Here is a 72,089-nt window from a genome sequence, read left to right on the forward strand (position 1 = left end):
GTGGCCACCAGATGAGTCACAGGGAATGACAATGTAAAAACCAGATGGGTAGTAAAGAGTGACTGGATCACCGCAGTTTGATCAGGCGGAGATGCCAACTGTAGTCGCTGTTCTAGGTGTGGGATCTTCATTGGAGGAAATTAATATAGACTTTGACATGATATATAGGTTTTGGTCTGGAAGTGCCCCCAGTAAGGGAAGTCAGAAAGAGATCACATTTAAGCACAGGGACAACAGTGAGCCCTTACTGTCTTGTCGCAGGGCTGTATCAACTTTCTGTTCTGTGGTGTGAAGGGACCTTGATCACCTTGCTGTGCTGTAGACCACCATGCTGGTCCATTCTAGGAATGAATGTTAAATGAACCCAATGAGCAGGAAGGAGTAAGCACTCTACATGTTTTGGTAACACATATGCATGCCAGAGGGTGCAAGAAAAACCCTGTAAAACTTCCAGGACCTGCCACAAGTTCCTAGGGGTCTGATGGCCTGAGACATGTTAGGTTATCCGTTCAAGTGACAGTTTATTGTGTTTTTCACCACCACAGTAAAGAAAAAGGCAAAATGTGTGGCAGGCCTTTTTGGGTTCTGGAGACAACAAAATAGAACATTTGGGTGGCCTCCCCTAACCTATTTTCTGGGTAACTGTAGTTTTCGGTGGAGCCCAGAGCAAACGTCTTGCCAATTGAGCCTTATAATGGGGCAGACCCAGTGGTACTGGAAGTTCCTGGGGTAGAGATGTTATCGGAAGCCTCTGCTAAGTGCCAATAGGAGAATTACAACGCAGATTCCTTGGTTTTTGAGTAAAGATCTATCTTCCTCCACCAATGTTTTGTTTTGTTTTTGTTGAAAAGTAGCTCCTGATTTGCTGGTGATACCGGGTAGAGATGGAACACCTGACCACAGGACATCAAGGGCCTGCATGAGTAATCAAACTACCCGTCATGAACTGGCGTTATGTGATTCACCAAACCATACAACCGGATGGCACGACAGCAGTCCACTCCCTACAAGACTGGGAACACCGTCACAACTAAACGGAATGAGCAGGTGACTCAGACTACGAGTGGTACCAGCCCCTAACCCTTCAGCACTTCTCCCGCAATCCATATAAACTGGCTTCATAAGAGTTCCTCTGGCCAATTAATGAAAGAGAAAAACATGTCAGTCTTATTTTTTTTTTTAAGATATTTATTTATTTATTTATTTATTCATCAGAGAAAGAGAGAGAGAGAGAGAGGCAGAGGGAGAAGAGAGCCTGATGCAGGGCTCAATCCCATGACCCTGGGATCATGACCTGAGTCAGAGGCAGCCGCTTAACCGACCGAGCCACCCAGTCTTGTTAATTCACAAAAGGATCTGCAGTGAACTGGCAGTACTGGGTGTGAGTGGTCACTCCACAACACCATCACCATTAGTGGCCCTGAAACACAATAGCAAAGGGAAATCCTTTCATTGAGAAGAACTTCAAGAGACAATGGCCTGGGGTAAGGGTATACACTGGTTCATTGTTCGTGGCTTATGAGTTGACGGGCTGGACAAGAACTTAGAACAAACTGGAAAACTGATTCAGTTTATGGGGCCAGCCTGGAGACAATAACTGGCAAATTTAGGATGCTGACCTAGAGAATGAAGTATATGCTTAACCCCAGTAATCAATAGACAGTGCCAGCTTTCCCAGAAAGTACACATAGTGGAGATGAGAGTGGACCCTTTATTTTATACATGTCTAATTTTTAAAAAATACTGGCAGCATGTTTTCTGAATTCAGTGAAAGCATGAAATTACAGACCCCCACAGCTTAGTGAACCACAAGTAGGAAAATTACAATGAAAATCACACCAATGCGTGTTAGAGTCAAACTGATAAAACTAAGACAAGGAAAAACATCTTAAAAGCATTCAGTACAAGTACTAAATATTACACACAAGAAGGCTATTATATGCATTTATTTTAAAGCTTTTTAATTGAATTATAACACATATATAGAAAAGTACACAAATATATTTATGACTTACCATAAAGTGAAAATAACTATGTAATCAGCAGCCACTTAATAGCTTCCACACTAATATGCCCCACATTCAACATACCACACTTAATGAATATACCAGATTTATCCATTATCCATGGTCGACAGCCACTGGAGATGTTTCCATTCAGAGCTATTGTAAGGACTGCTACTATGAACATTCCCGCGTACATCTTGTGCTGTACACATGTATGCACTTCTGTTCGGTTCTCTATTATACCTAATAATGCACTTACAGAATTTTTGGTCCCTGAAACTTTGGACTTAGTGGTTTTGGAGGGCTTAGTACCGAAGAAACGAATGTTTCCTAGGAAAGTGGTTTCAATGAATTAGAAGCAGACACTGGTCACTGGCAGGTTTGGGCTTTATCTATCACTAACCAACGAAGAGAGAAGGGGATCACTCTACTGGCGGGCTGAGAGATCCCTTTTATCTTTATTTTTTTGGTAAGATTTATTTATTTAAGAGAGTGAACAAGCGGGGATGGGGGGAGAGGGAGAGAGAAACCTAAGCAGACTCCACACTGAACTTGGAGCCTAACTGGGGGCTCGATCCCACAACCCTGAGATCATGACCTGAGCCAAAACCAAGAGACGCTTAACTGACTGCGCCACTCAGATGCTTTGGGATCCCTTTTAAAATTGCGTGGCTGCTATACATGGAATGTAAGGGTATTCTCTGAGATGCTTGTTTGTATTCCCTTAGCCAGTAATCCAATAAAAAACTAGGGTAACCCAAAAAGGACCTCTACTAGGACTCATAAGAATGAATGTGGGAGCGCCCCACCTGGTAAAGAATCCTATTCAGGGTGCACCTGGGTGGCTTAGTCTGTTAGGCGTCTGACTCTTGATTTCAGCTCAGGTCATGATCTCAGGGTCGTGAGATCGAGTCCTGCCTCAGGCTTCACACTCAGCATGGAGTCGGCTTAGGAGTCTTTCTCTTCCTTTCTCTCTGCTCCTCTCCCCACTATCTCTCTTGCTCCTCTTCCCTCTCTCTCAAATAAATACATAAAATCTTAAAAAAAAAAAAAAAAAGAACCCCATTCGGGTGAGGTACAAGCAAAAAGTGAGAGAAACCAAGAATGGATGGTGAAAGAGAAACTATGTTTATGAATCTAGGCCTCACGAGCAGCTAAAAAGCATGTTTTATGACACTGCTTTGGAAATTGTTTCTTTTCTCCCATACCATATAGGAAGACTTCTAGGGTGACTAATGTTTATGGTTTCAGGACCAAATGACACCACCCCATGATGATTTTGTAGTGATGGGTGGAGACTGCATAGAGGAAAAAAGTGAGGTAAGCATATTTATTCCCTCTGGCTCCTTCCAGTAGAGGTTACCTGGAAGTGGATGTATACCTTGACCTGAGGTCATTGCCTCTGTCAAAGTGAACTCTTCACAATTCTCTCTCCTTCCTGGTTCTGAATAGTGTTTTCCTTTTCTGTCTCTTGGAGCCTATCCTTGTAATTCTCTTATACCCTACACACAATTTGTACTTAGTCTCTTTATAAGTAAACCTTCTTTAAGATCCTGAGTGTATCATTTGTTTCCTGTTAGGACTCTTGGATACATGAACTTTTTTTTTTTCCATGCCTAACAAGGGGCTTGAACTCATGACCCTGAGATCAGGAGTCCCATGCTTTATCAACCAACCAACCTGGCCAGGTGCCAGTGGTGAACTTTTCATCTCTTGTATTGCTTCTTGCTTAAAATCTACTTGGGTTTAGCATAATCACACCATCTTTGTTAGTTTTTGCATGATGTATCTTTTTACTTTAAGGTTTTCTGCATTCTACTACTTAAGATTTGTCTCTTTTAACAGGTTAAAGGTGTACCTTTATAAATCCAAGAAAGTCTTTGTCTTTGAATTGGGATAATCAGTTTGCATTTAATGTAATTACTGATAATATTGGCTTTAAAGCTGTCGTCCTGCTGTTTTTGTCTCACCTGTTCCTCATTCTTTTTTCTCTACTTTCTTGGGGATTGTTCAAGTTGTTGTTGTTGTTGTTAATTTCATTGTTTTCTTTTGATTAGCTTTTTGGTTTTATGTTCTTTTAATATTCTTAACTCCTCTAGAAATTAGAATGTATATCCTTGACTTTTAAAAGCCTAATATATATTAGTACTTTATCCACTTGCTGGACAATGAGAACACCTTGGACCACTGTAAGTCTATTTACCTTCTTTTCTCAATTACTGTGTTATGTTTTTAAATCTGTATGTTTTTAACATCACGGTATATTAGCATTGTTTTGTAAAGTTACTATTTATTGAGACTTACCTACATATTTTTCCTTGTCATTGCTCTTCATCTCTTCCATAATCTGAGAGCGTCCATCCGAGATCATTTCTCTCCATCCAAGGTCCACTCTTTCTTGTAAGGCAGAAATGCTGGTGACAAATTCTATTTCTGTTTGTTTGAAAATGTCTTTATTTTGTCTCAATATTTGAAAGTTATATTGTTTGAACGTAAATTCTAAGTTGATATTTTCCTTTGGTACTCTAAAGATAGCATCATTTTGGTTTCAAAGCAGTGGTCTTACTGTCATTCATTTGAATAACATTCATAATGTCATTCATTTAAAGTATTTGCCTTTTTCCTGTGGATGTTTAAAATTTTTCTCTTTGGTTTTCAGCAGTTTTCCTCCGATGTGCTTAGGTGTGGTTTTCTTTGCCTTTTTCTTGCTTAAGGTTTATAATGTTTCTTCAGTCCAAGGTATGATGCCTTTTACTTACTTTAGACATCTCTTCAGGTGTCACTTTGTTATATTCTCTCATTCCTCTCCTTATGGGTCTTAATTATAACTATATTAAACTTTTTTTTAAAATTCTATACCATAAGTCTCTTTCACTTTAAAAAAATTTTTTTCCATATTTTCATCCTTTTGTCTCTGTAAATCTGAGCATTTTGTTCTGAATTTCATCCAGTTCCCTAATTTTGTCTACAGCTCTATATAATTGACTATTAAGTCCATCCACTGGGTTTTTAATTTGTTGGAGGTCTTTCAACAATAGAATTTCCATTTGTTTGTGTTTCCATTCTTTACACACATTCTTATTCTTATATTTTAAGTTCCTGAGCATTTTAAACAGCATTTAAAAATCTTTGTTTCATAATCCCTGTGGATTTTGTTTCTATGAATTGTTGCTTCTTTGGTTTTGTCATACCTTCTCATATACCTGATTATTTTGTGTGTGTGCTGGATATTATATACAAAATACTGCAGAAGTATTTTGGAGCTCTGGATAGCATTACTTTCCTCTAGAGAGGATTTCTTTTGCTTCCGTTAGGCAGCTCAACTGGGGCTATTAGTAGATTCAGATCACTATACTCCACAGTTAGGGCCAGAGATGATTCAGTCCCTTCCAGTTCTGATCTATTTTTGGTTCACTTTGACTACTAGGCAGCAACCCTTCAGGATCTCAACTGAAAGGCTGAGATGTTTATCTCTTCCTTGGTGAGCCCCTAAACTTGTTTTTCAACCTCCCTGCCCCCTCTCCTAGGCCTGTGAGCTTGCAAAAAAAAAATGTTTACCTTCTCAGTTGCTTTTGGAAGGGACCAATGCCTCCAGCAGAAAGGGGGCCCCAGATATTCAAGCATCTCTCCAACATGTCTCCCTTTCCTAGATCTTGGTCCTGTAATCTTCATCAACTTGGCAGCTTTTCAGTGCCTTTAAAGAAACATGGTTTTCTTTTTCTTGGTCCACTTTTCTCGTTCTCAGCTAAAGCATGATCAAAACTCACCTAGTTCTTCATTACCAGAATTGGAACTGCATTGGACTCATTTTTAAATTTTTTTTTTATTTTTTAAGTAATCTCTACACCCAAAGTGGGGCTTGAACTCACAACCCCGAGATCAAAAGAGTTATATGCTCCACCAACTGAGCCAGCCAGTCACCCGAAGACTCATTTTTAATGTTAAAAATTTTACTGAATGCCCCTGCCCCTCTCTTATCAAAACACACAAGGTAGTTGTACATGTTTAGGATATAAACTATAAATATGTAATAAACATAATTGTGTGTGTGTGTGTATATATATATATACACATATATAGACACATATATATGTGTGTATGTGTGTATGTATATGTATACACATACACACACACAATTTCTGTCCAGGTCACCTACAATAACTGTTACTTAGGGATTTGTAACTCAAGGAAAGGAAACACCGCTAGAAGTAAAGGCATAGTCTCAGGAAAGTTGTGATATATTTAAAAGATATTTTTAAAATTTACTTATTAGACAGACAGAGCATGAGCTGTGGGGAGGGCAGAGGGGGAAGGAGAAGCAGACTCCCCCTTGAGTGGGGAGCCCGACATGGGGCTCAACCCCAGGATCTGGAGATAATACTTGAGCCAAGCGCAGACACTTAACCAACTGAGCCAGCCAGGTGCCCCACAAGTATATTTGAAGGAACATGAGGAGCCCAGTTTGATTAGAGATTTCATGTATAAAAGCAGAGATAAAGTTCTGATTTGTATTCTCTATATAATAGGAAGCCATTGGAAATTTCTTCATTGTAGTATCTTTTAATGAAAGCTGTGTTTAATCTGATAGTGACATGCAAAATAGACTGAAGTAGGAATAGAGGCAGAGAAACCCACTGGGAATCTATAGTAATGGACCAAATATGAGTCGTTGATGACAGGCATCATAATGTAATGAAAAGAATGTTGACATTAGAATCACAGGACTTGTAATTACTGGTCCTGTCAACTTGGGCAAGTCATTTAACCTGTCTGATTCTGCTTATTTACATGCCCATCACCTTAGAGGCCTTTAGCAGAATGATGAAGCGCTAATAATTTTTGCTTAACTCAGAGTGGTTATACAAATATGATGATGATAAGAATCTTTTTAAATGTATATTATAAAATTTAAGGTGTAATATGCATTTGAAGATCCAAAGAAGTAAAAATGGAGACTGGTAAGGAATGAGGAGGGTGAAAGAAAAAAATGAATCCTGGTGACTAGAAAATAGAGTCACTTAAATCAGTCAGGAGAGGAACTGATTTGGGAGATTAGGACAAAGGTTAGGGAGAAAACAGTGATTTATTTCCTTTTAATTGTGGAAATGTTCAGCAGGCAGTTCTCTGTTACATCTATTAGTTTCATATATTCTTAGATATTTTCATGTGAGATGATTCAGTCTCCTTTATGAAATTTTAAGTTTTGAAAGAAAGAATGGTATCTCTTTGGGAATATGTATTTCCTCATTTTTAATTTAAAAAATAAAGCCTATACCTGCTAATTTGATAAAAGTTCCATCTATTGTGTTCAGTTTATTAGTAAAGTGATTACATGAGCATTGACTGGTTTAAGGATTATTTGTTCCCTCTAATTTAATACCAAACTGATATTCTTCAGTATACAACACTCTAAACAGTTATCACTATTAATACTTTAGGTTACTAGTACCTTACTAAATCAGGCAAACATTTTCTTTAACTTCTATCTGAATTTCATGTGAGACATAATAGGTATCTTATTGAAAGTCATATGCATGATCAGGGAGCCAGGATGCATGACCAAGCATCCAACTCTTGGTTTCAGCTCAGGTCATGATCTCAGGGTCTTGAGATCGATCCCCTCGTCAGGCTCTGTGCTCAGGGGGGGAGTCTGCTTGGGATTCCCTCTCTCCTTCTCCTTCTGCCCCCCCCACTCACATGCTCTCTTTCTCAAATCTTAAAAAAAAAAATGGAAAAAGAAAATCATACGCATGGTATATTTGTTTTATATTTTAAATGTATATGCCTTTAATTTGGACTGTGAACTTTAAGATGGTTTCTTTTCCTTTTGAAATGCTTAGCTTCTCCTAGCTGTTTTTAAAATTAAATTGTAATGGACACTCAACCATAGCAGTAGCTCTATCTTTTGCACTAAGAACTTGTCCCCCATAGTTTGATTATCTCTAGACTGCTGTAGTATGTTACTGAATCTGTAACTTTACATTTCTAATAACAACCAGCATCTTTAGTAAGTTTAGACTTAAAAAAAAAATGCTTCGTCCACCTTTAGAAAGCTGATTGGGTGTTTAGACCAAACATTCCTCTTATATCATCATTTGCTCCCTCTCATTTTACTCTAGTTTCCCCTACTCTTACATGGATAGAAATTTGGTTATATAGAGCTGTTTGCCTTTCCTATTTTTTTTTCCCATTACAAGTTTTAATATTTAACAGCCCTTCTAGCTCTACTTCAGATAAAATATTTTGTATTTTTTACATGGGACCACAGAAATAATGTATTGGCATCCTCCCTTATCCAGTAGACTTTGGCATTGTCCACCTCAGGGTACGTGGAAGTGAGAAAAAAAACAACAACACAAGACCTGAGCAGCAAGGAAAATAGGTTTTGTAAGCTTTATTCTGCAGCAAAAATACCGATCTGTTCTTGAGGAATTAAGTGTTTCACAAAGGTGAGTTCTCCATGTGACTAACGCTTCGATTATTCGTCATGGACAGTAAGTCAGCACAGTTTGAAGGTCCTTGTCATTACTGGTGAGCTGATAAATGTTTGACAACTAGCTCACCAGGAAAAAAAAAAAGCCTTTGATTGTGGTGTTTGCAAATTCTGGGCGGTAAATACTCCCACTGTGGCTCATTTCAAGCTACCACAGGACATCACAGAACACAACTAGAGATGTTTAATTATCATAAACTATAATATGGTATTTTTACCATATGGATATGATAGACATAACCACAAAAACATGAAAAATAGTAAAAATGAGGAAGTAAATTTTGAGTATTATTAAGTCTTATATATTGGATTTTAACATAATTGTCAGCTTATATAATTATTAATAACGGCTGTGTTTAACAGCCTGCAAAATTTCTAGAACTTTTTAAATTGGCACTTATAAGGCAGCATAAGCCAACTCTAGCAGATTACTGCCTGCACACTTAGTTTTGGAAGTAACTTAGGCACTAACCAATATGAGTTGAGTCCCTCGTGCCTTTTTCATATTCCTCCATGTATGTGTTACCTTGTTAGGACTTTACTTTTTCAAAATCTTCTAAGCCTCCTGTAAATGTTTAATTTGTATCACCTGTACATAAATACAAACAAAAGGAACTCGATAAACAATGGGAAAAATATAGAGACCTTTCTTCAAGGAAGAAATATAGATAGCAAAGCAGTACATGAAAACATGCTGAATATCTTTAGTTACTAGGTAAATGCAAATTAAAATGACAATGAGATATACCACTATATACATATTAGAATGGCTGATTGAAAAGTCATAGCAAGTCAGGAGGAATTGGAATTCTCATACACAGCTGGGAAGAATGTAAAATGGTACAACCACTTGGAAAACAGCTTGCTAGTTTCATAAAATGTTAAGCATGTATCTATCAAAGAATCCAGCTATTCCACTCCTAGCTATTTACCTAAAAGAAATGAAAACCTATGTCCATACAAACACTTGTACAAGAGTATTTGTTATAGGGGCGCCTAGGTGGCTCAGTCAGTTGAGTGTCTGCCTTCAGCTCAGGTCATGATCCCAGGGTCCTGGTATTAAGCCCTGAGTTGGGCTCCCTGCTCAGTGGGGAGCCTACTTCTCCTCTCCCTCTGCTGTTCCCCTTGCTTGTGTTCTTTCACTCTCTGTCAAATAAATAAATAGGGTCTTAAAAAATATATATATATTTGTTATAGACAAAAACTGGAAACAACCAGAATGTCCACTGATGGGTAAATGGATATGGAAATTGTGGCATACCCATAAAGACTACTACTCAACAATCAAAAAGTAATGAACTATTGAGTGATACAACATAGGTAAATCTCAAAATAATTATGTTGAGTAAAAAAGGTCACAGTGGGCATACTGTTTGATTCTATTTAAAACTGTAGAAAATGCAAACTAGTCTACAGGACAGGAAACGGATCAGTGGCTTCCTGTGGATATAGGAGAGAGGGGTTGAGGGAACAATAGAAAGGGTTTACAAAGGAGTACACAGACACTTGTAGTGATGCATATGTTTATTATCTTGATTTTGGTGATGGTTTCATGGGTATATGCATATGTCAAATTACCAAACTGTACATTTTAAATACATAAAATGTATCATATGTCAGTTGTACTTCAATAAAGCTATAAAGAAACTTTAAAACTGTGGTCTGACCAATGGAGATGTGGACAAAGCAATTGCTTTGTTCTGGCCCACATATTTCCATCTTTCAGAGTAAAACTGTACAGGTTCTTTGGGCAGCCCTAAGCACTTGCTGGTTTATATTGAGATGTCAAGCAACTGCAATTCTCATGTCTTTATCACATGTCTGCTGTTAGGCCAGATTCTCTTCATCTGAGTGCCTATCTTTATACTTATCTCTAATATATTTCATATTATTTGTTCCTAACATGACTATTATAATAAGGCTTTGGTATTAATATTCATTAGACCATTGGTTTTTCAGACTCTGTTCATTGAACACTAGGGATACTCACAGAACCATCTGAGGTATCCTGAGTGGGTATGGGACTGGAGATAGAAGGAAAAGTGATAAAGATTCTGAATGGGCAAGGCTTCAGCCTCTAACTCAGGCAGCCTGTTTTGTAGACCTAAGGACTCTTGGGAAAAAAGTATGAAAATCATCTACGTTTTCCACAAGCCATGCTCAGAGGCTAATGCATAGTAGTTGCTCAATAAATACCTGCTGAATGACTCTTGATTAAATTTAAAATGCCACTCTCACTTTTTTCTGTACTCCTTCCCATGTCGCATATAAACTTTTATTCTGCCATTTGAGTTTCTTGAGATGGGAGTATTAATTTTTGAGAAAGCTGTTGATTTGACACTACAAAAGGTACCAACTGCAAGGAAGATGGAAGAGTAGAAAGCTTCTGAGCTCACCAGCCCTCAAGGGACACACCAAGGCTGCAACTACATTTAATCCAAGTCACTCTGAAAACAACCTGAAGATTAGCAGAACAGCTTTTCCACAGCTAGAGATATAAAGAAAAACCCACATTCAGAAGGTAGAAAGGGCAGAGACTCAGGAACCAAACCCCTGGCACAGCAACCCACAAGCAGGAGGGATATCACAGGAATGGAGGTCCTCTCTATGGAGCAAGGAGAATCAAGCCCCACATCAGGCACCTCTGGCTCTGGGGACCTGCACAAAGGAAGTAAACCCACATAAAACTGCCTCTGAAAGTCAGCAGGGCTTACCTTAACTCCAAGAGAGGCAGAAGGCTATAAGAAACCAAGACTCCACTCAAAGGATCAGAGCACTGTATCACTTGGTCTGAGATCCAACACAGAGGCAGCAGTTTGAAAAGCACCTGGGTTATACATGAAGGAAATTTACTAATTTTAGGGTATATGCTGAAGGGTCAGGGAAATGCTGGTGGGCACCATTTTTCTTGCCTTCTTTCAGCTTAGCTGGCCAGATACTTGTGGGAGCCAGTTCTGATACTCTCCGTCTGTCCTGATAATACCACTTGCCCTACCCCAGCATTCCCCTGCAGACCTGTCCAGCCCAATTGGCACCACACCTGGCAAACACCCTATTTTGTTTTGAAGATTTTATTGGGGTAATCTCTATACCCAACATGAGGATGGAACTCACAACCCCAAGATCGAGAGTCACATGCTCCGACTGAGCCAGCTGGGCACCCCAGCAGCCTCAGTTTTGACCAGTGTTTCCCCAAAACAACCTTCACCCCACCGCACATGGTGGGCAGCCCTGGCCCAGGCCAGTGCACCTCCAGAGCAATTCCTGCCCTGGGCAGGGGTGGGGGTGGGGGGTGCTAGCCTCACACCAGCATGCCCACAGCAGTTGTGGCTAAGACTCTTAGCCAGCTACACTGGGAACTAATGCCATCCACCATCACACCCACTACAGTCATATCTCTTAGCTAGTGCACAGGGGTCCAGCCCTGCCCACCAGTATGCCCACAGTAGTCATGGCTAATCACTGCAGCCAGCTAGGCTGGAGGCCAGATCTGCCCACCAGTATGCCTGCAGCATGCCCAGTCACAACAGGAAGGTGCATGCAGCCCAGATGGGATATTGTGGGAAGTACCTGGTTCTGATGACCACAAAGGACTGTGCTACTGCGCCCCATGGGACACCTTCTACATAAGGCCATTACTTTCAACATTAGGAGACATAGCTGACCTACCTAATATACAGAAACAACACAGAGTCAGACAAAATCAGGAGACAGAAGAATATGTTCCAAACAAAAGAACAAGACAAAACCTCAGAAAGAAAACTATGAAAAGAGATAAGGAATCTATCTGATAAAGAGTACAAGGTAACAGTCATTAAGATGTTAACCAGAGTGAGAGAAGCATACAGCTCTGTGAGAACTTCAACAAAAAGACAGCAAATATAAAAAAGAATCAGAGCTGAAGAATATAATAGCTGAAATGAAAAATACACTAGAGAATCAATAGCAGATTAGAGAATGCAGAAGAATGGAGCAGTGATCTGAAAGACAGGGTAATGGAAAGGACCAAAGCCAAACAGTAAAAACAAATTAAAAAAAAAAAAAAAAGAATAGATTGAGGGACTTCTGGGACAACATCAAGCATACTAACATTCATATTATAGGGGTCCCAGAAGGAGAAAAGGGCAGAAAGCTTATTTGAGAAAACAGCTAAAAACCTCCATAAGTTTAAGGGTATGAAAACAGACATCCTGGTCTAGGCTACACAGAGAGCCCCAAATAAGTGAGCCCAAGGCAGGCCACACCAAGACATATAATAAATAAAACATCCGAAACTAAATATAAAGAATCTTAAAAGTGGCTAGAGAAGAGCAAATAGTTACATACAAGGAAAACCCTATAAGGCTATTACCTAATTTGTCAGCAGAAAGTTTACAAGCCAGAAGTCAGTGGCATGATATATTCAAAGTGCTCAAAGGAAAAAATCTACAACCAAGAACTGGGCAAGGTTATCATTCAGAATTGAAGGAGAGATAAAGAGTTTTCCAGATAAACAAAAGTTAAAGTTCAGCACCACCAAACCAGCCTTACAAGAAATATTAAAGGGAATTCCATAAGCAAAATGGAAAGGCCACAATAAGAAGAAAATTATAAAAGGAAAAAATTCCACTTGCAAAAGCAAACATATAGTAATGGTAGTAGATCAATTACTTATAAAAAAAAAAAAAAGAGCTGGTTCTTTGAAAAAATAAAATTGATAAACCTTTACCCAGACTCATCAAGTAAAAAAGAGAAAGAATTGAGCTTGGATGGCTCAGTCAGTTAAGTGTCCAACTCTTGATTTTGGCTCAGGTCACATCTCAGGGTTGTATGACTGAGCTCCACATCCAGCTCTGTGCTGGGTGTGGAGCCTGCTTAAGAGTCTCTCTCTCCGGGGCGCCTGGGTGGCACAGCGGTTGGGCGTCTGCCTTCGGCTCAGGGCGTGATCCCGGTGTTGTGGGATCGAGCCCCACGTCAGGCTCCTCTGCTATGAGCCTGCTTCTTCCTCTCCCACTCCCTCTGCTTGTGTTCCCTCTCTCGCTGGCTGTCTCTATCTCTGTCAAGTAAATAAATAAAATCTTTAAAAAAAAAAAAAAAAAAGTCTCTCTCTCCCTTTCCCTATGCCCTTCCCCCATCCTTCAAAAAAAATATCAGAAACAAAGGAGATGTTGACAACTGACACCACAGAAATATAAAGGGTCGTGAGACTACTGTGAAAAATTACACGCCAACAAATTGGACAGCCTAGAACAGATAAATTCCTAGAAACATACAATCTCCAGAGACTGAATCAAGAGGAATCAGATCTGAACAGATGGATTACTATTAACAAAATGCAATCAGTAATAAAAAACTCTCAACAAACCGGAGTATGGGACCGGACAGCTTCACAGGTGACTTCTACCAAACATTTAAAGAACTGATACCTATCCTTCTCAAACTATTCCAAAAAATAGATGAGAAAGGAATGCTTCCAAATTTATTCTGTGAAGCCAGGATATCCTCATATCAAAACCAAAGACACTACAAAAACAAGAAAATTACAGACCAATATCCCTGACGAACATAGATGCAAAAATCCTCAACAAAATTCAGCAAATCAAATTCAACAATATGTTAAAAGGATCATTCACTACAATCAAATGGGATTTATTTGGGGGATGCAAGGATGGCTGAACACCTTCAAATCAACCAACATAATACACCAAATTAACAAAATGAAGGATAAAAATCATCTGATCAAAATGCACAAAAAGCCTTGGACAAAACTCAACACCTGTTCATTATAAAACCTCTCTGCAAAGTGGGCTTAGAAAGACTGTACTTCAACGTAATAAAGGCCATATAGGACAAATCCACAGCTAACATCATTCTCAGTAGTAAAACGATAAAAGCATTCCTCTAAAATCAGAACTAAGACAAGGATCTCCACTCTCACCACATTTATTCAACACAGTACTAGAAATCTTAGCCACAGCAATCAGACAAGAAAAAGAAATAAAAGGCATCCCAACTGGTAAAGAAGAATTAGAACTTTGACTATTCGCAGATATGATATCACATATGGGAAACCCTAAAGACTCCACCAAGAACTATTAGAACTAATGAATGGATTCAGTAAATCTGCTAAATACAGAACCAATATACAGAAATCTGTTGCATTTCTATACACTAAGAACAAATTACAAGAAAGAGAAATTAAGAAAACAATCCCACTGATAACTGCATCAAAAAAGAATTACCTAGGAATAAATGTAACCAAGGAGGTGAAAGAACTGTACTCTACAAACTATAAGACATCAGTGAAAGAAATTGGAGAAGACACAAATGAAAGATGTTCTGTGGTTATGGATTGGAAGAATTAATATTGTTAAAACGTCCATACTACCCAAAGCAACCTACAGATTCAATGCAATCCCTATCAAAATACCAACAGTACTTTTAACAGAACTAGAACAAATAATTCTTAAATTTGAGTGTAATGATAAAAGACCTCAAATAGCCAAATCGATCTTAAGAAAGAACAAAGCTGGGGGTATGACAATCTCAGATTTCAAACTGTACTACTAAGATACAGTAATCAAAACAGTATGGTACTGACACAAAAACATACACAGAGATCAATAGAGCAGAACAGCCCAGAAATAAATTCACACTTTTATGGTCAATTATCTACAACAAAGAAGGCAAGAATATACACTGGGGAAAAGACAGTTTCTTCAATTAATGGTGTTGGGAAAACTGGAGAGCTCAATGCAAAAGAATGCAACTGGACCACTTTCTTACACTATACAAATAAATGCAAAATGGATTAAACACCTAAATGTAAGACCTGAAATCACAAAACTCCTAAAAGAAACCATCGGCAGTAAACTCTTGTACTTAAGCAGTATTTTCCTGGATATGTCTCCTCAGGCAAGGGAAACAAAAGCAAAAATAAATAATTTGTACTACCATCAAACTAAAAAGCTTTTGTACACCAAAGGAAACTACCAACACAACAAAAAGGCAACCTATAGAATGGGAGAAGACATTTATAAATGATATATCTGCTAAGGGGCTAATATCCAAAATATATTAAAAAAAACTCATATAACTTAACACCAGAATAATAGTACTAACAATAATAATAATAATAATAATAATAATACAATAATAATAATAATAATAATACAATAATAATAATAATACAATAATACATTTTTCCAAAGAAGACATACAGACACATGAAAAGATGCTCAACATCACTCATCATCAGGGAAATGCAAATTGAAACCACAATGAGCTATCACTTCATACCGGTCAGAATGGCTAGTATCAAAAGACAAGAAATAATAAGCATTGACAAAGACGTGGAAAAAACGTAACCCTCATGCTTTCTTGGTGGGAATGTAAACTGATGTTAACAACTATGGAAAACAGTATGGAGATTTCTCCAATAATTAAAAATAGAAATACCATATGACCCAGTAATTCCACTTCTGGGTATTTACCCAAGAAAATGAAAACACTAATTTTAAAAGATTACACAACTCTGTTTATTGTAGCATTATTTACAATAGCCAAGATACGGAAGGAACCTGAGTATTCATCAACAGATGAACAGATTTCCAATTAAGTTTAAAAAAACTGAGTATTAATAGTCAACTTCCTGCCTTTTCCTACTTAAAGTTATCTTCACTTTTACCCATTTTTTTAAAAGATTTTATTTATTTGACAGAGAGAGACACAGCGAGAGAGGGAACACAAACAGGGGGAGTGGGAGAGGGAGAAGCAGGCTTCCCGCTGAGCAGGGAGCCCAACGCGGGGTTCGATCCCAGGACCCTGGGATCATGACCCGAACTGAAGGCAGACGCTTAACGACTGAGCCACCCAGGCGCCCCCATTTTTACCCATTCTAATCTTCTTCCCTCTAGTGTCTGATGTTTCCCCATTATTCAAAATCAAATACTCCATTTTTTACCTAGTCAGATTTTGTGAAGGAAATGACTCCATTTATTCATCTCTAATCTGTATCTCATCTCTCACGATTTCCTCTAGACTATAAATATACTCGAATCTCTCCCATTCTAAAAAAAATACCCTCCTTAGTTACTCTAAGCTAATTCCCTATCTTCGAACTTCCTATCATGACCAAGCTCTGCATTTTTTCACTTTCCATTCACTCCCCAATGTGCTTACATTTTAATTCTGTCAACACTGCCTCAGTAAAATTCTGAGTCATCAGTGACAAAATTAGTTGACAAGTTTCTAATCCATAATATATTTAACTTTCCATACCATTTCACAATTGATATTTTGAGTAGGTAGTCAAATACATTTTGAATGAATAAAATGATACCTGATAGAGGGAAGGGAAGAAGTGGCTCTTGACTCAAGAGTACCCATGGAATTATAAATAGCTGTAGTAGCCAGAATAATGTCTCCCCCTGATCTTCCACCCCCACCGAAGATGTCTACATCCCAGTCCCTGGAGTCTGTGAATATATTGTTACATAGCAGGGGGGAATTAAGGTTGTGGATGGAATTAAGGCAACTAATCATCTGGCCTTCACATGGGTAGATTTTCCTGGATTATCCATGCAGGCCCAATATAACCACAAAGATCCTCATAAATGAAAGGAGGCAGGCAAGTGTGTCAGAGTGACAGGATGTGAGACAGACTCAACCGGCCATTTCTGGCTTTGAAGATGGAAGGGGATCACCAGCTACAGTGCTAGCAGCCTCTAAAAGCTGGAAAGGGCAAGAAAAGAGATTCTGCCCCAGAACTTCCAGAAAGGAACCAATCCTGCTTATACCTTGATTTTACCCAGCAGGACCCATTTCAGACTTCCAACCTCACAATATCTAAGATAGCTATTGTTTTAAGCCACTGAACTTATACTAATTTATCAAGAGTATTGCAATAACCATTTTTAATTTTCCTTTAAAGTACGGTTGAATCTTGTGATTTTTTTTTTTCTATTAAGTCTGATCTGTTGAGTGGAGGCTGGGAAGTGATGACAGGAAGGAAACCAGGATCAAATGGACAGTTCTTTAACTATATCACTGCAACTACTCTCTTGCTGACCTTTGTACTATCAGCAGCTTGCTTATAATCATGTATAAATACTAACATCCTATTACCTGAAATTAAAACCCTTATGAAAACTTAACACGGTACATACTTGCTTTAGGAACAAAAATATGAGGAAAAAAAGAACTGTATTCTTCTTTTGTATTCTGAGAGATTATATTCTTGCCTAGTTAGCAGGATAGGAAAAAAAGCTTGTTGGTTTCTGTTAGGGAGCAATTGATAATGGCAGGGGAGAGGAACGTGAGTGAACCAATCTGGCACTAAAAAAGAAAAGAAGGGGGTCCCAGGGACAACCTAAACCATACAGTGACACTTAAGGTTAAATATACAGATTCCATGGCCACCAATCTCCAACTTTTGAAAGCTTTCATCTGACCACTCAATATTTTACCCTCAGTTCAATTATCCTGCTCTGCTTGAGTTCTTGCCCTAAGTTATAGGAAGTAATAAATTCCTGTTACTTGAAGGTAGGAGAATTTCTCGCTAACAAAACAGAAAGGTAGGATGTCTCATTCTGATGGACAGAGATCGTTCCTGCTCTAGCAACTGGAAACTCTGCAGAGTTTCTCATAGTTACTATTTTCTCATAGTAACATGAAACATAGAGGTTGGATTTAGAGAATAGCCCTTTGTGGGTTGACCTGGAGACAGAATTACTTTCCTATTAGATATTATGTTCTTAGCTCCAGGACAGGAATGAACCTTAAAATGCATCTAGGCCCTTCCCTGCCCCTTTACTTTCACTTTAGAAACAAGTTACTGGGGCGCCTGGGTGGCACAGCGGTTAAGCATCTGCCTTCGGCTCAGGGCGTGATCCCGGCGTTATGGGATCGAGCCCCACGTCAGGCTCCTCCACTATGAGCCTGCTTCTTCCTCTCCCTCTCCCCCTGCTTGTGTTCCCTCTCTCGCTGGCTGTCTCTATCCTTGTCAAATAAATAAATAAAATCTTAAAAAAAAAAAATTAAAAAAAAAAGAAACAAGTTACTTATCTTTCCTACCTACCTAGCATTTCTTGACTCTACTCAAGAGTCACAAATACAGACAAATATGACGACTTTAGGTATGTGACAAAGGGGTTTTTGTAACCTCTACATCAGTGTTTCTCAAACTAGAATCTTTGAATTCCTTACCAGATTTTTCCCATTTCGTGATTTATTTCATTAATCTCTAATACATAGTCAAAATCACAATAACTACCACTTATTACTAAATACTGCCATGTGATTCCAGAGCCTGTGTTGGGTTTAGGTTTATGATCTTGTTGGTACTGTGTAACAGCACTCTGTCCAGGCAAATGAGAACAGAAATAATAAATAAAAAATAAACACTTCTTTCTGGCCATGTGAAAGCCAAATGATATCAGTGAAAGAATGAACAAAGGTCTCTTAATCTAGTAGAGAAAACTGGTCATCATATATGGAACACAACAGTTAGTACAGGCATGCCAAATTTAGAAGACCCTAATTCGTGGCAGTTCTGTATTTACGTTTCAAGAGGAAATTTGTGAAAAGTAAAAAAACTTAAGTAGCACATAGATTACACACAGATATTAATTTTATTAGTTTATATTTGTCTACATTTTATAAACTTTAGTTTCAAGGTTCTTTAAAAGGTAAGAGCATAGAGTTCATACCAAGTGTTAGGTCTTAACCTATTTTTATTACAATGCTATAGCTTATTGTAATGTTTTTTATATATGATTTTATTATAATATTCTAATAAAAATAACTGGAGGAGATTAAAAAACCCTTTTTTTTTTCCTTAATGTAAACGCTACCCAGCCAATACACTAACTGTACTATGGATCCTGAGTGCAAATACTGCAACTATTTTAGGTCTTTCTCTCAATGACATCTCATCTAGATTATTTCAGTAGCATCCCAAGTGGTCTCTTTGCCTCTAGTCTCCACCCTAACACACACTTCAGTTACATCTTCCACACTGCTATCATAGTTATCTTCTTGTGATTAAAATCTGATCACAACTTAATGTTAAAATTCAATTCTCCCATCCCACACCCTTCAGAATAAAATCTGAACTCATTACCGTGGTATGTTAAGGCCCTCCATATATCCAGCCTTGTCTTTCAACTGTTTTGTCTCTTCTCATTCATTCTTTCCTCTGCCCTCCCCCACTCCCCAACTGCACCAAAAGTACCTGCCAAACTTGTACTTTCCAAAACTTACAGGTCAAGTTCTCTGAGACTGTTCCCTCTGCCTAGGAAGCTTCCTCCTTTTTTTTTTTTTTTTTTTTTTGCCCCCCAGCTATGCCTTTCTTTCATTTCTTTAAAGACAACTCTTCCATATAGAACCTTGCCCTGAGCACCCCCAGCTAAATTACTACCTTAATGTTACTCTATGCATGCACTTGTGACTCTGATCCTTAATGGTCTCCCCAATTAAAAGGCTTTCTTAAAGGTGACATCTGGGTCATTCATCTATTTATCTTCAGGATCCAGCTCAATGCCTTGCATATAATAGGCATTCAATATATTTTTTTTAGGAAGATGGGAGTAATTGTATCAATAGGTCTCTATTACATTAACATTCTTCAATCTAAACCTTCATTTAGGGAGAAACTTCCACTTGACCTAGTTAGACCCAAATATGGTTGACAGACAAACTGTATGAGTCTCTTGGTTTTGCCTCAACCTACATTAAAAGCAGTCCCATATTATAAATGGATATTTTAAAAGCCATAAATGAGGAGGTTTTTTGGAAGGCAGAATGCACTATCATATGTGAACATTGTAGTGACTAAATTTCAAGTTAGCAAGTACAGAAATGGCAATCAAGTTGTGTAAAACTGAACCACCATAATGGTGATGGCCTGAATTCTATGCCTGAGGGTAGATCTTCTAGTGCTTGAGCAAGTGGAGGAAGAAAAAAAAAATCCTCCTTATTCCTTGTTTCTTTAAGAACAGTTCTGCCTTTGACATTTTTCTTCCCACTTCTGCACACCTCTCTATGTAGTCTCCAATGTCCTTATCTTTTGTTCCTGATTATAGCCCTATCCAAATCAGGAGTAGGCATTTAACCTTATCCCTAAAATGCTCCAGAGTAACCCACTTCTCTCCATTATTGCAGAATAGAAAGAAGGAAAATAAGGAAAAGCTAAATTCACAAAAATCTGTGACTAATTACACCTTAAATCTTAGGGGGTTTTGTTGAATTTCAAGTATTGTAGTACCCAAGATTCTCCATTTTTGTATGAGTCTGTTCATAAGATGGAGAACCTACATCACACTGTTCTCTTACCAAGTTTATATATGGTAAAGACCAATCTCATTATTATTTGTTAACTTTAGGGATTTAACATGCTTTGAAAATGGGACATCTCTGAAACTGTCACATTTCTTCAACACCAAGTAAGCCAAATTCGTTAAGGTTTTTTTAGACATAGTGAAATGTTTCTTACTTTCATTCTTTAGTGCCATGTGTTAAAATCACTGCTTTTGTGCAATGAAAAAATCAACAGGTACCAAATAGCGTGTTATTAAAAACTGGCGCAGTGAGTGAGGCATCTGAGTCTTGGTTTCGGCTCAGGTCATAATCTCAGGGTCCTGAGGTCAAACCCCACATGGGCTCTGCAATCAGCATGGAGTCTCCTTAAAACTCTTTCTTTCCCCCTGCCCCCTGTGCGTGTGCACGCTCTAATAAATAAATATTAAAACAAAACAGAACTAATGCCTCCATTAAATTACTTAGATACTACACAGATCAGATCCTTCAGAACCACTATGTACAGCATTCCCATCACTCTTAACAATTCTTTAATAAAAGAATTTATTTACTAAAGAATTCTCACATAGATATATTTAAATAATCAAACCCAGTATTGGTAGAACAATGATCCATTTCTGGTCTAAATTACAGTATCTGTTTCCTTTGGATTTTTTATATTGTTATTGAAGCAACAAAGATTGTATTTATTATTGGAAAGTAATATTAATTCAAAGTATTTATTTTTTAGTTAAGTACTGATAAAGTTAATTTGTATATTGGGATCCGCAAAACGGAGGCCACCTCAGAGGCCTGGCCCACGTGGTCACAAATCTCAACATAAATCAGGCAGAGCTTATGGAAAACATCTGCCGGGGAAACCTAGCATACACCAATCAAAGTCCTTTAACTCAGCTTTAGCTAGTTTACCTTACCCTCCTAGGCAGTCATGCTGCTACCACCGTACTGCTTCTAATGGTCTGTACAACTGTTTCCTGCCCAAAATCCCCTGAGAAGAGTGTTCTACTGTCTGTTAGGTAGTATACTCCCCCAATTCATGGATTGTTTCCCTTCAATAAAGCACATCAAACTTGTTACTAAATTGTTTATTTTCTTATTTGACACTACCTAATCCTCCAAATCCTTATCTAGATGATTTATCCATGATTCTCTACCTAACTTGAATTCATCCGAAGTTTTAAAGAAAATTTTTATCTATTTAAAATAGACTATTTGTAATTGGATGTATTCTATTTCTGGCCATAATTATGAACTCCTATTTTCAAGGAAATACAGTGCTATTTAAAATTAACTTTCATCAGTATGTTTTATTCATTAAGATTGGTGAAAATACCCCCAAATTAAAACTGATAGCAAAGGCTTATTGTATTAAAATCTAATCTGGGTTATACTGTTTGTATTGAAGGAAAAACCTACTGCTGGCTGTAAATTTTTCATATTTTATAAGGATGCTGTATCTTATTTATCATCAGCAACCTGAGAATGTTGAGATACTGAAAATATTTAGTCATAAGCTTCAGGATGATTTCACATTTGGTTCCAATTAGATTTTTTTTAAACTCTGAGGTAATTCACATACCACAAAATTCTTTCCAAGTGAACAACTCAGGGGGTTTTAGTGTACCTGTAGAGTCCTGCAACCATCAGCGTTATCTAATTTTAGCACATTTCATCATCTCCCCCCAAAAGACCCCATACTCATTTAGCAATCACTCCCCATTCTCCCTGTCCCTAGTCCCTGGCAGTCAGTGATCTCCTTTCTGTCTCTATGGATTTGCCTCTTCTAGCCATTTTCTATAAATGGAATAAAACATGTGGCCTTATGTCTGGGTTTTTTCACTTAGAATATTTTCAAGCTTCAAGATCCACGTGTCAGTATTTTATTATTAACTAATACTATTCCATCATATGGATATACCACATTTTATTTATCTATTTTTCAGCTGATGGACATTTGTTTCTTTCCACCTTTTAGCTATTATGAATAATGTTACTCTGAACATTCATGTATACATGTTTTTATGTGAAAATGCTCAAATTTATTTTTAGCTCAAACATTTCTGCATGGTTCATTATATACCAGAAACCATCTTAATTTAAGGTCAAAATGATGTTCTTAGCATAAATAAAGTACAGTTCCCTAAACCACATTCTTTTGTCTTGATCATAAAATAAGATTCTGAACTGGTAAAGTATACAGAAGGAATAATTTCACTTTTATGCAAACAAAATGAAATAACATTTAGTTGACCTGAGTTCTAAATTACCTATTCCAAGCAGCAAATGTAAGCATAGATTCTGAATATAAAATCTGGACCGCAGCATTTACAATTTAATTAAACTAATAAAATGGCATACAGTGTGTTAGAACCAGTATCCTTAGCAAGTTATAAAATTCCATGACAAAGTTACAAAGATCTGAAAATACAGACTCAATAAACCCAAGTATATGTATCGGTCTATGTTAACTATATTCATTCATTCACAAGTACATTTAATTAACCCTGGTACTCGGATTTTTATAATTAAGTGGCTTCACTGATACATTCACATAACATTAGCACTTTGACACACTTTCATTAGTTATTACTTATTTCATTGCCACTTTTATACTAATTTTCTTGATCCTTTGTATTTTTCTTGTGTTTTACATCAATTCACGCAACATCTGATCTACCATAATTAGAAAGCTTTTGAGACTTCAATATTCACTAAGAAGGATTTTTTAAAGCTCATCTTTTCAACATTTTTGTATCTGTATTAATTTTTGAATGACAATGTTTCTTTTATATATAAAAGCTTTTTAACCCATTATAAGTCTGTAATATAAAAAACATGTCTTTTCTTTTTATCAGAGAGCCATTTCAACCACTGTAATCCAAATAGTCAAATGAATGAAAGTTTTAACCTTATTTGCAACTGTAAAGTGAGTTCTAACACTAGATATGTAAATAGTGCTTTAAATTTTCAGCGAATCCTAAACTGCCCTAAAGCATCAAAATGCTTTTAGGCCATGTTCCTTTTAATTTTACCTCTAAGATTTCTTCATCTTCTAAGCAAAACTCCATTGCAACAAAAATCTCTGCAAAACAATTTTCCAGCCCCAAATGGTCGCCTACTTTTTTAAAGGTGATGTTGGATACTTTATCCAATATTGCTGCAAAGGAAGAATTTAGAAAATTCCTTTCAGTCACTGGGTGGAATTTTACATGCACTACTAAGAAATGCATAAATAATTGAGGCAGCAAATATGTACTTGTTGTACTATTAGGCAAATTAATATTGGCTAATAGTCAAAGGACTAAAAAATAAACAGCTTGCTGGCTGAGTGTGAGCTTTGAGGTAAGACTTCCTAGATTTAAATCGTGACTCTATTAGTTAATAATTTTAAGACCTTGAGTGTTTCATCTATATAATGGAGATTTGATAAGATAATGAAATAAAAGACCCCACACATAGTACTTCAAATAATAATTATTAACACTTATTAAAAATTTTATACGGTATTTTAATTTCATCTTTGGCTATTATTTTCATTTTGCAGTTCTTCTGCCACATCTTATTTGCAAAGGCATGTAATAAATAAGAATGATATAGTAAAACCTAAGTTACCAGAATGCTTGGGGAATGAGTCATCTGCATAGGTAAGTTTTCCATAGGGTATGTTTATAGGTATAGTTAAAAAAAAAAAAAAATCAATGAATGGGATAAAACTATTTCCTAAACCTATTGTGTAATTCCATGCATTCTGAATGAGAGTATACTGGTAGTAATTAAACTTTTTTTTTTTAATGAATCACTACTGTTATGAATATAAATTATAACTGTATGTTGAAATTTCACAATCCCTTCAAGGCCTACCAAAAGGAATAAGCCCACTAGACTTTACCCAAAATTTTTTATCATGAAGTTCATGGACAGAATCCAGGGAGTATGTGAACTTGGATGGGGGGGGGGGGAAGCATCTTTATTTTTACTAATCTCTAACTGAAATTTAGCATTTCCTTCAATTTTGAATGTAAGCAACAAAGAGCTCTACCTATGTCTGTATCACTGCTAGGGATGAGATACTTTCTATCACATTATAACTGTTCCCATGAATTTTATTTTACACATTTAGAAACATTATTCTTAGAAGAGTTCATGGCTTCACCAGACTGCCAAAGTGGTCTGTAGCATGAAAGTTAAGAACTCTGACCTCAAATTGGTCCCAGTCTGCTGGGCTTTGTTGATTAAGAGCATTAACATGTTCCATTATACTTTCATACTGAAGCTTGTTTAGATTAGGGTAATACAAATTGGCTTATCTGGGACTTTTCTTTACGGACTTTCTGCATATAGTGAGTTCCCTTTGGGTAGGTAGGAATGTTTTCTACCACTCTTGTAACCTTGGCTTCTGAAAGAACAAAACAGAGGGAGAACTAAGTCAAACAAAATTAGATTCAGAGGACACTGAAAGTAGAAATATAAAACATCCTACTCTCCTGTTTTTCCTAAGTTAAAAGACAATATGTAACTCCGCTTGTTAAAAATACCCTGAAGTTAACTGCATGGGTTCAAATTCTACTTCTGCCATTTATTAGCTTTGTGACCCTGGGAATAGTAACTTAATCTCTCTCTGCATCAGTTTTTTTATTTGTAAAAGGAGGTTAATAAGTACCGTACCTGACACATGACAAGTGTTGAATAAACATTACCTATATTTATGATTATTCTTACATGTTTCCCATTATGGCCAGTTAATGTCTGATTGGTTACATTAGTATCTTATGTTTACACAGCACTGTAGTCTACAGTACCCTTTCACATACATTATGACATCTGAACCATACCATAATCCTGTGAAAAAGGCCAGCAATTATTATGTATAGTTCAGTTTGGAAGAAACTAAGATGGTAAGCAACCACACAGTATCACACAAATGAGAACAGAGCAAGAACTCAAACCTGGATTTCACCCTCCATCCCAACTGCCTAATTCTGTGTTTCTACTATATTAGATCAGTTAAACAGAGAACAAAGATTATTTTGGTAGAACAAAAATAGGATATGTGATGAGCACTTTAGTGCTCTGCTACTCACAGTGTTGTCTTCTGACCAGAATAATCTGCATTACTTGGGAGTTTGTTAAAACTGTAAAATCTCATGTTCCACCAAGGCCTACTAAATCAAAACTGCATTCTGAACAAAATCCTTACGTGATTCACATGGATACTAGTTTGAGAAGCACTGTTTCACTAACTGCTCTATGACACACACTCTGGTCACATAAACAGTATACATTAGACCATTCGTCACAGACCTATTTTAGTTATTAGGTAATACTTTATCATAACATGAGAGAACTTGCTGCTTTTCTTTTCTTTTTTTTTTTTTTTAAAGATTTTATTTATTTATTTGACAGAGACAGAGACAGACAGCGAGACAGGGAACACAAGCAGGGGGAGTGGGAGAGGAAGAAGCAGGCTCCTAGCAGAGGAGCCTGATGTGGGGCTCGATCCCATAACGCCAGGATCACGCCCTGAGCCGAAGGCAGACGCTTAACCGCTGTGCCACCCAGGCGCCCCTCTTTTTTTTTTAAGTATATTTTAAACACAAGTTTATATTTCTATTTAATTCTTTAAAATATCTACTTCGTTAAGTTAGAAAGGAATGCTAGAAAGCTTTAAACAAGTCAGCTCTTACCTTTATTCCTTTCAAAAATTAATGTTGTACTACCCTTTGCCTGAAGGATACACTAGCGAGCAAAACCACCCTCTCCATATTTTACACCCGGCATATTAAAATAGGCCAATTCTATCCTTCTATTTCTGCACCCCCTCGATATTTCAGTTAAGTGGTAAGTTTTTCTGACCCAAAACTCTGATCTCTTGAGTTTTGCAACTTTGCGAATCTAGAAATTGAAACAGAGCAAGAGGCAGAAAAAGTTTTTAAACCTATTCCAGTACCTCCATCTTGGCGGACGGCGAGAGGCAAATAAATAGCCCGTCCCTAACTTCCCATCCTGCATGTTTATTCATACTTGAATTTGATTTCTAGGCTGCTGTAATTCTGGGAAGGGCTATATGGGCCCACTCTTCAGTACTGACCCTCTAGGTCAGAAATACGCTACAGTCTGCCTTCGACTCAGGGCCTGATCCCAGGGTCCTGGGATCGAACCCTTGATCAGGCTCCCTGCTTCGCTGGGAGCCTGCTTCTTCCTCTCCCACTCCCCCTGCTTGTGTTCCCTCTCTCACTGGCTGTCTCTATCTCTGTCAATTAAATAAAAAGAAAATCTTTAAAAAACAAAAAACAAAACAAAACAAAACCACGCGCTGTATTTCCGCAAGTGAGAGCGCAGATCAGCAGCCCGCCGGCTCTATTTAAAATGATTGTTTCCATTCTGAGGGGTGCCTCCTCCCACTGGTTAACCAGCCCAAACGAGCAGGAGAGTAAATACCGCTCACCTGCTTCACCGAAAACTTCAAAAGCCCGGATCAACCACTAGAGGTATCTAGTAATTAAACCGCGGTACCTCCCACCGCACATTCCTGATTGGGCGCGTGAAAGACGGATGTGTCGGCGCGCGCTCTAACCACTCCGGGGAATTCCATTTCCTCTCCCTCCCACCAGCATAAGCATTCAGGGGCGGTGCTTCCAGGAGACGGCCCGCCCCAACTCGAGCCGGTGCCTATTGCATCTCGCGAGAATTTGTAGGTTTGGGGGAGGGCCCCCATCCGGAAGAGCGCACAAAACTGCCCTTAAGTCATTGCAGCGCTATAGCTCCTGTTAGCCAGCCCCGACGTTCTCGCGAGATCCGCCGCCTCAATACCAAGTGAGGAAATTGGGGGACGCTGCTGGGAGGGGCGTGGGTCTCGACCGCGCAGCTGCCGGTTCCATTACCTTCCTGCCATGGTCTCCTTCCGGTTCTCGATGCTTCTCTGAGTCTGAGGGTTTCCGCCGCTCGTCCACCCTTCCCCCAGCCCATGACCCGCCTCCGGCCCCCGCCCTCACAGTCCAATCTCCGATCTGTTTAGTAAGAAGGTGCTGTTCCGAAAAGAAGGAAACGGGGGTAGCACAGATAAACTCGGCCCTGGATATAGGAAGTAAACCGTTCCCCTTCGCCCTTAGATTCGTCCTGTGCTCGCGACAGCGGCGTTGGCGGACTGATACGCGGCGGTGAAGAGGCAGGAGGAGGGGGGAGGGGCGGAGCGTGGCAGCTGGCAGTAGTTCCGTCAGAGCGGACATCTTGTGGCTGTGTCGTGCGCGTGAGCCCCGTAGGGCCGGGGAGGCACCAGCTGCCGCGCGGGGAGGAGGCCGAGGCCGCAGCTTGAGGGAGGCCCCGGCCCCTCTGTACGCGTGGGTGTGGACGACTAGGGGAAGGGAAGGGAGGCCGGCCCACTGGCCGGCCGGGTAAGAGGGGAAATACAGGCCTGGGGTGGCTTGAGTGACCATCCTGTTGGGTGGGGTAGGGTGGGAAGGCTGGGGAGGCCAGGGCCTCTCCTGTTTAAGGGGGTGGGGGAATGGGCGCGTCCTCGCGCCTGAGCCGGAGCCTCGGGCAGCACAGGCGCGTGGTGGCGGTGGCTGGACGGGCGCGTGCGGGAGCGCGCTGGAAGGCGGAGTGTACGGTGGCGTCAGGGGCCGACACAGAATAGCTCTTGCTGCGGGAACAGGAACACACATCAAGTCTCTCCTCTATTATTTCCTTTCCCTCCCTGGCCGCACCTTTGAGCTGAAACCGAAGGAAGCCCGGCGTCAGTCCGGAGTCTCTGTTTCCCCCTCCCCCCTAGCCTTTCTTTGCCCTAGTGACGCCGGCATAGCGCCGACTAGGCCCCGGCTCCTCCTCTGCTGGGCTCCGGACCCTGCCCCGCACCCACCCCTTTCTCCTACGCCTCTTCCTCTCCCACCCGGGTCTCTTCCTTTCGAGAGGCCGGGAAGTCAAACTTGTAGCCGCCCCTCCGCTCTTCCCGTCACCCTCGCCTCCTCTTCGGGCCGAAGCGCGGCACAGAGGCTGTTTGGTGGCTTTGCCACGCCACCCCACCCACCCGGGATCGCGACCGTTTTAAGGGACCTGGATTCATCAGGGTCTCTCCGGGGCCTGTGCGAGTGCTGATCTGCTCCGTTTTTGCAAAAGGCGCCTGTGTCTGGCAGAGCCGGTGTGAGACGAAGAGACAATCCTTCCCTGCCGCCCGGATAATCAAGAGTTTTGGCCGGACCTTTGAGCATACACCGAGAGAGTGAGGAGCCAGACGAAAAGCACAGACTATGGCGCTGAAACGGATTAATAAGGTAATCTGTGGGGCTGAAGGGAATGGGGTCGTGGGAGGAAAGGAAGACTCAGTCTCGGAGGAAAGCGTGGGGGTGGGGAGGAAGTAAAATTATGAAAACGCCTCTCCTTGGGTCACTTCTCTTGGGGGATGGGAAACGCAGATGTACTTTAAAGAAATGAGGCTTAAAGCTAGAAACAGAACACTTGTGGCGAATGAGGTGTTATCTTGAGTATGTTTCAGTGGAATCGGCGCAAATTAGGGGTGGAGGAGAGTGATTTCAGGCGCTTCGGTTCTGCTTCTTAAAGAAGAGTTAGTCTTGTTTGAGAATCAGAATTGCCTCTCTGAGAGACGCTCCAGCAGATGTCATGGCGCTCCCTATTCTCGGTGCTTAAAAACTTCAGTTTTAAGAGCAAGGCTCTTGGGTTTTCTAGGGGGGGAAGAATCATAAACTCATAGGGGAGAAGATCGTTGAAATCTGGCGGGTCCCGAACTTAATTGGGGGTCGGTGTAGAAGTCTCTTGGTGGCTGAAGAGTAGTGAATGAGCCTAGTCAAACTTCATCGACTCTGGGCAGGTTATAGAAGAATACGTGGGGTTGGGAGGAGATGGGCTGACACTGTGTTACCACTTCCTATATTGTGTAGTGGAGACTTCTCACCCGAAGCTATTTATCAGAGGGACACTGGGAACTGATGTAAAAGGCTTCTGGAAGCTCCCTTCTTTTGGGGGAAGGGGTGACTATAGGGGTGTGATGGCAGTAAGGGAAGGTTCAGTGTACCTATTTTTGCCTCAGCACATTTAATAACGCTGTCGGAGAAGATTGTTTCGCTACTTAAAACGTGGTTTGATACTAAACTATGGATAGAAGTTGAAAAAATAGGATTTTTCGAGGCTCGGGGTGGGGGGGTGAGTGGAACCTCCACCTCCGGTGGTTTAGTCTCATTTTCTTGCTCTAACTTCTATCCCGCATTTTAAGATGGCGGCTGCTTTAACTGGTTCAGGCTTTTTCCGGCATCTCTTTTCGTAATAATATGAAATAATATTCTTTGTTAAATGTTAACTTTCACATCAGATTGTGCACAGCTCTTAAGATGTCCTGCTCAAGACTTTATGTTCAAACTCTGAGACTGTATTTCCCTTTTTTGTTAACTTGTGTATGTGTGGTGTGTTTGGTTCTTGCACAATCGAGGAGGGTGGAGTATTTACAGCTAACTTGAAAAAAATGTCATGGAATAAATTCAGCCTTACTAAAACTAGGAGACAGAGGAGGTTGTGGGTTAGCAACTTCGGTTTGGATGGGTTACTTTTTTTTTTTTTTTAAGGGGTTGTACGTGGAAGGAATGGCAAGGACTTGGCTTTACTAAGTAGACCTGATGCTGCCTGATTTTATTTAATACGTGTACCTTTGGAGTTGATTTGACCAAACTGGTATTATGAAAGATGATGGTTCAGATTTTCGCGCAATGTATTGATACTGAGGCTGAAATCTTGAATTTTGATTTAGTCCATCATTGCATTGTCATTGTGCATTTATGTGAAATATAAACTTAAATCTTTGTTTTTGAGAGAATGGGAAAGGAGAGGAAAAAATTTTTAGGAGTTAACGATTTAAACTAACAAGGATTAAGCATCTCTGACCACTTCTAAGGCCAGTAATACATTGGAGAAGCATAGTCCTATTTTACAGCATAGTTAATACAAGGAATATAGTATTCAGTACAAATCAAAACCTTTTATATATGAGAATTCAGGTTACTAAGATGTGGAGTAATTTCAAATCCGTAGCTTTTTATGCATGTGGAACAGAACACTTTAAAGGAAGGTCTCATTGATTCTTTTTCTTTTACAGGTGATACCCAGCTGCTGTGACACCACTTAATGATTTAAAAGCTCTAGAGAGGCAATATAATAGTTAAGAATGTGAACTTTGGGGTAGAAATGCTCCAGTTAGAGTTCTAGGAGTGGGCAAGTTATTTGTGTGCCTCTATAAAATGAACACTTTATATGCGTGAGCAATAGTTGAGTGCCTAGTATGTTCTAGACACGGGGGATGCAGCAGTGAGCAAAACAAATTTAGGTTTCTAGATTTTGTTTATTTTAGGATTAAAGAGGTTAATGTGTGGCTTTGAACAGGCCCCTGACACATGGCACTCAGATTATTATTACTGCTATTTAATATCACTATTTTTAATATTCAGAAACTTTAATTGAAGAACCTTCCTGGTTCAGTACTTTTCATTAATACCAGATTGTCTTCTATTGTAAATATTTTGAAGGTATGCATAATACAGAAACTGGACATAATACTTTCCAAATTGGAAGAAACAGTGTTTATGTGGGACTGTTAATTCAACCTATCGAAAGTTTTTGAAAGGCATGTGGCTTGGTATTTAGCTGTTAATGTCAGAATCTCGTGATGAAACGGGGGGAAAAAATCCAAGATCCAAAGAGAATTTTAGTGAGTAGTTAATGGGAGATGGCTCTTTTAGGGACCTCTGTTCTTGAAATATGAGGTCAAGTAGGCATTGATGTTAGTAGGGTATTTCTTGTGTCATATACCTGTTTGTTTTGAATTTACTGTCTGAAGCTCCCAGATTCCAAATATTAAGATAGCCATATTGCTTGTTGATAACTATTGAAATGCTTATCGTTGGGATATTTTTGGCCATTAGTAGTTCATTTGATCAAGCCTTTGGATTTTTTTTCCCCTAAGGCTACGTTACAATATTTTGAGTATTTCTTAGACCAGATAGCCTTATCAAATAATCTTACTTGGTTTTCTGCTGTATTATTTATTTAATAAGCTGTAGTATGGTTTTATAGGGATATTTATTAAACAACAGGAATCAAAAATGGGAACTCCCAAGTTTATTAGTGGTGTTTGAGGACCATAGACAGTTTTACTACTGCTATTAAACAAAATAACTACAGTGCTTGTATTTTGGGGAAGTTTAAAAAAGAACTTTACATAAAATATGTGAGCCGAGCCTAGAAGAGTAATGTTTTGAGTGGTTGCAATGTGTCAGAACTATTTGAGACACCTGTATTAACTCATTTAATATTACAGCAACTCAAGGAAGTAGGTACAATTAAATTGTTACCCCATTTTGAGATTACAAACCTGAGGCACAGAAAGGTAAAAAAAAAAACAAAAACAAAAACCACACACCCAGAGTCCTACCCCATGGCAGAATTGGGGTTAGAACGTGGACAGTCTGGCTCCATAATGTGTCTTAACGGTTAAATCATCCTTTAGGTTTTTGGTAATCAAGAAGGTTTTCTTTTGCATTACTGTACTGCTAGCAATAGCTAGGACTTAAAATTTACTATGTACCAAGCACTGTTCTAAGCCCTTTGTAAGAATCAACTCATTTACTCCTCACAATTCTCTTGAGACAGATGCTCTTTATCATTCAATATTACACATAAGGAACTTAACCTCTCTGCGTGTTTCCGTATCTAGTCACACAGCTAGTTAAGTGACTGAGATTCAGATGAGATAGTCTGCCTCAAGAGTTTAAGCTCTTAAACTCCATGCTGTTGTGCTATTTCCAAGGATTTCAATTTCTGTTTAATCAGGTGAATGAATGTCATTTTGGTTTTACTACCTGAAATAAGCTGTTGCTCTCCTCTCCCAGTTCACATTTAAATAACTGTGATTTGACTTTACTCTTACTCCCTCCCAGGTAATTTGTGAACTAAGCTGTTCACTAACTTAAGTTTTGAAAGCAGATTGAGTATCTTTTTGATTAGTCTCTTCAAGGACTGTGGGAACTACCATGTGCCAACTAATTGCTAGGGGTATCTTAAGATACACTTGTCCCCAAAGAGCCTGTAGGCTGGATACATGGTTTTGTAGGTGTTTCTTTAAGATCCCCAAGGTGCTTCTGTAGCCAACCTAATTTGTGGGACGGTTGTGTGACTCAAGGATGCTGGTCATGGTGACCTTGGTGTTTAATTTTATTGAGTGACTGACATTGCTGTCATCATCCTGCTCATCTGCAGTATTCTAGTTTTCGTTATTCCTACAAACAAAATTGAATACTCTTACTTGCACTAGGAGACAAACTACTTCTTATAAGGTATCTGTTAGGTTGTATGTTATTTAACTCAAGGATTCAGTACCCCTTGTTAGTCTAAGATAACAGTCAATTCTTGAAGATTTTCCAGACTCTTTTGACTATAATGATCCCTTTCTAGTAAAGAAGATACTAGGTTCCTACTACTGACATAAAAGTTTTCAGATTAAAATCTCAAGTCTTAGGTTGGCTTTTGCATTCTATGGAATATGTTATGGTTGGTGGGTTTTGACATGAGTTTCATTTATAAATCAGGATATTGAGCAGAGATCTTAATACAGTATATGGGATCTTAGCAGATTCATGGAATCATTTTCTCTGGGAACAAGCATCATTTTGAAGTGTCCCCTAGGTGATTCTGAGATCCATAGACCTAGGGATAATCATTTAATCAATACTTAGGTTTTACTCTGTTTAGCACAGTAGTCTAGTCCCAGGAGATAAAAAATGAGGAAGCCTTGTCATTACCCATGAGAATCTCTGCTTTGAGTGGAAGAAACAAGCATATAAACACACGAATAGGTGTTTATCACCTTGTACAACTTACCTTTCAAGAATAGAAATCAGGTATGGGAAACACCTGTTGAAAAGAAAGGTAACCTTTATTCATGTATTAGATTTACCCGTTATTATTATTAAAGATAGTTTATCTAAATATTTTACCTGTACTATATTTTGTCATCTTAGGGTGGTTTTTCTATTTATACTTAATTCTCAGTGTCAAACTTTTGAAATTAGCAAAGGTAAAGGATTTTCATTCTTTAACTGGAAAATTTTGTGTTCTTGATTTGGTTTTGCTACAACAGCAATGATCTTATTTGAAAATTGAACAGTATAATTAAGAACAGATGCATTTAGTGAATAACTTACTAGACAAGTTAACCTTGGTAGATTCTCAAAACTACCCTCTGCCTTGTTATTTGGGGAAGGAAAAAATTCAGTTAAATGTTTTATACTTTCCCTTAAACATCTGATTTTTATCTCCAACAATACTTTCAATGTAATCTTTTATCATTCAGACTTTGAACTTTTCATAGCTGGGTTCTTCATATTTGGCCTTGTAGGTTTCAGTTGTGAATCACTACTTGGTTACTTGTTCATTTTTAGGATGGAGTACTTGTTCACATTCATCCTAGTGTTATCATTTCCAAGCTAATGTATAATTGGATGTTTTCCACCACTGGACTGCTGTTAATTTTGGTTTTTTATATCTATGAAATGTCTCATATGCTTGTATGTATCAAATCTGAGAACCTAAATTTGGCTTTCTGTTTTTGCTCATTTATATAGTGCCTAGAAAAGAATAGCTTTGAATAATTTTAAGTGGCTTCAGTAGTGGTCTAAAGAGAGAAAATTGTAATATTATTTGTTCAACCCATTCTTTATATCTTGTCTAGATGAACAAGCACACTGTCTCACTTGTAATTACAACTAAACTGGAAATTAATATATTGTCAGTGATACAATGAGACATGGTTTGTAGCACCTACCTACCTGTTAATCCTTAAGGTAAAAGAAACTTTCAGGATTTCTCAGAAATTATAAATTCCAAACTAAAATGATTTTAAAGTGACTATTCCTTCTCTCAAGTCTATAGATCTATAAAATTGTTCAGATCCCAAAATATTTTTTCCAGGCTTCCTTTTTCTGAAATAACTTACGGTAAGGATACATCTCTGAAATGTTTGCTGTTTTCTTCCTTACCATTTGTGTCTACACATGGTATATAGAAATTTCACAACATTAAATTAATAAGAAAATTTTTTTATTTCATAGTAAACCTGATCTTTATAAGAACAATTAGAGCAGTTCTCATCTGCCTAATTAGGCAATTAATTGTACTGCATTTTGTCCTGTCATTGGTCTGAATACGTACCTTTCTGTTTTGCTCCGTTGTAAAGGTTCCTTGAGGGTGATTCTTACCTCAGAGGTTCTTGTAAAGGCACTCTTCTTGCCTCCCACCTCATGGCCTCATCTCATCCAGCCCCCAAGGTGGTAGTTTCTGTTGCTCAGTATAGGTTTTAAGAGGCAAGGGCTGCCTTTATAGTGCTGATTCACAGTTATACAGATCATTAAGTCAAAAGTTTTTAAAGAAATGGACTCTGTGATAGAATACAAGAAATTACCTTGCAGTAATGGCATGAACTCCTACGTTTTCCCAAAAGTTAATATGGGAATTGTATCTATGCTTCTACTGTCAGTTATGACCTTTGTGTGATAATGTGCAAGATGAATGGTGGAATGAGATAACAAACAATTGTGAACATGGTGGTGATAATTACCGTACTCAGGGATGGAACCGGTGAACTTGACGTTACCTTAGTAATCATCTTTGTTTTCATAAATGCTGACTTTGGTTATGTTAATCTAACACATAAGTATGGGCTATCATTGGAAGAACGTTTAGCAGAATGCTTAAGTGGTAATTCCTAGAGGCATTAAATCTTACCGTACACTGATCTGACATAGCTCCTGTGTAGCTCGATTATTCATAAATAGTTCTTATATTTCCAGTTTATAAGTTCTTTAAAGGCAGAGACCATTTTTTATATTTCCCTATCATTTCTGTATACCTTTGGGTTTAATACCTTGGCTTCCTGTCCTTCATTGTCTATGGTTAGTCATTTCACTTCTTTGAAATGAGTAAGATGTAGTGAGAGAAGCAAGAAGCGAATAATTAGCAGTATGTTTAGACTTCTAAGCCAGTATCTCAGCCTTTTCATGATCTACTTTTTTTTTTTTTAAGATTTTATTTATTCATTTGTTTGGGGGGGGAGCATGAGCAGGGGGAGGGGCAGAGGGAGAAGCAGACTCCCCGCTGAGCAGGGAGCCTGAGGTGTGGGGCTCCATTGCAGGACCCTGGGATCACAACCCAAGCTGAAGGCAGATGCCCAACCGACTGAGCCATCCAGGCGCCCTTCATGATTTACTTCTAACAGACAACTGTCAGAGAGATCCTGTGCTATAATGATGAAAGCAAAGATCTTTCTCAAGATAAACTGTAGACGTTATCTTATGAGTCCCAGAAAAGGAATGGTCAGACTCCTTACTGTTTAATTGTATACCTCCAGATGAGAACATTCAGTGGCTTAAGCTGTACCTTTTGCCTTTTAGAGAGATCTGCTTGACTCCTTATTCTGTGAGTCTGTTTAGGCTTTTAAATGGAAAGGAGAAGCATATTTCTAAGTCAGAAGAGGCCTGGATTCTCATGCTAGCCAGGTGTGCAGGAAGGTTTCAGGAAAAGCAATTCAGAGGAAGATGATCCAAAAAGAAAATTCCTTCCAGAAGAACACACCATGGCAAAGAGATGTCTAACTTTGGTGAGGTTTTATTTTTTTATGTCCTTGTATGCCCTTGGTCCATTTTCGTGTGCATTCACCTTGAGTGGAGCCGTTAGCAACTTCCAGTGTGTGCCAGTCTCCCTGCCAACCTCTTTGCTATTTTAGTGGCCAAGAGCCCACCTTAGTAATGCTGTCCTTGGGGAGAGGGACGGTCAGCAGTATTAAGACTTCACAGGTGCCATATATGAGCCATTCTCTTTGGTCCTTGCCACTTTTCCTCTCTACTGGGAAGCAAAGAGCTAACAGTTTGTTCTTCATATAATTTTACAAATTGTTTTTGTCCCTAAAGCCTTTGAAAATTTAGGGTTTAAAGTCCTTTCATAAGGTTAAAACCAAAGACAAAACTACTGAAAATTCTTTGAATAGGTGCTTCATTGAAAATTGATCTTAAGTCCAGTAAATAAATACACCTTGAGTAGAATAGAGAGTTGGGTTGGTACAGTTGATGTTTTTTCTTCAATTTGCCAAATGCCATATCAGATTTTTTAAATACATCTTTGATGTAAGGACACCCTTTTGAAAAAGCCATTTGAAATCTATCCCTAGACCTCTAATTTTCAAGTGTCTAGTAGATACACTAAAGTTTAGTATGTCCTACACTTGATGCAATTTTTCCCCTCTAAGGGGTTCTGATGTAAAGTAGAAATAAGGCTTATTTCCATAAGATTGCTGTAAGGATAAAATGTTCATTATTTAAGATCTTTTATCATCCTCAGTGACTTAGTTCTCATGTTTTTCTGTCACCTGAATTATTGCTATAGCTTCCTAATGTAGTTATTTACTTCTCTGTCCATTGTATTAGGGATTCCTACAATATGGGGATGAGTCTGGATAACCCCACAAATTAAAATTTTTGTGCAGGCATATGTGTATTTTGGGGATAGGAGGTCAGTAGTTAATCAGTTTACTTGTTATAATGGTAAGAGCTGATGTTCTGAACAAGAGAGAAAGATGTAGATATAGGTCTACATATAGATTCATAGTTTTTTATCTCTTAAAGTTTGAAGACCTGCAGAACAATACTATATGTGAAAAGGTACCTATCTAATCATGTATAAAAATGTGGAGAAATAGTGGAAGCTAAATTTGGGATAATCTTACCTCCTGTTGGAAAGGGAATGGAATTTGAGGAGTATGTGAGGGATCTTCTATTATATCTGCAACAATTTTTTTTTTTTTTAAATAAGATGTGTAGTAAAAATGTTAAGCTTTACTTAACAGGCTGGGTACACAGATTTCATGGGTCCTTTCAGGATATGACCTGTAAGTGAAAAAATTAAAAGAATCCCTTCTAGTGTACTGTTTGCCAGGATGTTTTTAAAAATAATAAAAACCAAATTTATTTTAGTCCTGGTTAAAAACCATCCATGGTTTAGGGCACCTCGGTGGCTAAGTTGAGCATCTGACTCTTGGTTTCAGCTCAGATCATGATCTCATGGGTTGTGAGATTGAGCCCCATTTAGGGTGCCCTCTCTGTGCCCGTGCCCCTGCCCCCGCTCGCTCTCTCAAACAAGTAAGTAAATCTTTAAAAAAAAAAAAAAATTATCCATGGTTCCCATTGCTGTTGGGATAGTCTTGGACATATTCAAAGCTCATGAAACATCCAGCCGTGGTTAACCTTTCTGGCCACGTGCACAACTTCTTACCTGTTTCTGTTGTGTTTCTGGTATGCCGGACTACAAGCAAATTTTTACAGCCTGTGTTCTTTCATACCCTCAACTTTGAATGAGTTTCTCTGTTTGGAATGCTTATCCATCTCCATCAAGACCTAGCTCAGTTGTCACTGTTTTTAAACCCAGGCAAGGTTAGTGGTTACCTTTTTAGGATTCACAAAGCATTTGAATGCCTTTATTTTAAGCACTTAAGTTGTTGAAATGTATTTTTCTTTGTTTTTGCATTGTGCCTACTTTATATTAGCTCAGTCTGTTGGGAAAGGCCTTCATGTTTTATCTTCGTATCATTCAAACCTAACCTGCAGGATACCGAAAATGCAGTCTTCCCTGTAAGTGAATAAATGTTTTGATGCTGAAGTTTTAATAGCAGCTGTTGCACTTTTCATTTTAGAAATGGGTTTAAATTAACCTCTGGTTTCTGCGATTAGATTAAAAGTTGCTGGACAGGACACATAACTGCTCCCTCTAGCTTAATTTTAAGACTGCTTCCTTTAGATTTCTTTCTCATGTGTTTTCCAAAAAACAAAATGTGAGCATTACATTGTGCTTTAGTGGGATAAAGTCTATATGGGTCCCAGCAGCTCTCTACTTAGAATGGGTCTCCTCGCTCTTGGGGTTTTTTCCCCCTTGGATTTATTAGAAGGAAACCGGAGTGGTTAACGATCAAAGGAAAATAGCTATAGGAACCCAGAGCAAGCTACAACCTCAGGGACTAAAATTACATGTGTATATGCCAAGTCAACTTTTATTATCTCTGCTGCTCATTATGGTCTGTTTTTCCTTGGATTCACTATGTAATTTCAGGGCACATGCCTGCCAACAGCACTAGGTCACATCCTTAAGCTCCTGATTTAGAGAAGGAAGAAGCGTTCCAGCTTGAGTTTGAAAAACCAGGCAGAGATGGATGGACTTGATTAGGTCAGGTCCTGGCTTAGGTTACTTTCCAACCCTCTGAGCTAATCACAGGCTGAAGGAACAAAATTCTGTGATTAGCCCTGTCTGAGTAATGGGTGATTGTCACCCACCCTTAACCAAACACTACAATCATGTGTTTGGAGTAAGAAAAACATTTTCATGAAAGGTGGGATAAGAGCATCTAAGATGACTTGTCACTGTTCTTTCTCATATTTTTCCCTTGCTGAGATATTATTCTGTAATCTCATTTGCTTATGCTATGGGCATGATAATGTCATGAGAATTACTTGTTATCTTAGAGGTGAGTGCTGGTACATGATTTAAAAGACCTGGTTTGATCCTTAAAATAACTTAAGGTCATTTTTTTCAGTGTTGCATTTAAAGTAGTACGTAAGGTAATTGGCCTAATTTTAGATCTCTGATTATTACTTCAGAGGTGTCTTGGTCATGGAGAACTTGGAAAATAAGGCATTTAGAAATTATTTGAGGAGTGCCTGGGTGGTTCAGCTGTTAAGCGTCTGCCTTCGACTCAGGTCATGGTCCCAGGGTCCTGGGATCAAGCCCTGCATCGGGCTCCCTGTTTGGTGGGAAGCCTGCTTCTCCCTCTCACACGCCCCTTGCTTGTGTTCCCTCTCTTGCTGTCTCTGTCAAATAAATAAATAAAATCTTTTAAAAAAATTATTTGAGAATAAGATCCTGAAGTTATGGGAGGGAAAAGCTGAAATTACACCTTCACTGTACAGTAATAATGCCAGCATATAAAGGCTTAATGATACATAAATATTGTGCCTAAAAACTTGTTTCTTCTATAAGAAATATTCTTTTATGTTCTTCATAATTAAAATGTAATTTTCAAATGGATGTTGATGTATTTTAGATCAACTTTACAGATTCCTGCATTTGTATTTATAATGAAGTTGTTTCAAGGTCACTTGGGTATTTTGTTAGATCAACCATCATTAGGTTGCTTTTTATTTTAAAATAACTGCTAGATCTCTTTTTCAGGCATTTAAACTAATAAGTACATAATTTGGGCTAGATCACTGTAAGAAACTAGGGGGTAAATCTTTGTGGAAAAAGAGGGCATGGTTTAGAACTGGTAAGTTGTGTTTTGGTGGGGAGGGTTTGTGGGGTTTTGGGTTTTTTTGGTGCGGTTTTTTTTTTTGTTTGTTCGTTTGGGTTTTTTTGAACCCTTGTGTCCCTGAAGGAAAGAGGGAACTCGATTGTGTAAGTTAACTTTTAGTATCTTTTTTTTGGTGGGCTAAACAAAGGAACTTGTTATATAAGCTCTGGAACATGGGAGAATTCTCTGTTCATATCAGTTAGACTAGACTACTTGATTCTTCTCTACAGTTAAAATTTTTATGCCTTGAGATGAAGTTAAAGTAGATTCTCATTATAACAGAAGTGGCTGACTATGGGATGTAAATACCATATGAAAAAATCTGGCCTATGAAAAAGTAATTTGCTTGATGACGGATAGTCAATTCAAGTTGCAAGTACATTTCTTATTTTTATTCAGAAAAGCATAGTTTTCAAAAACTTAATTGGTTCAGAATCATTTGATATTTTGTAAGGGTGTTTGTTTTTATTTTATTTTATTTTTTTTTAATTTTTTTTTTAAAAGACTTTTATTTTATTTTTTTTAAAGATTTTTTTATTTATTTATTCAACAGAGATAGACACAGCTAGTGAGAGAGGGAACACAAGCAGGGGGAGTGGGAGAGGAAGAAGCAGGCTCATAGCAGAGGAGCCTGATGTGGGGCTCGATCCCATAACGCCGGGATCACGCCCTGAGCCGAAGGCAGACGCTTAACCGCTGTGCCACCCAGGCGCCCCTGTTTTTATTTTTAAGCTAAAGCCATAGTTTCTTTTAACCATTTGTTTAACTTCCAGTTAAGAGTTTCTGTAATTCCTACTGATCAGGATCAAAAGTGGTTGGAATGAATTTTCTCCCGTTTTTAAATATGCTGAACATACGAAGGTATATTTACAAAGGCAAGCAAAAATGATCTGATCTTCCATTATCCTAAGATTGTGAATCCCGGGATCTCTGGCTGTTCTGATAATCTTAAAAGCAGAGGTGGTGTGAGTTTCAGAAGCAAGTTAGCAGAGTGTATTAGAGCAGCCCCCCCATCCCAGGTTTATTGAAATACAATTGATCTGTAACGTTTTTAGTTTTAGATATACAACATAATGTTCTGATATTTTGTGACATGATTAATGGGATGAACCTATATTGATGACTCCTGAACAATTGTCTGTTTCCTAAAGTGCATTTTGACCATATCATAGAGGCAAATATTTGCTGTAGTTATCTTCCTGCAGTATTGTGTATTCCCTTTTTCTTGAAGCCCACTATTACCTCATGGGTCTATAAATCCCTATAGAGATTTATTTATAGGTATATATAGGTAAAGTTATATCATCTTAAATAAAAACAGTAAAGAAACAACTGTATTTTCTTACTACATTATCCGTATTTGTTACGTTCAAGCCATGGAAGAGCTAAGTACATATTTGTTAAATACAAAGTCAGGTAGAATTTTGGAAAACTGCATGTTTTACTATGAGCAAACTTCAGGTTCTTCCACAGTTGTAATCTTACTCAACATTGTATGAAAGACATGGTTGAGTTGCAGGAAAAAGATCAAATCAAAAAGGATACCTACCTAGCCCCATGAGAGATTTTGCAAGTGGAAAATGAGGTCTGTGGCTAGTGTGGTTCAGAAATAACAGGATTTAAGATAGTAGAAACGGGGGCCTCTGAGATGTCCAGAAAGTTCAGCAAACAGCATGAATATTGAGAACTGCTCTGTCTAACTTCTCAAGCCATGAAAGTATCTGATAAGAACTTTTTTGGTTTGGATAGTTTTTGTTGTTGTAACAAATTTTCCTATCTATGGCTACTATGTCCCTGGATCTAGACTATGGCCACTTATGCTTTCTCTCTTTTACTATAATGTATTGTGAACTGTGATTGTATGTTCCTTAAAGAATGGTGTGAAAATAAACAGTTGACTTTGTTTCCTTGCTTGTGTTTTTTTATTATGGTTACATGACCAACCCATCATTTTCTGTTTTGGTGTAGGAACTTAGCGATTTGGCCCGTGACCCTCCAGCACAATGTTCTGCAGGTCCAGTTGGGGATGATAGTAAGTAACTCTTAAGTTGCTTTTAATGGCTAATTTCAAAAGAGCTTGTGCATTTTTAGATAACAACAGTTTTTTTTTTTGTTTTTCCGTAGTGTTTCATTGGCAAGCCACAATTATGGGACCTGTAAGTATTAAGAATTAAAACATTTTGCTCTTAATTAAAAATTCAGCGTTGACCTAGTTGAATTTAACTTAGTCTTACATTTATTTTATTACATTGTAGTATTGTTTTGGAATTGCCATGGTTGTACTGTTTTTGAAAGACATAACAGTTTAATGAATTAGTCATTGTTATATGTGCTGTGTGTCTGTCCTAGAATATAGGATCTCTGACCTATCAAATATTTTTCCACTTTATCCTTGTTGTCTTTCATAGTAGTGTAAAGCATTGTCACAGAGCTTCCCTTTACATGCAGAGCCAATTAATTTACTGGCTCTACCATGGTGTTACTCAAAGATCTTACTCCTGTTGCTGTCAAAAGTCTAAGTTTTTGTTGTATTGTTTGATTCTTTATAGAACCTTAGTTTTTTACAAAATTTGAATATTTTTAGGTAGAAAGTGATATTTTGAATACAGCAAAATTCCTTTCTATCCTGGGTAGATAAGAAACTGTATATGCTGGATAATTGAATATTCAGAATTATGGATACCATCTAAGAATTTCACAGAATTAGAGCGCAATAAAACAACCTGGGTAAGACTGTATCTTGCACAATACTTAATATTTTTTTGATTTGGAAGGCACTTGAGGATTTCTATTCTAAGTTACATGTATGTCTTAATCTGCACCCCCCCTTTGGTGGTTTAATCTGAACATAAATGTTAGTAATGTACTTGGTGAGATAACAGTCAATAGCTAGATGTCTGACATTCTAAAAGGAGAAAGGTTCATGGAAAAGTTAGTAAGTTTTTATTCCATAGTTCTGATTTTGATAATTGTAATCTTTTTTTTAATATCTCAATCAATGTGATTCCCCACTATGTGCCAGCCATTAAGAATAGACATGGTCCCCCTCATTCTTTGGGGAACTGACAGTCTGGGAGAGACAGGTAATTAAAACAAGTGTGATAAGTTGGGATATGTAAATAAAGTGCTTAGTGGGAGAAATTCTATGGAAAAACATAGCAGGGATGATTGAGCTAAGAGTAGTTATAAAATGTTAGGGCCTAATGGTAAGGTGATTGTGAATCAACTTAAACTTGGTGATGGTGGGGGGATATTTAGCTTCTTAATTTGAAATGTCTTTATTATCCTAATTTAAGAAACTATTCAAAGTAAGAATTGTTCACTTCCAATTACAAGGACTGTTTTTATTATTGTAACTTTTATTTTGCTTTAAAAATGCTTCCTTTTATTTGGTAACAAAATTGTGATTTATTTATTTTAAATGCACATAGTTAATTTAGTGTGACTTTTACCCAGTTTAGTCCACAAAACATTTTAAAAGTTGACAATCTGCATAAAAAAACCAGACTAGACCTTCATTCCACAGCAGTAATGGCTTGAGATGGAGTAGCAGCTACCTCCCTTTTTTATATGGAGTTTGTGTCTCACACTATTCCTGTCCACTTGATTTTGCCTACCTCGATTCTGTAGGCACTTGCATTTGTAATTTCTAGAATTTTTTCATTATAGATCACCAATTGTCAAAGCAGAGTACTCAATAAAATACCTTAACATTTCTGCCAAATAAAAGCTCATCTTTGATCCAGATGATGCTTTTAAGATGACCTCCTTATAAAAATTAGTTGTCCGTATTAATAAAGCACTATAAAGAGTTGGTAATCAAGACTTCTAATTGGATGGTGTGCATAATAAACCAGCTCTTTGCAACCACTGTGTTTTTCTCCTGGACTTTGAGGCTTCACTCACTGTTTGTTGAACTGTCTTTCCAAAAGGTAAGGAATATACTTAAGAGTAAATGAAAGTGAAGTGTGAGTAGTTTATACTAGTAATTTTTCAGAGAATAAAAGAAGATTGCTTAGCCTGACCTTTTTGTAGCTGTTCACTTGATTTGCTTTTATCTTCAAAAAACATTTTTCACTTGTTTTATACCTATTTCAGATTATGGGTATTCTCTGTAAATTTTTTTCAGCAGCCTTTTAATGTATGTGAATGACAGTTCTGCTTTTAAAAACAAATACTTGATTATCAGAACTATTTTAATATTCCCTGATTAATAAAAGCAAAAACTATATTTAAGTAAGCACTTGTTTAGATGGCAGTTTTCTAATAGCTAATAGTCACTTTTACTTGTAGAGTCATCAATGAAATAACTCATTCTTATTTTGGCTTTTGATTGCATTTTTGTGATAAAACATCACAGTTCGATTAGATAAATAATTGCTTAATTTTGTTAATATGTGATATGCAGATTGAGCTAAAACATAGGGCCATTGGTGGTACAATAATCCATATATTTGCAGATTTGCTGAAAGAATAAATGGTGACAAAAGTACTTTTGCTTTGGAGTACTTCTTAGGTCAGTAAAAGTGATTGGCAGTGCCACTTTAACTATACGTTCCTGACTAAGGAATGGAGCCTCTAATTTAAGTTTTAATACAGAGTTAATACAGAGTTGAATTTTACCATTCTGTAGTCTGGAAATGTTCTTGATCATTAAATTTATGAGGTAAAATGCTTCTTCCTAATAACTGTTTGAACTGGCTTATTCTTTCTGAAGGTAGGATACTTTGGAAGTACAAATACTAATAAAAACTGGCTGTGTGGTTTTTAAACTTTGGTGGATTTTATGTTTCTGTTTTTTTGTATTAAGGGCAGTTCCCATTAACAATTGATGCAGTTAGGAGAAATTAACTCCTTATTTGATATTTATATGCTTGATTTTCCTTTAATTGGAAATGGAGCTGGCAGAAAGATATTTTGAAGTTATTTGGAGAACCACACTGACTTCCATCTAATCTCTGATACAGCCATGGAAAAAAGTACCATTTTTGGGTAATATAACATAACCTTTGGCAGCCTGAGCAGAATCAGCTGCAGAAACCATCTGGTCAAATAATTGGTTCATAGGTATTGTCTTATTGGTCCATAGGGGTTATTTGTCAACTTATTTTAAGTGTATTAATGTCAGTTCCTGCAAAGGCTAATGATGCATGAAAACTCTTCCCTTCGGTACCTTTTTAAGGAACTTTGTAGTCTAGAGGAAGAGGAAAATATAAGTAAGTTATATAAGTATGTTGGGTAATTGTGTTGTATAGAAAGGTATAAAAGAAGGGCAGCAAGCATATTGAACTGAACAAAGGGAAAGCTGTATTATCTTTTTAAGGACATTTAAGTTTGAGATGGGCCCTATAGTGTAGGTATGGTCCTAGAGATGAAGAAGGTAAAGATACAGATAAGAATATTTCAAGTGGAAGAAATAAATAACCGGAGAAAAAGGAGATGTGAAATATTTTAAGTGCAGTAAGGAGAGCATATTCAGGAGAAGAGGTGGAAGATGAGACCAGCTATATTGGTGGGAAGGAGATCATATAAAGCACCTTGTGTGCTTAGGAATTTGCACTTTATCTTGAAAGCTGTGCTAGATTTCAAGCAGAGATGTAACTTGTGTTTTAGGACAACTTCAGCGTTAGGGTAAGGGATAAATTAGAAGAAAAACCAGTGAAGGCAGGGAGGAATACCAGAAGTAAGCCATTGCCATAATATAAACAAAAGATGGTAAGATTGTGAACGAAGGGGGTAGTGGCAGTTGGCATAAAGGAGAAGAAGCTAGTATAAGAGATTTTAAGGACCTTTAATAACTACTTTGATCAGTTACGAGTTCCTGGTTTGTGGTTTGAGTTTTTGGATACATGAGACATCCAAAGATAAATATTTACAGGCATTTGAATATACATGTCCTGGAATTAATAACTATACTAGAGAAAAATTCAAGAGTTACCAAAATAAGTATGGGTCAGGAGATAGAAGCAGAAGATAGATCTGGGGGAATACCAACACTTTATGGTTGCCCTAGAGTACAGACACTGAGAAGTGACTTGCACTGATTGGAGTTAAAACCAGGGTGTAGAATGTGTCTAAAGAGATCCACGATAAATTCTGGATTTCTAAGTCTTGAGTCAGTTTACTGATCAAAGTATTCATTGTTTTTCTCTTGTTATTTTCTGTTTGCTTTCAGTTTATAGTAAATTTGATACAGAGCTTCAGTTTTTTAGATAGCATATTTTGGTTTGGTTACCTCTGGATCTTGTGGTCGTTTTACCAGTTTTTCCTCTTTGAGTTGATGGAACTGTAGTGTTTAATTGTAGCACTGAAATATTTTCATCCCTAAATTCTTTTTTTTTTTTTTTTGAGTAAGTGAAATGAAATTTGGCTTTGCCTAAATCTTATCATTAGATTGCCTTTACTCAGAAGCAGTCAGATACAGCACTTGTGATTGTATGAAACTTGGAATGAAAACTTAGAACTTTGGTAATTTGGTTTTATAAAAACTTCTGTTCAGGAGTACCGTAAATGGTTCATTATACACTGTATAAACATTTTCCGCATTAGTCTATTTTGTAAAAGTATGCCATTTGAAACAGCTATTCCCAGTTAATGTAGCTGTTAACAAAGGTGTGTTATTTAATAAATTCCGATCAAATTCTGTGCTTTGATATTTTTTTCCTATGCTGTTTATATGCTGCTTTGCAATCTTAGTTTTTTGAATTAAAATTTTGTAGGCAATATGAAAAGGACTTTGGAGTAATGACTCCAATTGTAGCTCTTTCATTATACTAGTTGTATGTTTCTTTGAACTTCATTCTTCATCAGTAAATTGACATTTTTCCTTCAAGTTGCAGGTATGCCCTGTTCATTTTTCATATTTGCAACATTTCATTGCATGTCTCTTCACCAAAACGTTAGCCCATTAAGATAAATGGTTTTCTGTGTCCCTTATACCTGATCTATAGAACAGTTAGATTTTTTTTTTTTTTAAGATTTTATTTATCTATTAGAGTGAGCACGAGCAGGGTGATAAGGGGCAGAGGGAGAAGCAGGCGCTCCAATGAACAGGGAGCCTGACATGGGGCACAATCCCAGGACTCCAGGATCATGACCTGAGCCAAAGGCAGATGCTTAACAGACTGAGCCACCCAGGCATCCCAAGAACTGAGTTAGATTAATTCAGCTATTGCTTAACTATTTCATGGAGGGCTGGGAATTAAATGAGCTGTATTAAAGTGTCAGATCTGGAAAAGTTTTTACTTTACTGACATCCAGAATGGGCATATTAAAAGCCTTAATATTAGCACTGTGTACATACTCCCTCTAATGGAGAGGAATGGATGTTGGTAATAACTGGTTACTATAAATTTTCAAAGACCTCACCAGGTGGCTTCTTTACATATTCAGAAGCAGTTTTCATGTTTTCAGCTTTTACCATGAAGTTTTTAATGAGGTCACTGTCTTTTGTCATCACTCTCTGATCCATGTTGACCTGTGATCTTCATAAGACCTGGGTTTCAATCTCGGTTCTTAACACCACTTGTACACCTAAATTATTTCTTCAAGTCCCATTTTTATTTATCCATAAAATGGGAACACAATGATAACTTTTTCCTGGTATTGGTTAAATTAAATGTAAAATTCTAGCAAGTAGTGTTTCCCAAATGTTATACTAACATTGTATAATATTTATTAAGAGAGTTCTTCCTACTCAGATTATAATAAGCAAAACAACAAAGTTAGAAGAGTGATGTTATAGCTTTGAAAATTTGTTTTCTGTTGAAGTGGAAGAGCAAATGTTCCACAGTGTTTTCCAAATCTAGTAATCCTGTGTATTGATTTGCTGTGGAGAATTCAGTGTGCTCTTGGAAAAAATCCTCCATGGTTTTGGGGGCATCTGGGTGACACAGTCGGTTGAGTGTCCAGCTCTCGGTTTCAGCTCAGATAGTGATCTCAGGGTTTTGGGATCAAGCCCCAAGTCAGGCTCCACGCTCAGCAGAGTCTGCTTAAGATTCTCTGCCCCTCCCTCCCGCGCTCGTGCACAGAGGTGCACGTACTCTCTCTCAAATTTAAAAAAAAAAAAACCTTCATGGTTTTAAATGAGAATTTTGAAGGGTACCTGGCTGATTCATTTGGAAGAGCATGTGACTCTTGATCTCAGGATCGAGAGTTTGAGTGCCATGTTGGGTGTAGAGATTACTTAAATAAACATTTTAAAAAATGAAAATTTTGAGGAGCCAATTGGGAATTAAACTTATGTTAAAAAACCTATTTTGTTTTTGTTTTGCTTCTCCTGTTGAAGGTAGTTACAGGTTAACCTGCAGTAGCCAACATTCTGGTTTGCCAAAGTGACCAGAGTGGTGTGTTGAGATACAAAGCCCATATGTGTGTATATGGCTAGCATTAGAAAAAATAAATATAAGACCTTATTTTCAAATTCAGGTTTGATATATAATACTGTATATAGACTTTATTGCTAAGTAAACTTTGTGAAAAATCAGGATCTAGAACATTTGGTTTCTGGTAAATTTTTTTCAGTTCTTTGGTGACTTACATAAAATGGGATCTAAGTAGATAAGGGTTCATTGTTCTGTAGTAAATTTTGATTGTGTAGTTTTCAGTAATAAGAACTGAACTGTGGAATAATTTTGACTCTTCATTGCAGCGTAAACAGGTAATCTTGGTTCATGTTAAAGATATGCTTAGAAAATAGAAATGTTACATGGATTATTTAACAGTAATACTTTAAATATCAGAGTTAAGCAAATTTTTCTTTTCACAGAATGACAGCCCATATCAAGGTGGTGTATTCTTTTTGACAATTCATTTTCCTACAGACTACCCCTTCAAACCACCTAAGGCAAGTATTTACTGCCAAAATCGATTAGTGTATAAGATCTGTGCGTTATTTCAGAGGAGTAGAATATCCTTAGAAATCGAGGTTCTGCATAAGTAAGGCTAAATTGGGGTGTACACATATTATGAATAAAATAATTAAGGCTAAATATATATGTATTGAGTCACCAATACAGAATGTTTGCTGACTTTTAACCTTTAGTTGAGAGAGCAGTTAGACTTGAATTTGGACTTTGTAAATGGAGATAAGATCTGACTTATCCTTAATGTTGCAACACTCTGATACATTATGTGGAAGCTTTTTACACCGTTTATTATGCTCATACAGATGTGTAGTATTAACCTTTGTAATAGTGGGCTTCAAGTATTTAGCTTTCTGTGCATTTGCCTATATTGTTGCAGCCTATGCTATGTTTGTTGGGGTTCACGTGGGCTGTCTTTCAGGGGTTTGTGTTTGCATATATGACAATAAATCTGTCAAAACTTAAGAGTTGCTTAATGCACTGAGGTGACTGGTTTACAGTTATTAAAAGCATTGGGTCCTTGACTCTTCATAGCAATTAACATAAAGCCAACCTATATGAATAACAGTAGAAAAGAACAGAACATTGGCACTTCAGCCATCTTTGCAGTCCTGTTACAGGTGTAGTATAATAGTTACTTTAGATGAAACACTTTGTTGATCATTCAAATTTGTATTTTACGTACAGTGGAAGTGCAGACTAAAACACATACCTTTGTAACTTGATACCTTAAATGAGCTGGTCTGTAAATTTGGTTTACATTCTGAAGTTCCTTTATTTTTTTTAATGAATGTCGATTACCATTCAGTGCTCTTTTTGATACTCATGACGTGGTAGAGCCAAAGTTAACCTTCAGAATATCCCATCATATCATTGATAGTAAAATTTTTGCCCCAAGGTTACATTTTCCATTTTAATTAAAGAGGGGGAGCCCTTGAAAGATGTTGATCAGAATATACAAACCATTTTCTGTAATTTTTTAGTCCTTTTATGTGTATAAATAGGTTTCAGCCATTTGTTGAGAGAGAGAGTGTGTGTGTATGACACACAGTATTGTAAGCCTTGATTAAAAGTCTTCTGTTTCAGATTAGGATGCTTATTTTTACTGGGAAAAATACCTAAAAGTTTTTATTTATTTATTTTAGGTTGCATTTACAACAAGAATTTATCATCCAAATATTAACAGTAACGGCAGCATTTGTCTCGATATTCTAAGATCACAGTGGTCTCCTGCTTTAACTATTTCTAAAGGTAAAGTACTTTTAGAGAAAGTGTCTTGAGCTACTCTGATTTTCTAATTAAAGGAGTTTCATTGGGGTGCCTAGGTGGCTCAGTCAGTTGGGTGTCTGCCTTGGGCTCGGGTTATGGTCCCGGGGTCCTGGAATCGACCCCCCCATTGGGCTCCTTGCTCAGTGGAGAGCCTGCTTCTCTCTCTCCCTCTGCTGCTCCCCCTGCTTGTGTGCTTGTGCTCACTTGCTGTCAGATATGAATAAAATCTTTAAAAAAAAATAAAGGAGTTTCATTTGGGGGCCTACTTCCATATTATGCCAATGTTTTGGTAAGAAGTGGGGAAGGGAAAAAGTTTTTATTTTGTGCTTTTAGCGGTATTGATGAAAGATTTTGTGGGAAAAAGTCAAATTAAGGTGTATAGGCATTATTTTTGTAGATAATAAAGTTTCTTAAATAGATTTCTGTAGTATTTTTCGACCCTAGACCACTCACATCTCAGCTCGCTTCTGCGTTTTATAAAATGGTAGATCTAAAGTTTAATGGAGCTTTTAAATCTTGGTTTCCATTATAGAAAGATTCTGATTTTGCTTTCTTGTGCTTATTACAGTTTTTTTTCCTTTTAAAATAATTTAGGTGTTGTGTTTAATAGGTCGGTCCTACCTAGTAATAGGCTAAAATTACTATAGTCTTGGAAATGTCTCTAGATTAATTTTGGTCTTCTACTTTTCATAAGGGTCAATTATGGGGTATCTCTAATAGGTTGTCAGTGTCCACATGAATATCCCAGATAGAGATGGGATATGCCTCCTTCTTTCTCCATTTTGAATGACTATCTATGGTGGCTTTTGTCACTCCCCCTGCCAACAAAAAAATGACCTACCACAAAACTACATAATGGGAAGGAAGTTTGCCTTCCAGTAAATTTTGGTTTTTGGTGTTGATGTAGCATTCCTCAGGTACAAAAAATGAGGCTTTTTAACGTTGTTAATTAAGACAGTGTTTCAGATACATGTTTGTACAATGAATTTGAAACCAGTCTTTTACAGACGAAAAAAAAATCAGTTTTGGTGAATGCTGCTGTAACTTCAAGTGTGACATAATTTTAGATGTTTTTCACCTTCTTGGGATACATTCCAGTTCCCTTGCAAATCAAGCTCTTAACACCAGACACAGTACAGATACTATACAGATACAGTACCAAGAATATCTTGTACTAGGTTCCAAGTTTATCACTGTTGGGAATAAAACTCAACACTGTGTTTCTGTAAATGTGGGTTGAGTTTTTATATGTGCCCTCCTGCCTTTTGGGTTTAAAATTATATTTGCTGTAATATATTACATTAGTACTATCTTTTGTGGTAATGTTATCTTTGAAGATTTTAATAATCCCTTGAAGCTTTTGTATGTTAAAATTTTATAACACTTTCCAGTGTCTGGCACATTCACATGCATACAAAATGAATTAGATACATGTTCTGTGATGTTTGGTATCTTCCAAATTCATACACTGAACAGGTCAGGGTAAGAACTAGAGTTGAGAAGGCTCACTTAGTAATAGAGCTAGATCTCCACATTATTTAACCAGTACTACTAGTTTATAAATTCAAGGAGACAAAACACAGAGCAGTTGGAGTTTTGTGAAACTCACCCGAGGGCAGGGCAGAGAATGGATTTTTCTTTGTAAATATTTATTTAAGTAATTGCTACTCTCAACATGGGGCTTGAACCCACAACCCCCAAGATCAGGAGTCACACACTTTCCTGACTGAGCCAGCTGGCTCCCCAAGAATGGATTTTTTCATCATACCTAACAGCTGAGGATAATACTGCACAGGTGTTCTCTGCATATTCTTTGCTGGATCCCCCCCCGCAAAGTACCAAGAAACTCCAGTTAAATTCTAATGCCACTTTTTAAAGATGATATTAGATTCATTTGGATATCTCAGAACTCCTGAGTTGGGCAGTTTTGTTTTTTTTTTTTATAGTAAGTCAGTACTAAACTATGATCCCAACAAAGCTCTATTTCTAGCATTCCTTATTTACTAGGAGTTTGTCTTCTATGAAGCAAAATCTATACGGACTTGTTTCAGTGACATTAAGGTACAAACTAAAAATCTTTTGAGGATTGAGGTTTTTAATACATGTTTTTAAATATACTTTTATTTATCCAAATTCCCAGTGCTGGGTAACAGACTTTTCTTTCTTTTTCTTTTTCTTTTTTTGTTTTTATTTGCAGTTCTTTTATCCATTTGTTCACTGCTATGTGATCCAAACCCAGATGACCCCCTAGTGCCAGAGATTGCACGGATCTATAAAACAGACAGAGATAAGTAAGTATAGTGGTTTAAGGAAGTATTCCAAAGAGTGATTTATCTTAATGAGTTAGGCTTACACTCTGTTTTATGTTGTGGAAATGCCAAGAAGACTTGATGATTTATTTCTGGTAAGATAATAGTTAAAATGTACAGAAAGGTAGTTTTTGAAATGGGATTTTTTTTTTTTTAATAGTGTTCAGTTTATGTGACAGTGAAGAGCCCCTCTAAAATGTTCTATTTTTCTAATATGTTCAAATGCTTTGTCACTAAGGTTTTGGGAAGAAAGCAAAGTTTTCTTTACCCCAATTATGTTTTTGAAACAAATACTGGTACTGTTACAAAAATTTGGTCTAAATTTCTCAAATACTTGAATTATCTTTATGTACAACTTCACCATTATAACTTTGTTGTATGTTATAATTAATGCTAAGTATACTTGTTCAATTAGGTACAATAGGTTAGCAAGAGAGTGGACAGAGAAATACGCTATGTTGTAGGGTAAGAGGATCTGCACTCTATGGTGCGCTTATTCATGGTACTGCCAGCACTTGAGTGCTGCATGTTTTAAGGCACTGTATTAACAAAAGGTAACATGTGACAGGTTTTTGAAACTGTACAGTTAACTGCTTGATCTCTGTTTAGCGTGAAAGTATACCCAGTAGTCATTATTGCTTGAGAGTATTTTTGCATGGCACAACAGTTACATGTAGCACTAGTAAGAAATTAAAAATTTAAGTAGAATTTTTTTCAAACTACCATGGTATTTACATTTTAAATTTGGTAGATTTTAACCTTTATACCAGTACTATATGAAATGTGGTGATTTAATTCAAATCTGGCCAAGAAATAATAATGTAAGGGGAAAACACTTTTAATAAAGCCTCTAAGCATCTAAACGTTCATTACTGACAAGCATGCATTAATATCAGCTATACTTTGTGGCTCCTTGTATGCTAAATGAAACCTTTGTTTTAAAGTGCTGGCTTTTTGAGAGGGTGTCCTTAAATGAGGTAACCATGAATGGTAGAAAACTTCTATATGCCAAAGTTTAGAAAAAATGGTTGAACCATATTTAGTTCTTGGTTTGAAATGAAGCTAGTTAATATTTTACAGAGTATAAACTGGAAATACAAATCTAAAAGTTCTCTTGTGCCCTTTGAGGTATATTCATTTCTTAAAGTTATCAGTATAATTTTTGGTAAGTAGCCTATGGCATGGGTGTAATACCGGGAGAAATTGATAGCATTTGTGAATATTAGTGATGTTCCTCAGTAATAAATAACCTTGCTTGTGTGTGAATTATCTGTTGATCTTTTAAACAGATGCCCCCAAGTTGTACTCCTAGTAGAGATTCCCATTTCTTAGGTCTCAAGTGGGGCTTGTTGTTAGCTCCAATCACCACCCTTTCTAAAAGTAACACATAAGTGTTCTAATTAACACATACATACCAGTCCCACCCACCTTCCTCTTGAAAATTGCTTTTTTCACCCTCCCCAGTGTCTAATCTTCTACCTGTGCTTAAATCTCAAAGGTATTTTCTGGTATTAGCTAAGCTCTAGTAATTTCTCAAGGTCTAGGATTCAGATTTGATTTTGGCTTTGATGGAAATTTCTTTAGATGTTAGAATCTGTGTTGTACTCTGACATAAGTCCTTTATGAACTGTAAAATATTTTTTTAATGTTAAAATTTGTTGGAATGGATACTAATTACAGAAGTTCTAATAGAAAATTTAACTCTCTGGTAGGGGAGAGAAAAGGTCTTTGATTTTTGCTAGTCTCCCCAGTCTCGGTGCCACCTTCTTGTGTTTATTAAAATACTTTCAGTGTATTGGAACACTGTATTGGAAGCATAAGGTTTCCATTTCCCACATTGCTTTGAGTACCAGTGCTTTTTCTCCCTGTTGGCTTAATTCTAATCATAACCATGGGAGATGAGTCCATGATGAGTCTGGAGGTAAAATAGAAATCTTTCTTTTGAGTATTAAGAATTCTTTAACTTTTTAAATAACATCTTCTTTATTTACAGGTACAACAGAATATCTCGGGAATGGACTCAGAAGTATGCCATGTGATGCTACCTTAAAGTCAGAATAACCTGCATTATAGCTGGAATAAACTTTAAATTACTGTTCCTTTTTTGATTTTCTTATCCGGCTGCTCCCCTATCAGACCTCATCTTTTTTAATTTTATTTTTTGTTTACCTCCCTCCATTCATTCACATGCTCATCTGAGAAGACTTAAGTTCTTCCAGCTTTGGACAATAACTGCTTTTAGAAACTGTAAAGTAGTTACAAGAGAACAGTTGCCCAAGATTCAGAATTTTTTAAAAAATGGAGCATGTGTATTATGTGGCCAATGTCTTCACTCTAACTTGTATGAGACTAAAACCATTCCTCACTGCTCTAACATGCTGAAGAAATCATCTGAGGGGGAGGGAGATGGATGCTCAGTTGTCACATCAAAGGAAGCAGCATTATTCTAGCATCCAGTCTTTTTTTTTAAGCCTTCCACTGTTAGAGATTTGAGGTTACATGATATACTTTATGCTCATAACTGATGTGGCTGGAGAATTGGTATTGAATTTATAGCATCAGCAGAACAGAAAATGTGATGTATTTTATGCATGTCAATAAAGGAATGACCTGTTCTTGTTCTACAGAGAATGGAAATTGGAAGTCAAACACCCTTTGTATTCCAAAATAGGGTCTCAAACATTTTGTAATTCTCATTTAAATTGTTAGGAGGCTTGGAGCTATTAGTTAATCTATCTTCCAATACACTGTTTAATATAGCACTGAATAAATGATGCAAGTTGTCAATGGATGAGTGATCAACTAATAGCTCTGCTAGTAATTGATTTATTTTTCTTCAATAAAGTTGCATAAACCAATGAGTTAGCTGCCTGAATTAATCAGTATGGGAAACAATCTTTTGTAAATGCAAAGCTGTTTTTGTATATACTGTTGGGATTTGCTTCATTGTTTGACATCAAATGATGATGTAAAGTTCAAAAGAGTGAATATTTTGCCATGTTCAGTTAAAAGTGCACAGTCTGTTACAGGTTGACACATTGATTGACCTGATTTATGCAGAATTAATAAGCTATTCGGATAGTGTAGCTTTAGTATGCTGCACATGATACTGGCAGCCCTGGAGTTCATAGATGGACTTGGGACCCAGCAGTTTTGAAACATGTATATGGAGTTTAAGAAATTTATTTTCCAGGTGCAACCCCCATCTAACTAAATTTTTTTCTTCACCTTGTACACTTGACAGCTGAAAAAACCATAACATGGGAGTAATAATGGGTCAAAATTTACAAAATAAAGTACTGTTTTGGTGTGGGAGTTGTCATGAGGCTGTGTTGAAGTGACTTAACTATGTGGGATATTGAATATCCATTGAAATGGATTTGTTCAGCCATTTACATTAATGAGCATTTAAATGCAACAGATATCATTTCAGGTGACTTAACGTGAATGAATAAAAGTCAATGCTATTGGATTATTTTTTGTTTGACAAGTGCTATCTGTGCCACTAATTTAACTTCTGTAGTAACAAGGGCATTATCATTCTTCACACTTCCTAATCCTGACCCTATAGTTTTACTTTTCTCCTAGTTATTTTATTTGTCCATTGCTTTCTTAAAATCTTGTATTTGATTTCTAGCACATGTGTGACTTTTCTCCACTTCCACATTCTTTGCACTGCTTACAGTTATGTGCAGTCTTACTCCTTGTCTGCACACAGATGTGGAAAGCTAGATATAAAATGTTAAAGCTTGATTTTTTTTTATAAACATTTTAATAACGTAGTTTGGACATGGTTTATTGACTTAAAGTTTTTCTCTAACCTGCAAGTGAAATGCATGCCTTCCAAAGATGTTCTGGCTTTGTTAATTCTGTAATTTAAGCATTTCATTGAGAAATATCAACCCAGCTATACAATTTTCCAATGAGTGATTTTTTTCATTTCATCTTTTACTTAAAAACTTACTCCTTAACGTAGATGTCATACTATTAATCTGTTTTGAATTCAAACTACAAATGAGAAATTAGTAGCCTACCACTCCATAAGGTAAGAAATACTGTTCTGTTGCTCTATTTTCAAAATAATTACTTCTGATTCTATACTCTCAAAATAATAGCTTTAGTAGGCATATCACTGAAAGCCAGCTGTGAATAAACAGTTTGTCAGAACTTCTGAATTCCTATTTGACTTTCAAGTTGATCTTTTTTTTTTTAAGCCATAGACAACCTTTACGTATTCATAGAGATGACTTAAACCATTGATTGTCGTAATAGTTACTAGATTGTCCAGTTCTCTGTATCTTTGATTTGATGCTTTCTACAACATTTCTTAATGTCACTTCTAAGGGAATAAGCCATAAAGGCTTCTCCAGGTTTAAGAGAACAGTAAAGTACCTGGAAAACCAACATTTTTGAATGTATGGACACTAGACTTGAGATCATCTCCAATGAAACCTTCAAAGAATCCAAGAATTTGCCCTTTTCCCCCATATACATTACTAATGCCACGTGTAGGACTGGATGCGTATTAGAGGATTAAAAACTGATTTTGGTTCTTATATATTTCCTAGATCTTTTCATGTGTGAAGTCAAATTTTTAATAGTTTCTCGATCTATGAGAATTATAGTCCAGCTGACCTGTTAATGGTAAATTATATTTTAAGTGACTCCTTTTTCCTGGGCAAGTTTGCAATGTGATACCAGATTTTTTTAAAAAGCTTGTTAGTTTGCTTTGTGTGGGTGTACTCACAATTTTTTAAAGTATGAACCACAGTTAACTAGTGGTCTCAGGGGTAGTGAAACACTCACTTTTTTTTTTTTTTAATGGCTTAGATAAAATATGCTTCGGTTACTGATCATGCTGTGTTAGTGATTTTGGAGGTGACTCAAATTAGCCGTGTTTTGTGTTGGCATAACAAAACTGTTAAATGATTGTTGATAACACTTTTAAGTGAATTTGTCTTCTATTTTATGAGGAAACCAGTATAAGTCACTAAATATTGTCTTAAATAGTGACATCTGCATAACACTTGTAATAGCTAAGGTTAATTGAGCTTAAAGGAATTGTTACCATTAAAGTCTGTGTTTAAAGACACTTTGGTCTCAGTAATTCCAGCTAACATGAAATCCACACTTTAATACTGTGTGTGAGCTTTATTTTGAACCTCTTAAAATACAAAACTATGGTCTATAAAGAATTAAGACTGGTTCTCAAAGTGTGGTTCCAAGACCAGTAAAAATCAGTATCATTTGGGAAGTTCTTTAAAATGGAAATTATCAGACCACACTCCAGGTCTACTGATTGAGAAAACTTGAGAAACCCAGTATTTTAAAAAGCCATCCAGGTGATTCTGAAGTCTGCTCCTAGACCTAAGAGCCCACAGCAACAGTCCTTGAGCCCTATATAGCTAGTTATTTGACACCTCTTGCTATTTCATAGGGATAAGAGAACTTATGTTGAATGCCCAAATACATTTCCATCTTATATCTGACATTTATAGCACTTTGAATTACAAATAATGTAGGTGGTTTTACACATTTAACATATTAACATCCTACAATTGTCTAACCCAGTGACCTTCAAATGAAATTTAACTTTGTGTATGTATAATTCAACCAATGGCCAAGTAGCATTTAAAGAGTAACCACGTACAAAAGTCAGCTAAGTGTTGGTTGAAAAGCTGAGCAAGGATTTGAGCACTGGTCTCATTTTGTGGGATTCAAATTGCTTAGTTGGTTTTTTGGGGTTTTTTTGTTTTGTTTTTTGAGTGAAAAGGTAAAATCTGTTTAGGGTGTTTGCAGTGTTCACTGGATTTAGCATATATTGAACATACTCAAAAGTAGCTATTAAAGCTTTCAACAGCCCCAATGTAATGTAAATTGTAAAGGTATTTGGAAACTATTTAAAAGCATGACCACCTCTGCACCCCCAATGCCCCAAAAAGAGTGTTAACGAAAGAACTGTAAAAGATCAGAACTGCTGTTCTCTAGAATTCTTGACTAGGAAGATTGTTTCCTTTAGGTTTCCACAGTAATTACAATTTTGCACTCTTTCCTGCTACGCTATAACTATTTGATCCTTTCTTGCCTCATTTTGAACAATTTTTTTATGATTTTTAATTCTGGCACACTATGTCTAGTAATTGCTGTTTTACATGGAATTTTAGTTAGATCCCATTGTCTGTTAGCTAACCAAATTGCACACTATTTCTGGATAAAATTTTTAAAATTTTAACAACCCTCAAAGTTTTCCTGTACTGGGGATGGTTTGATGACATAATTCATTTTCATTGTGCATACTGTTGTGAGCCTCCTAGCTCAGTACCGTGTCTGCTTTATTAAATTTGAATAGTGTCCAGTAAGACCAAACTACTGGAGCTTCATGCCCTGGTTGCTGAAGAGAATGAAGTTAACCATTATCATTTGCTCACTTCCTATTTATCCTCAACTGTATAGCTCCTTACTCATTTTCCACCTGGCTACCTTCAAAGTATCTGAAACCTACTTGATTTCTATACAGATGCACACACCCCTTCCTCTTCTTGGCCTCAGTAAATGGAAACATTCCTTTGAGTTGCACTGACCCGAAGCCTAGGCATTAGCCTTGATTTCCCACACTTCACTTCCAAATTAAACAGCAGCCCTTTCAGTTCTTTTAATTTTTGCTTAATCTACGTGTTCCCTGTATTTACTGCTGCCACCATGGTATAAAGCTCCATCACCTCTTGGATTATTGCCATAGGCTCCTCAGCGGTCCTCTCTGCGTTTTACTTTGCAGCAGTCTGTCCCACACACAGTAATCCAGGACATCATGTCATCGCTGCACACCTAAACGTTTCTGTCTCCTTCAGAGTAAAAGCTGAAATCCTAAGGTGAACTAGAAGCTGTAGACTTTTCCCGCCACCTCTGCTTCTCGAGTATACTGTGCTCCACCGCTCTCCAGCTCTCTCAGCTCAGTCACACAGGCGTCTGGTGAGACCGGAACGTGCAGGACTTTTCTCACCTTAAGATGTTTGCCCTTGTTCTTCTCTTTGCCCAGAATTATCTCAGATGCCATATGGCTCCCTCTTCCCTATAAGCGTTCAAATGTCAAACTTTAATTAGAGTGGTTTTTCTCAACTATTCACGAAATAGCAACAGCCCTGCTGTTGTAGAGTGTGCCATGGCCTATTCAATGTTATCTACCTTGCATGTAATATTTATTGTTTCTTCTTCAACCCTATCCCAGAATGTAAGCTCTGTTAGAACAGTGATTTTGTCTGTTTTGTTCTGCTATATTCCTCAATGACTAGATGACTGCCTGGCACATTGTTAGATGGCCAAATATTTAAAAGAGGATTATGAGGGGGCGCCTGGGTGGCTCAGTCGTTAAGCGTCTGCCTTTGGCTCAGGGCGTGATCCTGGCGTTCTGGGATCGAGCTCCACGTCGGGCTCCTCTGCTGGGAGCCTGCTTCTTCCTCTCCCACTCCCCCTGCTTGTGTTCCCCTCTCTCACTGGCTGTCTCTGTCAAATAAGTAAATAAAATCTTAAAAAAAAAAAAAAAAGAGGATTATGAGCTAAATGGTAGACTTGACCAAAAATATTCCTTGCTCTATTTTTAACTCCAGAAGTACAAAAACCACAAAATTATACTATAGAAAAATGCAGTAGTTTTCCCTCACCCACAGTCTTAGTTACTCGTGGTCAACTGTAGTCCAGAATCAAATCATCCTCCTGTTAAATTGTCAGGAGGTCAGTAGTAGCCTAAGTACATGACATTTACCTCACTTAATCCCATCATGCAGGCGTTTTATCCTCTCCTATCACAAGAAGGGTGAGCACAGTACAATAAGATTTTGAGAGAAAGACACAGTCATGTAACTTTTCTTGTACTCTTACAACTGTATATTGTTAAAATTGTTAGTTTCTTTTTGTTAACCTTACTGTACCTGATTTATAGATAAACTAGCATAGGTATGTATGCATAAGAAAATAAATAGTATATAGAGGGTTCAATACTTTCAGCAGTTTGAGGCATCCACTGGAGGTCTTGGGACGTATCCTCCACAGATAAGGGGGACTGATGTAATGAATGGAACCTTCTTTGCTCTCTGACTACTGTAAGAAAAACATTATCACAGTCAGATGGACAGTTCCGTTTCCATTGGTATGGTGACTATCCTGACCAACTCTCCTGTAAAAAAACCAACTAAAGGTCCTGGGAAAAACTTTTTTTTTTTTTTAATGTGTCTATAACCAGTCAAGAAAGTATATTCATAAGCCAAAAACAAATTGAAGCCAGGAGCCCAAAAAAAGCAGAATATAACCAGAAACCCAACTTTCACCTCAAAAACACTTGAAAAACCAAGTGAACTGCAATTTTTGTGACCCTGGCCAAGCCCAGAATGCACCCAAAGAGCGGTGTCAAATGAGAGCAGCCCCTCCCTAGTAAGTACAGGGAGGAGTCTGCATATCTTGAACCTTAGTGCTCTGTGGCAGGAGAGTATTTTCTCAGAATCTGTAGTAATAGTTTGGCCTTTTTGAAGATTTGCAGCCCCAAATCTTACTACATAGGTGATCCCAGAAAACTCAAGCAAAAGATTAAATTGTTTTAGAAGATTTAATTTTTTAAAAAGTTCTAAATCAGAGCAGCTAAGTACTGGCAGAAACACTCTGCAGGGACTCAGTAATAGCTCACAGTTACATATCAGAAAGAATATATACAAAGGAACATAGCACCATGAGTGGGAGCCATGTGACCTGCAAAAATTTCAGATATTAAAAATACAGGTCATCAAAAATTGGAAAGAAGGAAATAAAACTATATTCACAGATGACATGATCTAGAAAGTCCTTCCTAAGGAATAAAATTTTAAAAAATTATTAGACCTAAAAATGGAATTCAGTGTAATTGCAGGGTACAAAAATCACAAAAATCAATTGGCTGTAGTTCTATAACAACGTAGCAATGAACAATCTGAAAATGTAATTTTTAAAAATTCCATTACAATAACATCAAAAAGAATAAAATAGAAATAGATTTAACCAAGGAAGTGTAAAACTTAAACACTGAAAACTACAAAACATTTCTGAAAGAAAGGAGTCCTAACATGGAAAGACATCTTGTGTTTGTGGACTAGATTTATTATTGTGAAGATGGCAATGACCCTCAAAGCAGCTACCCATTCAGTGCAATCCCTATCAAAATCCTAATGACTGTTTTTGCAGAAATGGAAGATTTTAAAATTCATAGAGAAATGCAAAAGAGCACAAAGAACCAAACAATCTTGAAAAAGAAGAACAAAATTTGAGGACTCATACTTCCTGTTTCAAAATTTACTGCAAAGTTACAGTAATTAAGAGTATGGTACTAGCGGGGCGCCTGGGTGGCATAGCGGTTAAGCGTCTGCCTTCGGCTCAGGGCGTGATCCTGGCGTTATGGGATCGAGCCCCACATCAGGCTCCTCTGATATGAGCCTGCTTCTTCCTCTCCCACTCCCCCTGCTTGTTCCCTCTCTCGCTGGCTGTCTCTATCTCTGTCAAATAAATAAATAAAATCTTTAAAAAAAAAAAAAAGTATGGTACTAGCATACAGATAAACATAGACCAATGAAAAAGAACACAGAATATAAAAATAAACCCATACACATCTGCGGTCAATTGGTTTTCAACAAGGGTGCTAAGATCTTTCAATGTGGAAAGAATAGTCTCTTCAACAATTAGTTCTAGACAACTGGATATTCACATGCCAAAAAAAAAAAAAAAATGAATTTGGACCTCTACCTCACATCACATGTAAAAATTAACTCAAAATGAATCAAAGTCCTAAATGTAAGATCTACAGCCATAAAACTCTTGGGAGGAGTAAATTTCATGACTCTGGATTTGGCAATAAATTCTTAGAAATGATACCGAAAGCAAAAGCAATGAAATAAAAAATAGATAAGTTGGACTTACCAATATTGTAAAGTTCTGTATGTCCAAAGGCAGTAGCAAAGTGAAAAGACAACCTACAGAATGGGAGAAAATATTTGCAAATCATATACCTGACAAGGGTCTAGTTTGCAGAATATATCAAGAATCTTTAAAACTCAACAAAAAGACAAGTAACCCAATTTAAAAATGGGCAAAGGATTTGAATATTTCTCTGAAAAAGATCTACAAATGGCCAGCAAACATATGAAAAAGATGCTCAACACCATTAGTTATTAGAGAAATGCAAATCAAAACCACAATAAGATACCACTTTGTATCCACTAGGATGGCTATATATATATATATATATTTTTTTTTTTTTTTAATGGAAAATCAGTGTTTGTGAGGATTTGGAGAAATTGGAACGATTTTACGTTGCTGGTGGGAATGTAAGATAATGCAGTTTCTATGGAAAGCGGGTTGGCATTTCCTTAAAAAGTTAAACACAGAATTACCACATGACCCAGCAATTCCATTCCTAGATACACACTCCAAATAATGGAAAACAGAAATTCAAACAAATGTTTGTACATGTATGTTCATAGCAGCATTAGAGATAGAAAATATTAAAAAAAAAAGAATCAACCAGAGATGAATAACCCAATAAATGAAATTTAAAATACACTAGATGGAATAAATAGTGGACTAGAGGAGGAAGAAGAATGAACTAGTGACCTGAAGGAAAGTGTAATGGAAAGCAATCAAGCTGAACATGAGAGGAGGAAAAAAAAAAAAAGAAAAGAAAAGAGAGTTAGGGAACTTAGCAATATCATCAAGCCTAATAACATTCATATTACATGGATCCCAGAAGGAGAAGAGAGAGAGAAAAGGGGAAAGAAAATTTATTTGAAGAAATATTAGCTGAAAACTTACTGAATCTGGGGAAGGAAACAGAATCCAGATCCAGGAGGCACAGAGAGCCCCCAACAAAATCAACCCAAGGAGGGCCACATCAAGACACATAGTAAATAAATAGCAAAAAGCAATGATAGAGAATTTTATTTTATTCTAATTTTTGAGAGAATTTTAAAATCAGCAAGAAAAAAGAAAATAGTTACATGCAAGGGAAACCCTATAAGACTAATAGCGGATTTTTCAGCAGAATTTTGCAGGGCAGAAGGGAGTGAAATACAAAGGATTATAAGAAAATATTATGAAAAATTATATGCCAACAAATTGGACAACCTAGGAGAAATGGATAAATTCCTAGAAACACATAACCTACCAAAATGGAAGCAAAAAGAAATAGAAAATTTGAACAGACCAATTACCAGCAATGAAATTCAATCGATAATCAAAAAATTTCTAACAATTGAAAGCACAGGACCAGATGGCTTCATAGGCAAATTCTACCAAACATTGAAAAAAGAGCTAATATCTATTTTTCTCAAACTATTCCAAAAAGTAGAAGAGGAAAGAAAGTAGCCAAATTCATCCTATGAGGCCAGCATTACCCTGACACCAAAACCAGATGAAGATGCTACCAAAAAAAAAAAAAAAAGTAACCATAGGCCAATATCTCTGATAAACATAGATGCAAAAATCATCAACAAAATCCAATAATACATTTAAAAAAATCATTCACCACAATCAAGTGGGATTTATTCCTGGGATGCAAGGGTGGTTCAATATTTGCAAATCAATCAATGTGATACATTACATCAATAAAAGAAAGGATAAAAACCATATAATCATTTCAATAGATGCACAAAAAGCATTTGAAAAACTACAACATCCATTTATGCTAAAAATCTTCAACAAGGTTTAAATGGATCATACTTCAACATAATAAAGACCATATATGAAAAACCCACAGCTAACATCATCCTCAATGGTGAAAAACTGAAAGCTTTTCAACTAAGATCATGAACAAGACAAGCATGTCCACTTTTACCACTTTTATTTAATATAGTACTATAAGTCCTAGCCATAGCAGTCAGACAAGAAAAAGGAATACAAGGCATCCCTTTTGGAAAGGAAGAAGCAAAACTTTCACTATTTGCAAATGACATGATACTATATATAGAAAACCCTAAAGACTCCACCAAAAAACTACTAGAACTGATAAATGATTTCAGTAAGGTCATGGGATACAAAAATCAATATGCAGAAATGTGTTGCATTTCTATACACTAATAATGAAGTAACAGAAAGAGAAATCAAGAAAACAATCCCATTTTAAATCACACCAAAAATAATAAAGTACCTAGAATAAACTTAATCAAGGAAGTGAAAGACATATACTCTAAAAAATTATAAAACACTGATGAAAGAAATTGAATGGAAAGATAGTCCATGCTCATGGATTGGAAGAACAGATATTTTTAAAATCCCCACACTATCCAAAGCAATCCACAGATTTAATGCAATCCCTATCAAAATAGCAACAACATTTTTCAGAGAACTAGAACAAACAATCCTAAAATTTGTATGGAAACACATATAGTCAAGGCAATCTTGAAAAAGGATGGATAAAAGTGGAGGTATCACAATTCCAGATTTCAAGTTATATTACAAAGCTGTAGTAATCAAAACAGTATGGTACTGGCACGAAAGCAGACAAATAGATCAATAGAACAGAATAGAGAGTCCAAAAATAAACCCGCAATTAAATGGTAAATTAATCTTTGACAAAGGAGGCAAGAATATGCTATGGAAAAAGAAAGTATCTTCAATAAATGGTGTTGGGAAAACTGGAAAACTGCATGCCAAAGAATGACAATCGACCACTTTCTTACACCATACACAAAAATAAACTCAAAATGGATTAAAGACCTAAATGTGAGTCTGGAAACCATAAAAATCCTAGAAGAGAGCACAGGCAGTAATTTCTCTGATACAGGCCATAGCAACATTTTTCTAGATATGTCTCCTGAGACAAGGGGACAAAAAGCAAAAATAGACTTTCGGAAACTACATCAAAATTAAAAGCTTCTGGGCCCCTGGGTGGCTCAGTCGGTTAAGTGACTAACTCTTGATTTCGGCTCCGGTCATGATCTCATGGGTCATGGGATTGAGCCCCACATCCGGCTCTGCACTCAGCACAGAGTCTGCTTGGAATTCTCTCTCTCTCTCTCTCCTTTCCCTCTGTCCCTCCCCTGCTCTCTCTCTCCCCCAAATAAAAAAATAAATAAATAAAAAGCTCTACATAGTGAAGGAAACAATCAAAACTAAAAGACAACCTAGTGAATGGGAGAAAACATTTGCAAATGACATACCTGATAAAGGGTTAGTGTCCAAAATATATAAAGAACTGATACAACTCAACACCAAAGAGCAAATAATTGAATTTAAAAATGAGCAGATGTCATGAACAGACATTTATCCAAAGAAGACATGATAGATAGATGATAGATAGATAGATAGATAGATAGATAGATAGATAGATAGATAGCCAACAGACACATGAAAAGATGCTCAACATCACTAATCATCAAGAAAATGAAAAGCAACACTACAATGAGATATCACCTGACACCTGTCATAATGGCTAAAATCAAAAACAAAGAAACAATAATTGTGGGCAAGGATGTGGTGAAAAGGGAACCCTGTGCACTGTTGGTGGTGGTGCAAACCGGTGCAGCCACTGGGGAAGACAGTGTGGAGGTTCTTCAAAAAGCTACCCTACCACCCTGCAGTTGTGCTACTGGGTGTTTACCCAAAGAATATGAAAACATTAATTTGAAAAGATATATGCACCTCTTTGTTTATTGCAGCACTATTTACAATAGCCAAAGTATGGAAACAGCCTAAGTGCCCATCAATTGATGAATGGATAAAGAAGTGGTATATATATACAATGGAACGTTAGTAATAAAAGAGCATGAAATCTTGCCATTTGCAACAACATGGGTGTATCTGAAGAGTATAATGCTAGGTGAAGTAAGTTAGTCAGAGAAAGAGAAATACCATATTATTTCACTCATATAAGGAATTTAAGAAACAAAACAAAGAAACAACAACCGTAAAGAGACAAACCAAAAAGCCGACTCTTTACCATGGAGGCAAACTGATGGTTCCCAGAGGGGAGGTGGATGGGGGGATGGGTGAAATAGGTGAAGGGGATTAAGAGCACACTTATCGTGATAAGCACTGAGTGTAGAATTGTTGGATCACTATACTGTATACCCGAAACTAATTTGACACTACATACATTAACTATAGTGGAATGAAAGTTTTTAAAAATAAACATTTGGGGAAACAAACAAATCACATATTGTATGATTCCACTTATATGAATATACAGAATAGTTAAACCTATAGAGACAAAAACCAGACTGATGTGTGCCAGGGTTGTGGGGGTTAGGGGTGGAGAATGGGGAGTAACTGCTTAATGGCTATGGAGTTTTTCTTGTGAGTGATAAAAATAAATTGGAGGGGCGCCTGGGTGGCGCAGTTGTTGGGTGTCTGCCTTCAGCTCAGGTCATGATCCCAGGCTCCTGGGATCGAGCCCCACATGGGGCTCCCTGCTCAGCAGGAGGCCTGCTTCTCCCTCTGCGACTCCCCCTGCTTGTGTTCCCTCTCTCACCGTCTCTCTCTGTCAAATAAATAAATAACATCTTTTAAAAATAAATAAATAAATTGGAACTAGATAGACGTGACGGATGCACAACATTGTAAATGCACTAAATGCTACTGAATTATACATTTTGAAATGGTTTATTTTATGTTATGTGAATTTTACCTCAATTATATATATGTATTATATATAAAGAATAGATAGTAGCCAACACTTATGTAATACTTTTTTGGTGCCAATCCCTATTCTGAATTCTTTATATATATTAATTCTTAATTCTCACAGCAAACATATATTCATTATTTATATACCTACATTATTATCAACAAATTTATATACTTATTTACAAACTAATATATTTATATTATCTCTGCTGTATAGATGAGGAAGCTAAGTGACAAAGAAGCTCAATGATTTACCCAAGGTTACTCAGCTAATAACAGATGTTGGGATTTAGGTCCAGGTAATCAAATTCCAGAGCCTTACCTCTTAAACATTATGCCAGAAATAAAAGAAGTTTGAAATATAAAGAGCAAGAGACTATAAAAATGACAAGTCAGACTTTAAAAATAATCGGAAGCAGTATTTTCAGGAAAAAAAATAGAGTAATTGAAATTTCAACTCTTACAATAGGTTTAATACCCAGTAGACACAGCTGAAGAAAGAACTAGAGCAGTGGAAAATATGAAGAAATTCTGAATGTAGCACAGAGGGATGTAAAATAAGAAAGAGTCTGAGAAATATAGAAAGAAACATGAGTAAGTCCACTTCTTCTAATTGGAGCCTGAGTTCAATTTATTGCTTCTAGGTTCCAAATGCACTTTTAAACATACGAGCATACCTCATTTTATTGCTTCACAGATATTGTTATTTTTTACAAATTGAAATTTGTGGCAACTTTGCATCGAGCCAGTCTATCAGCTCCATTTTTTTCCAACAGCATTTGCTCACTTTGTATCTCTGTGTCACAGTTTGGTAGTTCTTGCAATATTTCAATTTTTTTCATGATTATTATATTTGTTATGGTGATCTGTGATCAGTGATGATGACTTGCTGAAAGCTCAGATAATGGTTAGTATTTTTTAGTAATAAAGTATTTTTAAATTTAGGTATATACATGGCTTTTTTAGACATAACAGTGTTGCACACTTAATAGACTACAGCATACTGTAAACACAACTTTTATATGCACTGGGAAACCAGAAAATTAACCTGACTCACTTTATTGCAATACCAACTTTTTGTGGTGGTCTGGAACCAAATCAACAATATCTCTGAGGTATGCCTGTATCCTCTGTGATAAACACCTGAATTCCTTTAAGCACTTCTCCTTCAAAACGAACATAATGTTAAGCTTTCTCAGTAGAGGGTATTGGAGGAATATTGCAGGGGAAAAACAAGGCTCTCTAGCAGTTCCTGGTGTGGATTGGTGGTTGGCTGGTATGTGTCTGAAGACATTCAGTAAACATCCACAGGCCTAGAACACAATTCATATGTGACTTTGCAGCCTTGGGAAGGTGATAATCTTTTTGCAACCCCCTTGACATGGAAACCAATGTTCCTGAATGGCCTACACACAGCTTGAGTGTCATACACCAGAACTCATGTCTACAAGCCTCTGCACAGCCTGTGTGCATCCCACCTGCAGTCCAGGCATCCACATAGGGTTGCCACTCCTTCTGCAAGTAAAATAAATTACCTGCAAAGAAACAATAAGTAGACTGACTCAAGAGCAAAAATGAAAGATTTCTCAATACATCTTGGAAACAGAAGATAGTGGAAGATTATCTTCAATGCACTGAGGAAAAATAACTATCACCCTAGAATACTATACCAAGAAAAAGATTTTTCAGGAATAAGGATGAATGACATGGATAAATGTGAAGAACATTATATTGAACAAGAGAAGTAAAAAAACATGGTGTACGATTCCATTTGCATGACATTTAAGGAGAGTCAAAATTAAACTATGGTGATAGAAATCAGAAAGTGGTTACCTGGGATGGGGGGGGTTGATTAAGAAGAAGCACAAGGAAACTTTCTAGGATTAAATGTGCTGTATCTTAATGGGAGTAGTGATTACACAAGTACGTACATTTGCCAAACTCACTGAACTGTACACTGTGATGGTTGATTTTTGTGTGTCAACTTGACTAGGACACAAGATGCCCAGATAACTGGTTAAACATTATTTCTGGGTGTGTCTGTGAAGATGTTTCCAGAAGAGATTAACATTTGAATCAGTAGGCTACGTAAATCAGATTGTCCTCCCTGATGTGACTCAGCATCATCTAATCCACTGAGAGCCTAAATAGAACAAACAGGCATTGGAAGGGAGAATTTGCTGTCTGCCTGACTACCTAAACTAAAACATGGCTGGGTGTTCTTCTTCCAAGGCTGTTTGAAATACAAACATCCTTTACAAGATAGCCCAGAACAAAAGTACCCAGTGCCTCTGCTCACAAGATGGTCAGAAATATGATATCCATGGAGAATTGTCCCCCGATATTTCAGAACAAATTGGGTATGTAAATCTTTTTCACTGTAAAAGGTATGATATTGAATACAGATCAAAAATTAGCATTCAGATTGAGATGTGCTGTGAGTATAAAATTCACAACAGATTTTGAAACCTTATATTTAAAAAAGAATGTGAAATATCTCAATAATTATACTGCACATGTTAAAATGATATTTTTTATATATTGGTTTTGATAAAATGTATTAAAGTTAATTTCACCTGTTTCCTTTTCCTTTTTTTTTTTTTTTAAGGAATCTATGCCCCATGTGGGGCTGGAACTCATGACCCAGAGATCAAGAGTCACATGCTCTTCTGACTGAGCCAGCCAGGTGCCCTTCTTTTTACTTTTTTAAAATGGGATTACTAGATATTGTAAAATTACTTATGAGTCATACATTATATTTCCATTGAACATCTCTGGATGTCTGATTTTTATTGGACAGCTAGAACGATCGAGTAAGCTAATGAATAGAAATTGAGAGAGAAGATTGCCTTTGTTGGAGTTCCCTAGCAAACAGAGATGGAGGCTAAATTTAATTGCTAATGTTTTTTTGGGGAGGTACAATCCCAGAATAGTGAGAGTGTAGGAAAAGGGAAGTGAGTCAGAGAAAGTAGGAAAGCACCTTTGGGCAGCTGCTGGGAAAGTCTGATTCTAGCTTCTGTGGCATGGTGCCTCATCTGAGATTTAAAGTGACGACAGGAGCCAGAATAACCATGGGACTGATTTAGGGCTGGGTCTTGGGGCTTCTGAGGCTCATGTGGGTTGCATGCTGGGTTGAGTCTATTGGGTTATGGTTATTGTAACTTCCCATTGACAGTTAACACTGGGCATGGAAGTGGTAAGAGATGTTCACTGACGCCCCAAGGTTCCCAACATAATCCTCCCTGCATTCATTAGGCTGTAGCAACTCTAGGTTCACCTGTAATCAGAATTCATTACCCCAGCCAGTACATTAACTCTATTTTTTTAACCTGTTTGTCCAATAGTATGAGGAGCCCAAAGTGACTCAAAATATTAGTCACAACTTCCAGTTGGGTGGAACCCTGTACCTTTCCCAGCCCTGGAATCAAGACTTCTGACCCAACAGAGTCAACAGTTTCAGGAATAGGAGACACAAATTTCATTCGTGAGTCACTGATAATGATGATGAGAGAGGCAATAGCTACTTCTACATCTTGGTTCTTATACCTGAGTTTTCTAGTTCTGGGAGACACAGCACCATATATCTGCCAGAGATCAGTGTATACACTGCATTCGGAAGGAAAGGGCTCCAACCTTGCAAGATACTGTCCTCTAGCTACACCTAAGCTGAAATTTCCACTGTTTTGCTGTTTATTATTATTATTATTTTTTGGATGGCTGCTCCTGGGTGATAGGGTACTTGGTAAAATCAGTGATTCTTAAGTTCATGAGACCATCTTCACATTTCCTTTGACATTGAGTGGGTCTATTTTCTAAGGCAATGTCATAGGGATACCATTCCAAAAGAAAGAACTCTATTATAACTTTAGGATGGTGCTATGGAGACACTGCAGTCAGGGAAGGCAGAGCATTTTCAGAACATGTATTAACTCCAGTAAATCAATTTGATGGCTCCAACAAGGAGGAAGGGGTCGAATGTAATCAATCTGCCAATAGGTGCTTGGCTGGTACCATTATCTAGAACTCAGCACCAGTCTCTGCTTCTGGCTGGTCGGGCAACCAGCAAAGGCAGTACGTACAATCGTCTTTGGTGAGAGAAATCCCATGTTGTTGGGCCTGTGCTTGGCTTTCATCTTTGCTCCTATGCTCACTTTCTTCATGTACTCAATGTCAAGTACTGGAGTGGTGCACAGGGACTGGCTAAAGTCCATAGGACCGGAATTTCTGTGCCCTTGATCTCCAAGACCCTGCTCTGTGGTACATGTTCTCTTGTGAGCATTAATGTGAGGTACAACAAAACTGTGTGTGCTGTGCCCACTCCGACAGTGTCCATCCACATATTACCTACCCAGACCTCCATGTCACCCATTTTCCACCCTCATTTCTTTTAAGGTTCCCTTTAAAAAAAAAGAGAGAGATTTATTTATTTATTTTAGATAGAGCACAAGCAAGGGGAGGGGCAGAAGACAAGGGAGAGAAGCAGACTCCCTGCTGAGCGTGAAGCTCAACACAGGGCTCCATCTTACAACCCTGAGGTCATGACATGAGCCGAAATCAAGCATTGTGGACACTCAACAAACTGAGCCACCCAGGCACTCCCATTTTTAAGGCCCCAACCAAACAAGACTTTTGGCTCTGCTCAGATGTTCAATAGTAACTGTAGCTCAGGCTACCTCTCCTTTCACATGAAGTGAAAAATCAAACAGAGGTCTCACAGCTCTGTGTAATGAGAATATTTCCTTTCACCAATGTCATGCAGGGCCATTCCTGAATGGGGCTGTAATGTGGCTGGCAGGGATCCTTTTATGGCTAGTTCCAATATATATCGCACCAGCCTAC

At 37.3% G+C, this 72,089-nt stretch overlaps 2 protein-coding genes across 24 annotated transcripts; one reads left to right on the forward strand and one right to left on the reverse strand.

Annotated features, from left to right (window-relative positions):
• Window positions 1-1,190: 1,190 nt before the first annotated feature.
• On the reverse strand, window positions 1,191-28,493 carry LOC117804398 (tyrosine-protein phosphatase non-receptor type 23-like). 17 transcript variants are annotated; one of them, XM_034671430.1, is made up of 4 exons: window positions 27,678-28,493; window positions 11,214-11,326; window positions 4,311-4,399; window positions 1,191-1,420 (listed from the first exon to the last, which is right to left on the reverse strand). In XM_034671430.1, the coding sequence occupies exons 1-4, from the start codon at window positions 28,455-28,457 to the stop codon at window positions 1,314-1,316; spliced, it is 1,089 nt and encodes a 362-aa protein (XP_034527321.1). In that variant the 5' UTR covers window positions 28,458-28,493; the 3' UTR covers window positions 1,191-1,313. The 17 variants fall into 17 exon arrangements, 6 of the variants coding, with proteins under 6 accessions (XP_034527321.1, XP_034527324.1, XP_034527323.1 ...); XR_004628772.1 differs by lacking the exon at window positions 4,311-4,399 and adding an exon at window positions 5,565-5,700 and having other exon boundaries at window positions 1,305-1,420; XM_034671432.1 differs by having other exon boundaries at window positions 1,391-1,420; window positions 4,311-4,439.
• UBE2D3 (ubiquitin conjugating enzyme E2 D3) lies at window positions 27,477-56,091 on the forward strand. Of its 7 annotated transcripts, none has more exons than XM_034671438.1 (9): window positions 27,477-27,609; window positions 28,909-29,063; window positions 42,143-42,206; window positions 42,299-42,330; window positions 42,809-42,901; window positions 48,942-49,019; window positions 50,184-50,289; window positions 52,505-52,598; window positions 54,610-56,091. In XM_034671438.1, the coding sequence occupies exons 2-9, from the start codon at window positions 29,040-29,042 to the stop codon at window positions 54,653-54,655; spliced, it is 537 nt and encodes a 178-aa protein (XP_034527329.1). In that variant the 5' UTR covers window positions 27,477-27,609; window positions 28,909-29,039; the 3' UTR covers window positions 54,656-56,091. The 7 variants fall into 7 exon arrangements, with proteins under 7 accessions (XP_034527329.1, XP_034527330.1, XP_034527328.1 ...); XM_034671439.1 differs by lacking the exon at window positions 27,477-27,609 and adding an exon at window positions 27,681-27,818 and having other exon boundaries at window positions 54,610-56,088; XM_034671437.1 differs by lacking the exon at window positions 27,477-27,609 and adding an exon at window positions 27,758-27,880 and having other exon boundaries at window positions 54,610-56,088.
• The last annotated feature ends 15,998 nt before the right edge of the window (window positions 56,092-72,089 follow it).

The sequence above is a fragment of the Ailuropoda melanoleuca genome, chromosome 11 (assembly GCF_002007445.2).
Source record: "Ailuropoda melanoleuca isolate Jingjing chromosome 11, ASM200744v2, whole genome shotgun sequence".
NCBI classification, from domain to species: Eukaryota; Metazoa; Chordata; class Mammalia; order Carnivora; family Ursidae; genus Ailuropoda; species Ailuropoda melanoleuca.

Coding starts and splice junctions, on each gene's coding strand:
- LOC117804398 (XM_034671430.1), bottom strand. CDS start 28,457: ATGTGTGTTCCTGTTCCCGCAGCAAGAGCTATTCTGTGTCGGCCCCTG. Junction 11,327..27,677: donor AAGGAGACCATGGCAGGAAG/GTAATGGAACCG, acceptor TGTATAACCCAG/GTGCTTTTCAAACTGCTGCC. Junction 1,421..4,310: donor TGACAAGGAAAAATATGTAG/GTAAGTCTCAAT, acceptor ATTGTGTTTCAG/GGCCACTAATGGTGATGGTG.
- UBE2D3 (XM_034671438.1), top strand. CDS start 29,040: ATGGCGCTGAAACGGATTAATAAG. Junction 29,064..42,142: donor CGCTGAAACGGATTAATAAG/GTAATCTGTGGG, acceptor GTTTTGGTGTAG/GAACTTAGCGATTTGGCCCG. Junction 49,020..50,183: donor ACCCCTTCAAACCACCTAAG/GCAAGTATTTAC, acceptor TATTTATTTTAG/GTTGCATTTACAACAAGAAT.